General features: G+C 35.8%; 3 protein-coding genes across 4 annotated transcripts; 1 reads left to right on the plus strand and 2 right to left on the minus strand.

The window, feature by feature from the left end:
• Window positions 1-6,638: 6,638 nt before the first annotated feature.
• LOC145090818 (protein DOG1-like 4) lies at window positions 6,639-7,851 on the minus strand. The gene has a single exon (XM_079028884.1). It carries the CDS (start codon window positions 7,667-7,669, stop codon window positions 6,929-6,931), a length of 741 nt encoding a protein of 246 aa, XP_078885010.1. The 5' UTR covers window positions 7,670-7,851; the 3' UTR covers window positions 6,639-6,928.
• A 2,566-nt stretch (window positions 7,852-10,417) lies between these two features.
• On the plus strand, window positions 10,418-13,173 carry LOC145088616 (xylan O-acetyltransferase 1-like). The gene is made up of 5 exons (XM_079026990.1): window positions 10,418-11,198; window positions 11,275-11,446; window positions 11,778-11,977; window positions 12,069-12,227; window positions 12,582-13,173. Exons 1-5 carry the CDS (start codon window positions 10,666-10,668, stop codon window positions 12,928-12,930), a joined length of 1,413 nt encoding a protein of 470 aa, XP_078883116.1. The 5' UTR covers window positions 10,418-10,665; the 3' UTR covers window positions 12,931-13,173.
• A 1,969-nt stretch (window positions 13,174-15,142) lies between these two features.
• Window positions 15,143-32,073, minus strand: EMB2771 (E3 ubiquitin ligase). Of its 2 annotated transcripts, XM_079026991.1 has the most exons (37): window positions 31,658-32,073; window positions 30,342-30,405; window positions 29,752-29,836; window positions 29,147-29,433; window positions 28,883-28,988; window positions 28,625-28,773; window positions 27,800-27,987; window positions 27,618-27,687; window positions 27,232-27,402; window positions 26,681-27,141; window positions 26,139-26,598; window positions 25,725-26,063; window positions 25,495-25,578; window positions 25,311-25,403; window positions 25,157-25,216; window positions 24,659-24,757; window positions 24,320-24,460; window positions 23,477-23,557; window positions 22,372-22,443; window positions 22,010-22,081; window positions 21,801-21,894; window positions 21,647-21,729; window positions 21,425-21,481; window positions 21,271-21,348; window positions 21,046-21,167; window positions 20,802-20,950; window positions 20,647-20,723; window positions 20,447-20,560; window positions 20,260-20,361; window positions 19,901-20,041; window positions 19,562-19,735; window positions 19,400-19,463; window positions 19,165-19,304; window positions 18,926-19,080; window positions 18,664-18,844; window positions 18,237-18,585; window positions 15,143-15,864 (listed from the first exon to the last, which is right to left on the minus strand). In XM_079026991.1, exons 1-37 carry the CDS (start codon window positions 31,888-31,890, stop codon window positions 15,776-15,778), a joined length of 5,484 nt encoding a protein of 1,827 aa, XP_078883117.1. In that variant the 5' UTR covers window positions 31,891-32,073; the 3' UTR covers window positions 15,143-15,775. The 2 variants fall into 2 exon arrangements, with proteins under 2 accessions (XP_078883117.1, XP_078883118.1); XM_079026992.1 differs by lacking the exon at window positions 15,143-15,864 and having other exon boundaries at window positions 18,031-18,585.
• Window positions 32,074-72,089: the final 40,016 nt, after the last annotated feature.

Consider the following 72,089-nt stretch of genomic DNA (forward strand, 5'->3'; position numbering starts at 1 on the left):
TCCTTTCCTCCACTATGATTGGCATATGTCCAGCTTACGTTGGGCGTACCTAGCCAAACACAAGCGCGCATGCAAGGGACCCATTTGCTAAATTTCCCCCCTTAAGGGACCATTGTTGCCCACATCTTTAATTTACAACCTCTCCTCCATCATAAGTCGTTCGTGCCAAACTCTATATCCACATCAAGGACCGAAACGCCCTTACTCTTGCTCTCGGGAACCCAAAATTAGATATTTCAAGAACGGGGCGTTACATTTAACCATTTCTACAATTCTCGATTCCTCTTCTTAGACATATATATGTACTAAGACTCACTTAGAGGACCAATTGAGAAATAGTTCTTAATCATTAAGACTTATCATAAAACACAATAAAAGGTACTCTCCCTTCTTCTTAGAATATAGAAACTTTTATCTTTCTGCCTACTTGATTCTTCTTCATTGTTCTGCAATTGATTGAAACTCTTTCAATCAACTCAAAATTATACTTAATCTTATAAGTATAACCATATTTACTAAACTTTAGTAAATCATGACGAATATCTTTGTCACTCTTGTGGTAGACTTGATCAACGTACCACCTAGTGTACTCGATCTCCTAGTCCTTCAATTGACACTTTGTCAAAGAATTAGTCTAAATTTCCCAAATGTGAAAGTTTTTCATTCATCATACAACACACGTTGCATGATTCCAAGTTTCTATCCACTTGAAACTTGGGTGAGGAGAAACTCTCACTATTTGGTAAACTCTCGACACTTCCACAAATAACTCAATTAAGAATCCAATCCATTATTGCTAATAATAGAAAGCTTCAAACATCAATTTTTCATACACGCCATTGCAAGGATAAATAAATAAGATAAAATTAAAATTTATTTTATTGCGGAAAAATTTGTCCTTACAATGCAATTCAATTGAAAAACTATGTTATTACATATTTCTTAGCAATCTATTCTAACTTCAAGTAGTAGCTCAAGAATCTAATCTTCAAGTAATGTGATCGAAATCCATTTCTTCACGATTAGATTCAGCTCACTTCTTCCCTTAAGCTTCCTCTCTTTTCTTCGATCCTACAAAACATCAAATGTAATATTATCACATCATGTATTAAGAATCTAGAATAGGAACTTAAAAGAGTTAGTTAATGGATTTTACCTGAAGTAGAGTCATACGTCTTGACTCTCCCATCTCTTAGATTTCTTAGGTAAATAAGGCAGCTTCGTTTCCACTGCCCCTTCTTTTTGGTAATAAAAGCAAATGGACTCTTTTGGAATGGCACATGGAACTATCTCAAAGTTTACCTTTTCTAGATTTCCAATGTCACCATTTTCAATGTCCATTATAGTTTGGGAGTTTGATTCACCAGACAAATTTGCTTGACCAGCACACCAAATCATTGTTGATTCAGCAGCTATAAGCAAATAGGTGAGATCAATGAGGCTCACGTCATGATCCATCATATAGTACTCTCTAACGAACTCACTATATGATTCAGGAAGCGACTGAAGAACCCAATCAACAACCAACTCACCTGAAATCTCGACATCCAACATCCTTAACCTATCAATGTGTGACTTCATCTCTAAGACGTGTGCACACACAAGTTTCCCATCTTCGTGTTTACTTGCCAAAAGGGCTTGAGTGATCTTGAACTTTTCAATCCTTCGTACTTGGGGTTAGGGAGAATAATTGGAGGAGGTGGAGGAAGTGAAGCATGATCTCGTGTTCCTCGATCGAATCGTGGAATATTATCTTCATGTGGAAAGCTTGTTCCACGGGATTTGGGAAGACCATAGTTGTCATACTTTGACATCTACAAAACGGGAGAAAAAATTCAAGTTAGTTGATTGATTGAGTCCTTAATAAATCACCCAAATGAGATATTAAGGCTAGGACCCAACACAATATTCCACAACTTGGGAGAGGGATGCCGTAACCCAAATTTCAAAACATTTGAAGGAAAGTGAATGACGATTCACTAATTTTCCACCATGAAAAACGAAAAAGAGATTAGGTTTTAAATGTATTGAAAAATTCCTACATCCTTTGAGATTCATTTAACTTTTCAATGGCATGTTTAAATCTTGATAGGCCCCTCGATTTGTGACTGGGATACCGAGGATCACAAAACAGGGTGTGAATAACCATGCAAACTTACATGGTGCCCCCAATGTTACAGTCACCTATTCGATGTGCCGGTTAACCACACACGCTCCACCGAACTATGACAAACATTGAGTCGCCCTTTGCTACCTTTGCTTAGAACCATTTAGTGTGCCAGTTAACCACACACGCTCCACTAACGTCTTCGCAAGGGCACAAAGTGTAATTTCATGGAATTGCATCAATTCACTTTTGCCTAAAGTAACTAATATTGGGAATTTTGTAAAAACATTTAGTTACTTTATACTTCATTATACTTTTAATGGAAAGGGTTTGCCCTATCCTACCCGTTCGGCTAACGACCCTCCACCAATCAAGGAAGCGGTGGGTGAGAGTGGACACCCATTAAACGACCATTTTATAGGCCATAACCTTATACCCCCCCTTATATATGAGCTTTGTGAATGAGGTCTACTAACGGTAAGACTACCAGTTTAAGTTATACATATATAATATTAGACTTTTAATGTTATATATAGTATAAGGGTGTATTTTACGCTTTTAAAATACTAGGCAGTTTAATTTAATAAATTACACTTTTAATTTGATTAAATATAAACCATATGATTATTGATTTATTAACTCTCTTTTAATTATACTTTTAATTAACTTAACAAAACCATAAGGGTGTAATTTGAACTTTTCAAAACTAGGGGTTTTAGAATTTAGACTTTCAAAATTAAACCTTTTAATCAAACAATTTAAATTCCAAAACTTGAGGGCAAGTTTTGAAACTTTTCAAAACAAATTAGATTTTAATTTTATTCAAAATTTTCGAAAATCCAACCTTTAAATTTTAAAATTTTAAATATTAAAACATTGATTTAATAATTATCCAAAATTAAATAATTAATTTTAATTATTAAATCTTATAGGATTATCTATTAAATTAAACAATTAATTTAATTTAATCCCATATCCCCTAAGATTTGAAAATTTATGGAATGGGATAATTCATAAGATCTTTAATTATCTATTTAAGGAATCAAGGATAATAACAAGATATGGCATTATCCAAATCACTAAAATTTGGGAATCCTATCAAGGGGACAAGGAAAATTTCGAAATTCTAGGGTTAGACAACCCTAAAATCGAAATCTTGGGGCCAAAGAAAAAAGGTTTGGGAAAACCCTACAAAAAATTTCGAAATCTAGGCTTTAGAAACCCTAATTTCAAAAAATCAAGCCTCCAGGGTTTATTAGCCATAAACCCTAATTTTCATATTCATATATTTGTCTCAAATCTAATTGAAAACAAAAACCAATGGCTCTGATACCACTATTGGGTTTTATACAAACAATCCTATGTGTTCATGCAACCCTAATTGGATCTATGTTCTCACTATTAGACATACAACTTTATGAACACAAAAAGAAACCTGGGATACTCCTATGATTTTCGAAATCCACAAAGGAGAATACAATACATACATTTTGTTGTTATATAGCAATAACAACTAGTTCCTTGAATTTCCTTAGCTCTTGAAAGCAAGTACCACAAGTGTAGTACCTCTAATGGCTCACAAACACACTTTGGGTGAGAGGATGAATATGAGAGAGAGAGAGAGGAAGGGAGGAAAAAGGCTCTAAAATTCGACCCTAATAGGGTTTCTCCAAAGGGTTGGCCGAATTTAGTGCCTTAGGGTGCTATTTATACTTAATGCTAACTAGGGTTTCTAAGTGGAAACCCTAATCCCTTAGCTTAGGGCCTAAGCAAATCCATGAACTCCTTTCCTTAAGCCCTTGGACGAAAACTCCTAGATCCTTCTAGGATTTTCGTTCAAGCCTTAATAAAGGTGATCCAATAGCCCAAACTCTCAATTATCAAATAATTACAAAACAGCCCCTGTACTTTTAATTAATTCCTTAAATCCCGAAATTAATTCCTAATTAATTTCTGATTAAATACTAATTAATAATATGATTCCAAATTAATATATTATTCATATAATATATTAAAAAATCATATTTATACCCTAATTTATTATTCTTAACAATAAACCAGCCACTCTCCTCAACAATCATCCTGTCTAATCACCAGTGTGAAGGCAACCCAAAAGGACCATGCTCACAATCGGGTCAAGTACATACCAAAATAGTTATGGACTTAGACACTAATCCAACACATCTTTCATCTTATTTTGGTTGTATAAATAGTGAGTCATATGTATTAGAAAATTGATGATTTCATCACAAGTATTGGAATAAAAGTTCTCTATACTCTCATGTCTTTATTTACTCTATAATTTATCTTGTTATTTGATCGTATTTTATAACGCGTTATCAGCTCGACTCTACCATAGAGCTCTTACTCTTTATCGCTCTTGTCATTTTCAGGTATGTATTTTTTTATAAGTTCACATATACAATGCTTACAAGTTTTTTTTGGACTTTCTTAAATAATAATTACTAAACATACAAGTCTTTATTTTGATTAGTATTTTCACTATGGAAAGTCATGCTATAGAAAACTTCATCTACTTTTCATGTCACTAACATGCTCTTGCAGCACCAAATCGTGAGAAAGGTTTACGATAAAAAAAAAATTAAATTAATCTCATGTCTTCTTGTGGCAAAAAAAAACAATGAGTTGTTGATGAAAAATCATCTATCATGCCCGATCGGTTCTAGTCCATTCTCGGAAGTGAATGCAACATCATATAATCATAATAGGCATGGGTCTAATCGAGGTCGTGGAGATCGTCATAATTACCATAGCAAAAAGAACAAAATTGCAAGTAACCACCAGAAGTTGAAAAATAACAAAAATCCACATCCTAATGATAAAAGTGTGTTGGTGATTTTATCACCAAATATATTTTAGTGTAATGGATTTAACTAGTGTTTCAAGAACAATGTTTTAGTTATAATATAAGTTAGGAGGTGCAGGAGTGCACACTTGTATTTACTAAACATTGTTAGTACTGAACCCTAATCTACTGTGTCAAGTCGGGGGTCCCGCTTGAAAGATGTCAAAGTCAAGGACTAATATGTTATTCTTGAAAGATGTCAACTGATCTCGTTATCCGTTGAGTGGATAAATTCCGAGAAAACGACTTCATTGAAACACAGAAAACCGGGAAACGCTTCTTGATTCATCTTCTTCAATTGATTCTGATTTTTGTGCCTATAATCAGAATTGCTGCATCAGGAATTATCCTAAGTTTGGATTTCGTGATACCCAAGGCATATAGGGTCGAAATATCAAACAAGGAAAGTGTTTACACGATTCTTGTTTGTAATCCAGATTTCCAATAACCCTATTTTCGTTTTTCCCTAACAAAGTGGTCAAGGCAAAAAAAATTGAAAATATTTGTCACCGATGTGGAATGACTGATCATTAGTCTCGTGCATGCCACTGTGTAAAGCATTTTGTTGATCTTTATTAAGCTTCACTAAAATCTAAAGAAAATAAAATATCATAACAATTTTTATTCAAAATGATTTTCACAAAGATCAACCAAAAATAGGACATTTGGATATTATCGATTATCTTGTATATCTAGAAGGGACAAGTGATGCTATGGATGTAATATATAATAGTTTTGTTTCATGACATTTCTTATGGTTTTATGTCATAGTCGTGTCATGAGAAATGAGTCATCACAATCTTCTCAAAGACATAAATATTGATTTATTTCTCAAAGAAATAAATTATGAAAAAAAATGTGTTTTATACATATATAAAAAATTACGTTTTTACGGAAAAAAAAAAAGTGTTTTTATCCATATGCGAAAAAAATATGATTTTACTGAAAAATAGATATTTACGAAATAAAAATGTGTTTCCAAAAACAAATTTTTATTATTTAGTAAAATAATCTAAGGGGATGACAAAAATAAGAAATTTGTTAGCTTAGTTGGAAGGTTTCTTCTTGTCTCTGAATGAAATATTAGAGAGTCCGAACCATGTATGGTCTCCCTCTATTAATATTTTTTGACTCATTTGTCTTTGTTCACGAACTAGTTGTGAGACCCGTATAATATACGGATTGATTAAAACAAAATGTTAAGTACGAACGATTAAATATAAATTTTATTTGAATTTGAAATTGAAATAAGTGAAAACTATGAAAAAAAAACATGCAAAGAATAAATTAATTAAAATTATGTGTTTAGTGTCTACTAAACGGGTTAATTATAACAAAATATTAAACATACAGGTTTAAACTGTAAATTTATTTGGAATTGAATTTGAAATTTAAAACTTAAAATTTAAAATTTGATAGTCTGGAAAATAAATTAATGATATATTGAAAATGAAAATTAAAGTAATGACAAGTGGAAAATAAATATATCTCAAATTATGACAAATTGACATGTGGCTAATCTTATGATAAAAGGACATGTGGCAAAGTCATTTTCATTTATTAGAGTAGATTTTGAGCGGTCAAAGGGTGAACCATAAAAAGAAACATAAAATTTATAGGAATTCAACAAACATGTACGTAGTTTATGAAAAAAACAAACACAATATTACTTCCATATATTACAAAACAAAACCATAAAAAACAGTGGAAACATAAAATTTAAAGGAAAACAACGATTATAGCTGTCATCATCCGATAACATGCCACCTGTCTTCGGACGAGAGTGGATTATTTTTCTGTTGTAGAGAAAGAGAGAGAAAACGAAACAAATTTAAACATCATAACACAAGGGAAAGCGATTGGTATTTATATATGAAACCGGCCATCCAAATGTCAGATTAACGACTATCTTTTGAGAAATAGCCGTTAAGAACATCACCGTCTCCCTCAGCTAGCTAGCTGCCCCCACCTCCGAATCCGATCGACAGTGGATTATTAGCGTCGCGATGGATCTCCGTCTCCCTCAGCTGCCCCCACCTCCTAATTCTTAGCTGAAATTGAATCATAGCCGCTAAGAACATCACCGTCTGAGCCGTCGTCAGTATCCCCACCACCTTCGCCACCGTCTTCTCCCTCAAAAAATCCGCCAACCCAACCAAAAACTCCATACCCTTTGCCAAACTATCCACGGCGGCATCCGCATCATCAATCATCCCATTCACTTCCCTTCCTCCCATCCTGGTCAGTGCCAGAATGGTCGGCGCCAACACCTGCTGCTCCAACCTCACCAGCCTCTCCGCAATCGCACTCTCATCATCTTTAGTCTCCACCGTCAACCTCTCAATCCTCTCCGCCTGATCGGAAGTCAACTCCAGCCCACATGTTTTCACGATACAGATGGAAAGACCCGGCTTGAACCCAGCCACCCATAGGAAGATTCTCTCATAGGGGCTGAACCACGGTGGTGACAGAACAAGAAACACATTCCGGCTAGAAACTCGGGCCTTGGCAAGGAAGTAGTCATGGTAGTGAGCCATGACTCGGCGAATGAGTTGTTTGTGATTGGGCTCGTCTTGTTGATGATCATCTGGGGACTGAAGAAGGTTGAGAAGCTGATTAAGGTAGAGCTCCAGTTGGATCAGCCATTCCCGGAAGAAGGTCTGGAATTCTGTTTGAGATCTGGCTGAATATTCCATGCAGGCATGGAAATTATCAAATTAAGGTTTGATTAATTTGAATTAATTGAGAAGATAATCAGCTAGTATCTATATAAGCCCGATCAAGAATTTGTTTGATGACTGTTTCTGTGTTGAAGAAGAAGACACGTTTCGAGCTGGTCATGCACTTGCATGCATGTACAGGTAAAACACAACTTCGGTTCGCGTGTATATTTAATAATTGGGTACTTCATGTCGGTGGCAGAGCTAGCGTATGTATATATATATATATATATATATATATATATATATATATATATATATATATATATATATATATATATATATATATTCACGAAATCATCATGCATCATCAATATTGATAATGATGAAATTATAATTAAGTTGTCTATGAAATTACATATATATATATTGAGGGGGTTGGGTAGTTCTGGACGTGGTAGACTAGTAGTGGCAAATAGCCCGGTGGAAAGGGGGACGATCAGAACGAAGAGAAAGGGACGGTAGGGATGGATTTTGTTGTTGGGATATTATATGTCGATGAGGATGAACGGTGAGTATAAAGGGGATAGGATGGTTTGAATTTTAAGTGGAATAAAAACTCCACCTCAGCAAATTAAATTGGATGACAAAAGTCAGTTTTTGTTTTTTATCGACTGTAATATCGTTTCTTAAAATCCGATCTGTTTTTTTTTTTATTTTTCATAAATAAGATGATTCGATCAATAAAAAAATTACACTATATTATATGTTCTACTAGTTTGGAAACATTCATAAACAAGATGATTTGATGTGCGAATTTATCTGTTCGTTTTAAAAGGATTTAAAATAAATGTAAATTTAAAAAAAAAAAAAAAAAAAAAAAAAAAAAAAAAAAAAAAAAAAAAAAAAAAAAGGCTACTTATATTACATATAGCGGTGAGCTTCAGTGAGTTCAGTCTATAAAGTGCTACACGAACTTGGGCTTAAATGTTCTTGACTAGTCTTTCAGAGGCTCTCAATAACTTTTTGGATCAACCGTAAACCGGTTTCAAAACCCAAACAAATCGGTTTTTTTTTTTTTTTTTTTGCAATCTTAGAATACCGTAGAAGTTTTGGTTTCAAATACTTAAAAAAAAAGTGATTCATGCTCAATAGTTTTTTCTTCTTACATAATAATTTATATTTTATATGGTTGTATAATATAACATTTTAAAACATAAATTATTTTATATAGAGAAAAATTATTATGTAGAAATCAATTTCCATTCAACAGGTACATGGATACATCTCCTCACCTAATAAAAGAGTAAATTTGTCATGTGTCAATCAATTAGAGCTTGAAATTAATTATTTGTCACTTGTCAGTCTTTGGTTTTTCCTCATTAATTACATTTCCACTAATTTACTCCTCCCTTTTACACGGATGAAATACGCCAACAAAAAATTAATTTGTAATATCTGTTGCCTAATTTATTACAATAAATATTTAATTTATTTTATAACCGTGGTTCCCACGGGTATTAACCTAGTACATAATATAATAAAACGTAAAGATTTTTGCTTTCAAATATGACTTTTGAAGTATTTCTGTGGAGACACTACATTAATTATCCATTGAGTAATTGTAATATACCACAAAAATAATTGTCCCCAAATCCAGAAAACGTTTCCATGCATTACGTACTGCCTAACCGAAGACACCTACTATAGTCTCATAGCTCTAGATCCGTCTCTTTCCCAAAATAACAACATTCAATGAGGAGTACACCAAGAGCAATATGATTTGTTTTTTAGCTTTCCCATAACAGTAAAGATTGCATAGTTTTCTTAGCTTAGAAAATAAGGCATCCAAAATCAATCAATTGATATATACTTAAAGAAAAATAAGAAATCCTTGAGGTCAAATTCTATTAGATAAGTGTGCCTTTGTCTTCACTTTTCTCACCCATAACTATACCAATATCTAAGTTGACAACTTAATTAAATTGACTACAAACCTTAAACTCGTCATTTCCAACCTTAAACTCGTCAATCGGTTTTTAATACACACCAAACATTATATGTCAATATTCCTTAACTTACTCGTAAAAAATTGAAACATTACTGTTTTTTATAATAACTTATCATAAAAAGTTCAATATATATCTATATCTTGGATGTTATCAAGTACCCAATACAGTAACATACTTTAAAGAACGATATTTAAACAAGATGTTGCAAATTTAACAATTATTAATTTATTGTCAACAAACATAACCAACATTATTATTACAATGTAAAATATTAAAAATTAAAAGTTGAACAAAATCAAAAAAGAAAATGACAAATTATCTATATATCATGTCAATGGACGAGGCTTGTGTTAGATCACCTAACGATTGTTATTTTATTTTTGGATATGTTTAAGGAAAAACAAATATGTTAAAATATGTGTTATGTTTGTTAGATTGTTATTTTTAACATTTTTAATAATAAGTTTCTTAATTTACTTTCTACCGTAAAAAAACGTTTTTAAAGTTAAAGAGTTTTAAACTGCAAATACAACGTTCTATCAAAAACATAAAAATAGAATGCAAAGCAATCGACTCTCACATATTATAAAGTTTCAAATTTCAATATTCATTTTTTTATAATATTCTTTAAAAAGTGGTAAACTGTACCCCCCCCCCCCCCCCCCACCCCCACCCCACAACACACACATATTTCAGTTTTCATTACCGGAATTGAAAGGGAGCGAAGCCACCGAACTTCTGCAAAACTTTTTTCTCACTCTTCTCAAAAAACAGGGTGTCAAAGCAAAGAGGTTGAAGAAATTAGTTAACAAAATGGGATTTTTACGCAGAAAATTAAATAAAGTATTGTTGAAGAAGACGACCCTCTATCCACCATAGAAAGCAGTTACTTGAAGACAATCCCATTTCACCAAATCTGTCCTTAAACAAATCCTCCATTTTCAATGTCTCTATGTGTTTCTCATCATTATATCACCACCACCACCATCGTCTCTCTCTCGTATACCATCTCCTCCTCCCATGCATCCCCTTCGCCGGAAAGTCTCCTTATTCTCCTCCTACACCACCGCCATGAAACACCGCAAAAACAACAACCTCTCTGTCTTCGTCGTCGTCTTCTCTGTTTTCCTATTCGGATTCTTCATGTATAATGAAGACGTCAAATCCATAGCCGAATTCCCATTCTCCAGGCCCAAATTCGTAACCCACCAAAACGCTCTTCAGAAATCTAACGTTGATGGGGTGGTTGAGATCACTTCCAGGACGACTTTAGTGGTGGAGTCAAAAACAGAGGAGGATCAGGTGATTGAGTTGCCGGTTCCAGTGGCTGTTGCGGTGGAGGAAGAACCGGAAGAAGAGGAGGATATCGAATTGCCACCTGAAGAATGTGATCTGTATAATGGAAATTGGGTTTATGATGATTCAACACACCCATTATATAAAGAAGATCAGTGTGAATTTCTTACTGCTCAGGTGACATGTATGAGGAACGGGAGAAAAGATTCGATGTATCAAAACTGGAGATGGCAACCCAAAGATTGCAGCTTACCCAAGTAAGATCTTTGATTACTTATATCAAAAACCATACATATTTGCAGGATTGATGTTGATAATCGTTTGTTAATGAAGGTTTAGGGCAAAATTATTGCTGGAAAAACTGAGGAACAAGAGGCTTATGTTCGTTGGCGATTCATTGAATAGAAATCAGTGGGAATCAATGGTGTGTTTGGCTCAATCCATTATTCCTCCGGGAAGAAAGAGCTTGAACAAAACCGGTTCTCTTTCCATTTTCAGAATTGAGGTTTCTTTCTTTTCATATCTTGTTTTCGCGTTTGTACGAGTAATTATATAAGTACATAATAGACATAATAAAATTGTAATAACTTTAATTTAACAGAAAAACAGAGCATTAATACGGTATATTTATATTGTACCCGTGCACATTGATGCATGGGTTATAACAAATATTATGATGGACGACATAAGACATTAATTTTATATGAAATAAAGCCAAAGGAAGAAAGAAACAACATGTGCTCATTTTCGAGGTTGTATGGCCAAAAACTAATAATATTTTACTTTAATTAGTTTTTAAAAATTAATAAGTTGATGCAATTATATATATTATGCAGGATTATAATGCGACCGTGGAATTTTATTGGGCTCCATTTTTGGTGGAGTCGAATTCGGATGATCCAAACATGCATAGTATATTGAACAGAATCATAATGCCCGGATCCATTAAAAAACATGGTAAAAACTGGAAAAATGTCGATTATTTGGTCTTCAACACCTACATTTGGTGGATGAACACCTTCTCCATGAAAGTCCTGTGAGTTTCTTATCAAAATTCTTCATTTTTCATATAAATAATAAACTTATCGAAATTTTATATAAGTTTCTGATGAAAACTAATAATATAGGCGTGGATCTTTTGACAAAGGAGCAACAGAATACGATGAGGTTGAAAGACCTGTGGCATATGCAAGAGTGTTGAAGACATGGGCTAAATGGGTTGATAAAAATATCGACCCAAACCGTACAACGGTTTTTTTCAGTAGCATGTCTCCTCTACATATCAAGTAAAATTTCTACTTAATTTTCGTATATAAGAAAAGACAATAATAAAATAAATTTAAAGAATCCCAGTGTCTATAAAATACATGTATTAGGTGAAATAGATACATTTCAACTAACCAAAAGGATATTTGTTGGAAGTAGATGCGACTTTTGGGTAATGATCGGCTTTCAAGTAAACCACTTAATTTAATAACTAAATATCTATTAATAGTATAACAAACATATAAAAAGTTATTACATAAGTTTTACAGTAAATATCTAAGATTATTTCAAATACATGTTTTAAATAATTACTTTAATTATTGTTGACAAAATATATGAGAATTAATGGTTTTTAAATAAAACGCAATTTGTAGGAGTTTGGACTGGAACAATCCCAATGGCATCAAATGCGCGAAGGAGACTAGTCCAATCCTTAACATGTCCATGCCCGTAGAGGTGGGCACTGACAGACGACTCTTTAGGGTCGCAACAGATGTGATCAGGTCAATGAAACTCCCAGTCCACTTTCTCAATATAACTTCTCTTTCAGAATACAGAAAAGATGCACACACTTCCGTGTACACTATCCGCCAAGGCAAGATGTTAACAGATGAGCAAAAGGCAGACCCAAATACTTATGCGGATTGTATACATTGGTGTCTTCCTGGGTTGCCTGACACATGGAACGAATTTCTTTATACACGTATTATTTCTCGCTCTTGACTGATGAAGTATCAACTCTGATCAATATGGTTTTATTTACGGTTCTTGTAGGAATTTAAAAAATGATATTTTCTTTCGCATACCTTGTACCTAAGGAGAGGACAAATTTTATATTCATGTATTTTATTTTATTTTTTGTTAAAAAAAATTTTGTGCTAGACATTTGATAACAAATGCAAAATTGTCCTGAATGTACAATGAAATGTTGAAAGGTGGAATAAAAGAAAACGAAAATTGTAAGTAGGATTGTGTTAGGCCAGCTTTTAGTGTGCATTGCTTCAAACGCAAGTGTTCACGTACTTGTTATTTTAGATATTACCACGTACTTGTTATTTTAGATATTACGTTTTAATTTTTTATATTATATGTGGATTTTTTTTGTTTAATTATATAAAAACCAGTGACATATATATCACTCTTTTTATACAAACGCCAAGAAAGAGGGCTACCAATCATGTTTCAGATGCGCGTCATTTGTTATAACAAATCTGATGTACCATTATATTCTTAGAATCAATTTTAAATTTACGATTTCTTAAACGAAAACTATTATATGAACTTTAGGCGATGTTTGCAAAATTGAAAAACAAAATTTAAATTTGAAACCCGTGCAACATTTGTTACCTTTATATGATAATTATTAATGCTTATGATCCATGTGTAAAGCGAAGAATATCGATATCGTCAAACAACGTTAAATCTATAATGATTTATTTATGCTGCATATTTTGTCAATTAAACAAAATGTTTTGGGGCAATGAAAGTATAGATGTAATAAAACTTAAAGATATCGCGGCATCATTTGCTGTGAGAGGTGGTTGTGTATCTTCATGCATAATCCATAGTTTTGTACGAGTTTTGCAACACAAAACTGGTACAATCCTTTTATTAGGAGTTCTAACAACTACTTCAAATATAGGAAATATATATACAGTTACATCATTATGTAGTCAACGTTCCTAAGTTAACATTTAATTTACAAAATTTATAATGATTATAGAGAGAATATTTGACAATGGAACTTATTCTCCATATATTAATTAATAATTAGAGTACGAATCTAAAATCTACCTTTAAAAAGGAGAAACACTAGTATGAATGGAACGTGGCACCTCAGCAATGGCTCATCCCCACAATGACAGAAAAATAAGGGCCGTTGGATCAAAACCCTAAACCATTCTTCATCTCTATATATACATCCATGCATCATAGTTTCAATCGTTCATATACATGTACCTCTCTCTCTATCTATCTATCTTTTAAATGTTTATTTTTTATTGATTTATGTTTAATTTTCATTGGTTTCTGTTTGTGATCTCATCGATCCGAATTCAATTAAAGGTTGTTGTTTTGTTGTTGAGGGACGTTGAAGCTTCCATGTCTTGTTGGTGGGGATGAAATATTCAGTTCCCCAGCAATTCGTAAACAGAAGCCAAATACAAATTTCAAATCTCGTTTGCTTATTTTGCTTTGCCAAATGCCAACTTCTCATGCATGGCATGGCATGTTCAAGCGGATTGAAAACATTATATTATGTGCATGATGATTTTATCATAATCATAATATATTATAAAACTCAACTGAGTAATAACTGATTGATATGTTGATATACTTTTTCGTACTTCATTTTTCATTTTTTGGGAAAACAATGTTTGTTGGTTTCAGAAAAAAAAAATATAGAAATTAGATGATATTGGAATTGGTATTCAAACACTTTTTTTGGAAAGGAAAGGGAATAATAGAAGTATCCACATGGATAGTTCAATGAGCATATATATGTTCCACCTTTGCTAGCTAAGAGAATATATAAAATGACCTTGATTAGTTAGTGTAAAATGCAAGTGATTTAACACATTGATCCATCTGATTAATACTCCTTTGTCTCATATTAAAGTTCATGTTTCTTTTTTATTTTGTCCCAAAATAATAGCTTACTTCTAAAAATAAATATTTCTTTTACCAAAATACCTCTCATTATTAGATGCAACAAAATGATAGAATTAAATACAATAAAAAGGTACAATTGTCATTTTATCTAACAAAATTAATGGTAATTAATATTTTTCTTAATCTATGTAATTGTTGTCTGTATTTTAGTGTATTTTAGGACGGAGAAGTATAAATTATGAAATCTAGAAAGGAGGACAAGCATGCGGAGGCCCTCAGTCTATCAAATTTAAAAGTTAATATCAAATTTGTATCATGATAACAGTTTTTCTAAAGACAGATTTAAAAGTTAATATCAAATTTGTAATAATGTAGAAATATATCTCCCCAACATAAAATTCTTTAAGTTTAATTTTGAAAAAAAAAAAATACAACTAAATTTTACAAACATGACAACAATATGCTTCTTATCAAAAAGGATGTTCTTCGTCAACTTGCATTAATTTTCAAAAGAAAAAACATCATAAATGGCCCCTGTGGTTACCCAAAATCTGAAGTTTAGTCCCTGTGGTTTAAAAACCTCATAGATGTTCCCTGTGTTTTCAAAACTTTTGATGTTTGGTCCTTTTTGTTAACTCCGTTAAGTTTGTCCGTTAACTGAAGGGTATTTTCGTCATTTCAAACAGGGACCATTTATGATGTTTTCTTTTCTTTTATTTTTTTAAATTAAATTTAATATCCAAAAGCTCTCTCTCTCTCTCTCATATCTTCTTCCTCCTGGAATTAGTCCTAGATGTACTCTAGCTTCCCTCCATAAAAATTCTAGGTTTAAGTTTTTCCCACTTACTCCCACCTCCCTTGTATTCGCACCTCCGATTCACGATTCCTCAATATTTGTCCCTTTCGATCGACTGTTCATTCCCCGTCTTCCTACACAAACATAGGTTTCTATTTGCCATCACCACCTCCGGCGATCTATAAGTCCAGTCAAACACGAAGACACAGTCCTTTGCTCTGTTCTCGCTCTCATATATTCCTTGTATGCACCTGGTTCCAATTTTAACAATAATCATTATAAATCTAAACAAAAACTCAAAAAAACACACATATAGACGAAACCAGAATTTTTTTAGGTTCTCATATGTGTTCAAAAGATCAATCGAAACTGCAAGAACCAAATGTTCAGGCTTAGTATGAGTACACCCGACCCAAAACCCAGATAATATTTTATAAGTATATGTGCTTGATCCAAATTGTAATCCTTTTCATAATTTTCATATCGATCCCTTCCCATATTAACTAAATCGATACAATAGATTTAAAGTATTATCAAACTCGATTATGAAACACAAGTGTGAAGCAGAGGAATCTACAAAACCTAAATACACATTGATGTATATTAACGAACTATGATCTGAATCTGAATCTAAATCGATGAGGTAGATGATATCATCTCCCAATCAGCTACACCTGCTGGATTTAACAGCTCCAAAGACAACGACTAAAGGAATGGGGCGGTTAAACAGTGGAAGGAGGAAGTGAGAAAGAAGTGATAGAGATATGTCGGTTGATGTTGGTGGTCTTGTAAGGGCGTGGAAGCTTCATGTGGGTGAAGTAATTAGCAACAAAGATGGTGGTGGTCTTGCTGGCTTTGACTTTTGTGTGTGGCCAAGGGTTCCAGGGCATACAAACATCGTTGATTCCTTCAGGATCAGTGCTTGCTATCTCCTTCGACATTTTGGGTAGCAAAAATGGAAGCATTGTAAGTGTAAATTAGGAGAAATTGGGGATTACGGAGATGAGGAAGTGATACATGGGAAAAAAAAAAAAAGGGTGGAGCGGCTGTGTGGCTGAAAGAAATGAGGGTTTTATCTAGGTCTAGGCTTTAGCAGGTGGAGAGAGAGAGAGAGAGAGAGAGAGAGAGAGAGAGAGAGGGACCTTGGATATTAAATTTAATTTAAAAAAAAATAAAAGAAAAGAAAACATCATAAATGGTCCTTGTGGTGGTGAAATGACGAAAATACCCTTCAGTTGACGGACAAACTTAACGGAGTTAACAAAAAGGACCAAACATCAAAAGTTTTGAAAACACAGGGACCATATATGTGGTTTTTAAACCACAGGGACTAAACTTCAGATTTTGAGTAACCACAGGGACCATTTATGATGTTTTTTCGTTTCAAAATACTAAAACCTACAAATGTCTTGGCAAAAATGAATCATTAATACAAATAAGCCATCCAAAATGAATCATTAATACAAATAAGCCATCCAAAAGTTTCCAATAATACACAAAATAAATGTTTATGAAAAATACTTTTAAAGAGTGTTTAAATGCAAAAGCACTAATAATAGTATGAAGATCCACCCATATATAACACATTTAAGGTTGCTCTATTGATACTGATGACCTTAAAAGGATTTTAATAATTTTAGTTTTCAAAAACTTCTTCACACTCATGTTATATATATATATATATATATATATATATATATATATATATATATATATATATATATATATATATATATATATATATATATATATATATATATATATATATATATATGGATCACATTTTCTATTCTCACCTTCGCTTTTAAGGGACTTGACAACGTCCACTATACCACCGGCTCCACTATCGAGTCTCACTAGTTTTACGGCAATACCCAATTCCCCCCTCTTTAATTTAATTAACAACCATGTAAAATACATTGTTTTTATTACTTATTCATATTCTAAATTTTGGGTGAAAATTAATAATATTGATTGATTTTGAAGGTACAAACAATAAAAGTTTTGGAATTTAGTCTCTAAAAATACGTACAACTAGTAAAAATCGAATACAATATTTAGGACATGTACTTTTTAAAAGAAAAAAGGGGGAATAATAAAAGTAAAATAGAGCATTTTTCCACCAATGAGCATTGCAAGCGTTAACAACACAAAAGACAACCATATAGTAACCTCTCTTTTAAGAGAATAGATTGACCAACTTTTTTTTGGGTATCTTTGTGAAAATTAGCTGAAAGTGGAAGTAGCTTTTATTAGGACTATTCAGAAAAAGTTTGTCTTAAGTTTTGAAATTGAGATTTTAAACCCAATAGCATTGCATAGGTTTTAGAATGTAAACATATCAAAGTTTAACTTCAAAAGAAAATCGTATATACTATATATATACATCTAAAACTATACTCACTAAAGTAGTCACCTTTTAAAAATAATTAGGTTCATCATCTATCAGAGAGCATAAATTAGTTCACTTATACAAAATAGTGTGCAACTATGACATCTCAAATTAAGATGTTCCAGGTGACAGTGACAATGATACAACATACATTATAATTAGGTAGCTAGGTTCATCATCTATCAGAGAGCATAAATTTATGGATTTCATTAATGGCATTGATATGGGTACCTGGAAATAATAAACGTAATAATGGGATTGTAGAGGGCCTCTGCCTCTGTGTCTGTGTCTGTGACTGTATGGACTTTAATTTCTTGATACCTGCTTGGATTAGTGAGGGTGGTGGCACGTTGTACCACTGGAGATACCATGAAACAAGTGTCGAGATGTTATCATCCTCTGACCATTTCCCTGTTCTAAAGTAATCATCGAGTATTATGTTGTTTCTTAAGCATGGAGAATATGCTAGAAGCTCTTGTACACGTTTGTTAAGGGAGCCTAGAAATGTCGATTGGACAATACTACCCCTTGAACTCATGAATCTTCCCTTCACCAGAGCATCATTGTATGCTAGTGCAAGCTGAATTTAATGCACAAAAACCTTCATTTAACTTGAAAGAAAAAACAAAAAGAGAGATTTATCTATAGTATTTATTACCTTCAAACTGGGGAGAAACTGAGAATCGTTTAGAAGCGGTGGTATGCCACTTGTAACTTCATCTGCCATAGATGCAATGGTTGTGTACAATGACAAGTAGACCTGTAAAAGTGCTGGCCTATCTTTACTCACACACTCAAATAGCACTTGCAAGCAAAACTCTTGGAAATCAGTATCCGATCTGCAAAAATCATGGTTTTTATTTATTTATTAATTTGTTGAGAATATGTGAAAGAAAATGCACAGGGGGTATATTACGTACTTGATGTTCCATGAATGATCAGAGCAGAGAGCACCAAAAGCAATCAAGCTTGGATCCGATGAGAAGGTACTCACCAACTGATTAACACTTACTGCAGCTTCATCATCATCATTATTACTGCTACTACACCCTCTCAAGCTCCCCAAACCAAACACCTGTTTTATTATGCAAATTTAGTTTTAGTGAGAAAAAAAAAAACATAATGTTTGAATTAATTTAATGTTGGTAGACCACTAGACCTTGTGCATTGCTCTTGAAAGCAAGGACTGGCGTCCTATGGGGTCATCGACATAGGAACAAGCTCCAACTTTACGTTTGATATACAGAATACCAGAATTAAACGGATCCTTCTTCTCCCCACCATTCCACCAAGGTTTCTCTGTAAAACAATAAATAGATAAACAAGCCATAAAATACAAATCATCATGTATAAAACTGTTAACATGAAGTTGAACTGAAGGTATGCATATCCACCTTCGGGATTAAGCTCAATTACTTGAGGCCAGTAACGAGGACCACAAACTCGAACCGTTTTTAACTGCAACAGTAGTATATTCAGTATCAGAAAACCGAATAAAATGCAAGTCACATGTTTTTAGAATGGGAATTAAAAAAACATTTATAAAGGAAACTTACAAGAGCACGCTCAGGCAGAATGCAAGGAGTGACCTCACAAAAACTTGTTTCTGCATAATGATCGGTTTCTTTGACAGTGACTTCAAGAGGAGCATAAACAGGTAGGCCAGAGTCCACATCAACTGTTTGAACCCAACGAGCTTCCGTAGCAATCACATATAAGTGTCGAAATGCCTGTAATAATTTGTAAATTTAAATAATTCTTTTACACAGTTATCCATAAGCAAATGACAGGAACAAACAGGACTAACCCAAATTATAGGCAGCTCCAGTTCTCAAATACCATTGTGTGTGTGTGTGTGAGAAAGAGAGAGAGAGAGAGAGAGAAGGGGAAAGAACCTGAAGGTGGCAGCGATTGTCATTTGGTCCAGTGGGTAAACGTGGATAAAGGGTTATCAACAATGCAGCAATAGAGCTGTTGCTAGTTGAGAAAGTCCTCATTCCACCACCAAGGAACAAGAAACCAATAGCTAAGCTCACCTGAAAGGAATACATGCATAATTTTTTCAATTACAGAAATTAAGATAATAATGAAAATACAATGTCGTAAAAGAAGAAAATGGAAGCAGGATGCTTATACAAATAGATAAAAATATATTGTCAATTCTTGCATTTAAACCTTAAATCTAAATCATATGTGACATCATAAGGTCTGAGCTGCATAACTGCTCAGAGAGAGAGAGAGAGAGAGAGCTTACAGCCATTTGAGTACCATAGTTGACATGTCCATCAGCTGAATTTCTACACCGTAGAAATCTCAACAATCTAAAAGTCTGCAGGTGCCCGGAACCAGCCATAACCTGATACCCCGACAACTCAGATACTTGGGTCTCGAATTTAGTATCAATTAAAAACACATGATACAAGGAAGCAGATTGCACTTACCACAGACAAGGAAAGAGCAATGAGGTGTAGGCATGTCTCTAATGTACCCCTATCAACATATTGAGACAATCCTCTTGGAAATCCAGGCAGAATTTTCACAGGTAGAGCCTTTATCTGCAATATAGATAAGAATAAGCTGAAACTAACAAAAAGAGTGTCAAAGAATATGGATTTTTGCACTAGGACCAAATGGATTATACCTCATTGAGGAAGGCAACAGCATAACTATAAAGCAAGTCCTGGGCATTTCCGTCTTTTGTACCAGCAAATCTCAACCCTGGCAACATTAATGGGAATATATTTAATCCAAATAAACAATAAATTAAACAGCTGTTCAATTTCAAGGATCACATACCAAGTGAAATACATGCACCAGCAACAATATTCACATACGCCTTAACAACTGCTTCACTGTCCATTTCCATCTCATCTGTGAGACCTTCGATGCCATTCAAGACAACTTTGGGTATCTGACCCTGAATCCAATCTTCTGATGGATGAATCCTAAAAAAAATGCAAGGTGTTTAAAGAGATCTCTTACTCTTTACGTATAGCCAGCAGGAATATTAATGTAGCATATGAATTTTAAATAGTAGTACCTGCTCCACATTATTAAATTACGGGAAATGACACGGAGCATTATGAAGTCGGGCCTCACATATTGCAATTCGAAATGTGTTTGTGGGATACAAAGCCTGGATAGAATCGCTTGCGATTCAGTCTGTCATCAGAATATTTTTTCAAAGTTGTAAATCTTGAGAACAGAGCTGACGTAAAATCATGAACAAAAATATATATAGTCATCCTTCCTGCCAAAGAGTTACCTTTAAGTACATTAGACCCAAAGCAATTATAGCTCCAGGTGCAGTTACATCTATATTGATCTGGGTTCCATCCATCATCTGCAAGCAACAGAAAATTAATGAAAAGAGAGAAAGGGTAATCAATTTTCTAACAAAAACAAGTAAAAAGCACAACCTGCCCAGAACCACGATTGTGATCATCCATTGATCCGTTGGAGAGATGGGATCTTTCCTGAGAAAAGCCAATTTAACAAAAAAAAAAAAAAAAAAAAAAAAAAAAAAAAAAGTCAACTACATTAAATATTAATTCTAGTCATCTTCAAAGTATAGTGAAATGAGTACTGATAATTGAAATCTTGTAGAATAAATGTGATGAGCATATTCAAAGAGCACTTACATGATGAAACTCTTTGCTGCCTGCATACTGGAACAACTTCCCAACTAATGTATCCATGAAACCAGTCGCATCTAGCCCACGCCCTTCAGTTAAAGAGACCAAAATTAAGAAACAAGTCCAACTTCAAGAATGTGTGATTGATAAAACAACATACCCAAAGCAACAAGACCCAAGGAAAATCCAGCAGATACAGCGTATCCTTCCCTTTCAAGTACATTATCTCCTCCACTTCTACGCCCTATCTCACCCTGTAAAAGTTTATAAACTTAAGAGCTGGCAGAAAAAACTGAATAATGCAACCATGTATTAAAATAACAGCTAACAGTCATTACAAATGGAGACAGTAAAGACATGGAAACTCACCAGAAGAATTTGCATTGTTTGTGGGTGTGCAGACCCTTCGTAAAGAAGCCCAACCGAGACAAGCGCTGCTGACTGAAAATTGGTGAAATAAACAATATATTCAAACTACTATTTTCTAAGTATCTGGACATGAAAAGGAATAAAGTTGAAAAAACATGGATATAATTTGAAAACAATATTAGAATGTGACTATCATGTATGTGGTAGTGTAGGTTTCATGAGATGCCCTAGCTAAATAGTCATGAATGTTATATATGTAATAAAAGCCATGTGTAACTGTCCCATTTAAAGGGAGGGTGGCTTATTTTTTAAATGGAAGTATATATTACACGAGTACTAATAGCAATATGGTTATGCATTACCTGAAGAAGGGTTGGTAATTCCAGTTCCGGAAAGGAAGATGAATGGCGAGCTGGAATGTGTACATATAGAGACTGCAAAAGAATAATGGTTTTGGTGGATTTTAAAGCATCAGCAACATGTCTAAATGCAAAAGCAAATGTATATAGAAGCTAAACCAAAGTGCTTCAGTTCTGAATAGTGGTTCCCAGAATTCATCAAGAAAATTAGAAAAGTATTCTTTTTTTTTTTAAATGACTAGCTACAGTTAGGCCAATGGCAAAAAATGATAGAAAATTAGCATCAAAAACAAAGAAATGTAGGTGATTTAAGAAACTGGATCTGAAAAATCGATTTTCTTAGAGCATCTCCAACCCACTCCCATTTTTCATTATTTTCTCTATTTCTTCCCCCATTCCTCTCCAACCCTACCCCATTTATTCCCCTATTTTGGGGGAAATGAATAGTATAACACCATATTTGGTGTTATACTATTCATTTCCCCCAAAATGGGGATGATCTTTGAGTTGTCGCTTTTAGTCCCTCTTTTTATATATTTATACATTTTTGGTTTTTTTATCTACTAATTATAATTTAAATGTAATATTTAATACTTATATAATATTGTGTTATATATTAAATTATATTAATTAATTATAAATATAAAGTTTGTTTTTTGTTTATCAAATTCATATTAAAATTTAAATACATATTGAAATTTTAAAACACGATAACGTATTTTACAAAAGCTTATAATTAAGTATTATAAATATAATCTTATTTATTTAATATTATTGTAATGAAAAAAATATTGATTATATATTTGTTAAAACCAAATTAATAGAAGGGGTGTGTTTGACAATTTATATAACTTAGAAGAATGGAATATATTCTTTTTGGGGTAAAAAATGGAGTAGGGTTGGAGATGAAACACTATTTACCCTATTTTTTACTCTATTTTTTTGGGGGGGAAATGGAAGTGGGTTGGAGATGGCCTTACTAGTGACGAAAACAATATATTCTGCATAGTTCCTCCATAACAAAAGACTAGCATTAAAAATTAAAGAAAAATGAGGGATATAAATTTTAATATGTAGAAAATTATGGTACAAAAATCACATGACTAACCTTTGATATTGCCGGCTGCATTGTTCCTCTATAAGATGCAGCAAGTCCAAGCATTAGTCCTGCTGTAGTGCTCTCATGTTCCTAAAAAGACGAAAACATTACATAGAGTACATCACTGGTAATTTTCTATGCAACTCTATGACATGGTGTTGATGCCTTATTCAAGTAAGTAGAAAGAAATATGGGAATTTGATCAAAGGTGCAACTTGAGTGCTATATACGCTGTCATACTCATGTGTAGCATTATAAAGAAGAATGAAATGAAAGCATTATAAGTTTGTTGGTCATTCAAGCCTGTAAATCATTTATATTGAAAATTCATCACGTAACCTAAAAGAAGTTAATATAAATGAACTTAAGCCATTTCTGATGTTCATCCAAAATTATCAAATCAATTTATGTCTCGCCAAAGTTCCTTATCACATATGCATCCTTGTAACCTGGCAGTTTTCAGAAACATGTAGCTCGAGTCTGGACAATATTAACATCCTTCTAGTACAATGCAAGGAGACAATGGAATAACTTGTTACAACAATATCTTAATATTAAAGTGCGATAAAAATGTTCCAGAAAAGGCGAGTATTGAAGGATAGCTTTGTGTAATGAAATGTAGCTTATATCAGCATACAATCAACTTTGGTTTCAAAAAAAATTATCAACTATACAGATGAAATGAACATGGAAAAAGAGATATCCAAAAAAACTTCAAGTGACCCCCTTCAAATACTCATTAAAATCTCTAAAATAACTAACCTAATACGTTTGAACATCCAGACTAAGGTAAAATATCAAAATGGAAATTGATGCTACAAAAAAGGATAGATCATAATGATAACACCATACCTGTGAATAATACTGATATATATCAGTTATATTCAGAACATCCAAGTGACCATGCAAACCCAGAGCAAGTAAAAGACCTGCATGGGTAACATTTGGTTCCTCAGGTTTGTTGTAGACAATCCAAGTCCTTGACATTTTACCCTGAAAGGATAATGCTTCATTACTAGAATCCAGAAGCAAAGATAAGATAAAATGGGCCAACAAAATAAATCATGGGAAACTGACATGTCAGACGAAAAAAACCCTCTCAGATTTTGAGAGAATAATCAACAATATAGTTATTTTCACATACACAGAAGAATTAAGCTGTGTACATTATTTTCAGAAAAAACAACAAACCTGGAGAGGTGCCATCCGTAGGCCAGCAGCTACAGCATTGTGAAACTCAGGCCAGGATTTAAGTTCTTGTATATTCCTTATATTCGGATCCAAGTTAACCTATGAAGCATGAAAAGAGTAAGATTTAATTAATGTACATATAAATATTCCCTTTTTTCACGAAACAATAAGCATGACTTCCAAAGTCTTTATCCAAAAATATAGGTAGCTTACAACAATATGCCTATAAAAGTCGTGTTCTTTTTTTCTCCTTTAAAGTGTTTCCCAGGCATGCACGACATAAATCTAATTTGGTACTTGGTATAGCCATTGAAACAAAAAGTATCTAGAAAAATTGAATGTTAAAGTTGAAATTGAAACCCTGATACTGGATCTCGGGAAGCAACAAAACAAAGCTTCAGTGGTACACCTATCTACTAGTTTCTCAGTTCATGTGGTCTCAAAGCTGTTGGAAAACATTGAAATAAAAAAAGAAAGAAAGAGTTGTAATAAACATACAGTAGCATTTTGTTGGGCAGGCAATCGACCTGCTAACATCAATTTAGGGACAGGAAGCGCCTGCGGAAAATTTCAAAGGAGGTTGTTAAACTCTCTCTTTTAGGTACACAGTAATAAAGAGGCAAAAAAAAACCATAATCACAAAGGGACTTACCTCTGTCAACAAAGTACATGTGGTTGAAAGGGTAAATGCACCACGACCAACAGGAAGAGCAGTTGTCCTTTGCGCAAGCTGCCATAACTGAGCCTGCACAACAAGAACAGAAGAAAACAGATAGCTGTCATCGCTAGATATTTTTCTACTCTTTTAAGAGATAAGAGGAAAAGAAAAAGATTACCTGTTGAAGATCTTGATCAGATGCGGTAGGGTTAACAGGTGTTTGAATCGCCACAGGTTTTGCAGAGCATAGAAGCCGTCTAACCTGCCAACATAAATAAGTTCAAGAATGAAGCAAAACACGTAAAGGATGGTATACCGATTTAGAAGTAACAGCATGCATAAGGATGTTATACCCACATCGAATCAAAAGAGGGTGAAATATTCTACAAAAAATAAACTTAAACAAACCTCATTTAGTCGCAGATCACGACCATACCGCAACTGTGTGCTGGAGTTGAAAATATGCTCCATGCCATCAATTGTAGATCCATCCACAGAATCTGTATCCTCAAGTTTTGAATTATCCAATCCAGTCGCATCACTAACTGAAGAAGGAATGGTAACTGGGCGTAGATGAAGCATGTAAGGTGTAGACATGGAAACAGAAGTCACGGTGTTGGAGGAATTAATTTCTGTGAATTTATTCGAGTGTGCTAAACAAGACAAAGAGAGGTCTTCCCTCCCAAGAAGAACATAAGCAGAAGCAGGCCAATCAGTAGGTGGACATTCCCGACACTTGTCTAGTACCTATAAGTTTTGTAGATAATAACATCAAGTTATTTGGACATATAAAGGTAATACAAAACTCAAAACATAACTTACATGTCTCAAGGGAAGTGATACACCAGCAGGCAGCAAGTCTAGTTGTTGCAATCCAAATCTTTCTCCAACCATTGCAAGTACAGTTAGTTCCTCGGGAGAAGAAGCTGATCCAGTAGCAAACTTACAATAAACATCAGATGACAGTTTGTTTCCTTCAATTTTTCCACCACATAACACGCTATAAAATGAAACTATCTTCCTGGCCCAACTCACAACAGAACTTCCATCTTTACGCATCAGATCTGGAAGATCAGCACTGCTGGTGGATGTACAGCCATGTCGCAAGCAGTTCTCTAGCCACCTAAACAAACTGGGAGGAGTTCTTTGAGATGGTGAAGTTTGGTGAAAAGAGTACTTTCTTGAAAGAGTAGGAAAGTCACGTATATAATAGTCCAGGTAACCGGATTCCCCCAAAAACTTTGAAACTTCACATAACAGAGCAACAAGAAGCCCTAGATCCCTGAAAAAACATGGATATACAGGATAACTTCCATGCATCAAGTGGAAGAGAGGAAATAATAAAAAGAAAATGAAAAGGGTACCTTTTACGAAGATGATTAAGTTTCAGACTTTCATACACTGCATGTAGTAAATCAAGAATCTCTAATAAAGATTCAACTGTGTGGGAAGTATCCAGGTGTTGAGAAGCAGTACGTGATTGATCACTTTGAAGTGATATTCTACGAGAAAATCCACTCATGAAATGAGATTTAGAATATTTCTCGTGAAAGCTGCTGTTGACAAGAAAGTCCCATGATGAACCTGAATGTATCTGAGGATTTTTCCTATCTTTCCCAAAAATGTATAATATGATAGCGCAGAAAGACTCCCATTCGGTATCAACAGGAGAATCCACCTTAGATAGATAAGCTGAATCACCATTGCCCCAAAGAAGACCCACAAAATGATTATATAAATTAGCTTCAAGTCCCTCGGCCATTGCTGTGATGCAATCATTTGCCAATGATGATGAAGGGTATCTACGAAAAGTACACCTGAGCATCTGTAATAATAAAATGGAAAAAAAAAATGTAACAGTTAACTGAAAGAAGTTTAGCAAGTGAGAACATATGCATGTGAGCTGATATCAAACCTGTCCATTATTTACAATGACATTGATTCTCCCTTCAACAGCATCAGCCAATCCAACAACTTTTACATCTTGGAAAGCAGTCGGTGCTTCCAGTGGCTTGACATTGTGTGAAACATCACCATGGTCTTGAAAAGAAGGAAGGACATATCTACACAAGCATTGCTTCCCTGACTAATTAAGTAAAGATCATATAAGTTCACTATAAAATGTTAAGCACTTGGAGACACAAAAAGACAAACGTTTCTTTGAGCTTTTTCTTTTACTTATATACACACACAAATATTCTATATATATATATATATATATATATATATATATATATACTGTTAACAAAGTTATTGATCATAACAACTAGATGGCAAGAGCAACAAACTTAACCAGCTTACATAAAGTACAAGAGTGTTTTCAGGAGCCAAAACAATGATATCTCGATAGGGGAGCTGTCCAACTTTAACTCTGGAAAGAATAACAAAAAGAGTGAAACAAGGTCTATATAACATTATCGAGTTATGAAATAATAACCAACTACAGCAATCATTAAACAAAAGCAATGATGGGCATCCCCTACCTTGGGCGAGTTACAACAACAGGTGCTGCTGCAATGGCTGGTATGCTCCAGCTCATGTCAGGTCTAATATCATAGAGGATCTCACTGTTGAGTTCAACACACTGAAGCCTCACCGCTAATAACTTCTTTTGTTCTTGAAGAAGGAAACAAATAATGGGAGTTGCATCATTATCTGTTGCCAAAAAAACCTGTATAAAATCATTCCAAAAAAATAAGATACGAGACATAATTAAAACGACTAAACACTAATGTGGATCAGTTGAAAGCAAAACAAAAGAGTGTTGATATTCATATATCTTTTCATCTGAAAAACAGTCCACGAATATGAAAACCCAAGTTCATGAAAATTCAAGGCCCTTAAGTTTAATAGAAAGTTACACTCGTAAACTGGCTCGTTTGGAAAGCATACAGAAGCATTTACATACAGTAAAGGAATTCATTTATCCAATGAGTAACGATAGGGAGTAAAGAAAATAAGATTAATGATATAGTGGACATAATCGTATGCATTTATTGGTTAATTTTCACTAGGTAAATAGTTTACTAATGTCAGACGAATTAAAAACAAACCAAATCATGCCATTCCAATAGAAAATAAGGTTTCAATCACAAGTAGTAGTGAAAAAACAATATAAACCACTAGCATGCCTTCCTCACTCCTTACTTTGTTTGCTTTCCCTCACTCGCTCTATATTTTATTTATTAATAAAATGTCGATTTTAACTTATGAATACATGAGAATGCATTACATAGAGTGATTGATGATAGCAAAACATCAAGTCCAGTGTTAAAAGACATCATAGAAATGCATATGAAATGTGTCACCTCACTTGCAGCTGTTTGTGCACCTTTCCCTTGCCATATTCTTCGAAAAAAGAACTTCTTAGATAACATTACATCAGGAAGTACAGAATCCACAGCTTCGAGGTTGGAATTCATAACTTCTGCAGTCCATAGGGAATGTTGCATCTTTCCTGAAAGAAAACCATATCCAATGCATGTGAGAATAAAACTCAAATTAGCTTCTCTAGGCTGCTATGCTTGAATATAAAAGTGTAAGCAAAGAGGACAGAATGAGAAAACCTTTATGATACGATGCCATAAGCGGAATAAGATCACTAGTCCATATTGTCTTCTCATCATATTCCTTCATGGTGTTTAACTTCCCTCTTTCCTCAATATGGATTGGCTAGCCACAAAATAGTAAAAAAGATTAACAGGAAGAAGATTGAACATTCAAATATGCATGCCTAATGCAGCTATTTAAACAAATGAGAGAAGAAACAAGACTGAAAAGACTTGAAATAATCCATCTTCATTTGTTAAAAAGGAGAAGTGTTTACAGACCTGTGGTTCTTCCAGCGGATCCTTTAAAATCAGATGTGAAGACACGGAAGCTCTATCGACCTTAATCATATGATCCCATGAACTTCTTAGATTAAAAGTTTGTTGAGGACTGTAACCCATATCTTTTTTTGAGCGAGGTATATCAAGGGCAGTTAGTAATGGACTTGAAGATGAAAAAAGAGAATGTGTTGATGAATTTGATTCATTTGTCTGTTGGAGAAGTAGACCAGATGGAAGAGGCCATATCGATGCAACAGCACGAGGAAGAGGAATAGATACCGCATCACCTGCCAAAAAGAGCATCATCCTTTAAAATGGAAATAAATGGCCACTTCTATTCGATAGTAAGATTGGCATGGCTAATGTAAGATTCTTAAAATAATAATCAGTAGATCCAAAATATAACAGAATACATTGTTTTAAGTCGGTAACTAGCCAAAATGCTGCTTAAATCAATTGCATTGTATTATAAAAATGAAAAAAACAAAGAAGGCAAAACCAATTGAAAGAAGACATTAACCTGCTCTATTATTTATGCTTCATAATAACTATAACTTTAATTTATTGATAGAATTTCTACAGAGGGAACTGATAGATCTACAAACCTGATGTGCTATAGACAGTCAAACTATCCACTTGTAGAACACAAAGACAAGCTTCAGACAAATCTCCCATACGACACCAGCAGGCCTAAACATCAACAAGAATGAAGGTAACCCTTTTCATCTTAAAAATAAATGAGTTATGAGCAATGCACATAAGGAGCAACATAGTCAAAGCAATGTCAGGAGATCACTTGCTACCAATGTTGCAAAAACCGAGGCAGCACTAGGTCAACTGACCAAGGAAAATCAATTAGTTTTATAAAATATATATATATATATATATATATATATATATATATATATATATTACTAATATAAAAACAAAATAGGTAAGGTAATTATGACTGATATCATAAGCAAACATGTATATATGAATAGTACAACATTGGTTTTTCCTCAGAACGTGTCTATCGATCTAAAACTTCTTCAAGGTGTTGGAACTTCATCAGCTCATACAGCTTCATTATATGCCTGGGTGGGGATTAAGTACCTGGGGACTAATCAAAGACTAGTTGGGGGCTAGTCGGGAATTTTACAACACTGTTTGCTACATCAAGCACAATGAGCTAAAAAAGCAAAAAAAGAAATACCATAATAACTGGCCCAGGTAAGGTGAATCTCTTGTACACTCTTGCTCCTACTGTCCATATTATCCTGCTAGCAAAAAAAACAATGGTGAAAAAGATAGTCTCTCTAACACAATAATGCCACCAAGCCAGTTTTGAATATCCTTACTTGACCCACAAGAGAGAGAGAGAGAGAGAGAGAGAGAGACAATAAATAACAAGCCATAAACTCGGCCAAGATCAAAGAACTCAGAGTCTTCACTCCCAACAGCATAGTCTTAGGATCCCCCTAGATTACATAAGTTCAATAAATAAACATATTTTTCCCTTTTGTTGTACTAATCATTTGCACTCCAAGATCTTATAGAGTGGTGTTTAACTAAATCATCTACCTTACTGGATTGTTGTAATTTACTGAGACTATTATTCTCTGTCAGTAATGTTGTGCAAACTTTACAAATAGAATAGTTTGAAAACTTGAGCTAATAGGTGTTGAATATACATACATACATGTTGGTCAAACATACATATCAATATATGTATGTATGCTGTGCACCTGTATGTATGCATGTAAGAAACTTTACACTTTAGCAGATGGTTGATGTAATAAAAAAAATGCATCTCTAGCTATGTGCCTAGCTGTTGAATTTATGCATCATGTGCAAAGAAACAACAATGTAGAGTGGTCTACATTATCAGGTATCTATCTATGTATTATGTTAAACCAGTATCCACATGAAAAAATAAAACTTTTAGATCTTTGAGTCCCCCGATATATGGACTAATAGTAGTAGCCATACAAATTTGCAGAAGCATCAAACAATTAAACTCTGGAAAACATGCAGGCATTTCTTCTAGATGTAGGCATCCAGCTTTGTATCTGTAGATTACTGTGTATTCCTAGCTAATAAAGTAGACAGCCCCCAGTATACTTAGATCTAATTCTCACACCAATGTTTACCTAGAAACAAAAGTATACATTTAACCTATACCCATCTTAATAATTCGAATTCCTGTAATTCAAAATGAACGGAGGAGCAATTTGACTTCTTGGACGAATACAATGCAGACATGCTCTGACTATAATTGCAGAAGGTGGGGTGTTACACTGCATAAAATCGGTGTTGTTCACCATTAACAGTAGCATGATTAAATTTACTGGATTTCTAACTGTGATGCAACTGATTTGTATTTCAGATAGGGCGTTCTCTAGTACACAACATGTAATTATTATTCCATGTTGTACTGTCTATAACTTTTAAAAGGCAATCGCTAAGCATAATGAATAGCTATAATTCGAGAAAGAATAGTGAAACAACAACTAAAAATGATGAAATTACCGATTTCCTCTAATGAATAGCTCGTGATCGCTTCGATCACTCAATGAAGACGACGCTTCGTTGTCAGCTGACTCGGCTTCGTCTTGTTGTCTAGTAACTTCTGGATCAAATAGGAAGTATTCATACTCATCAGTGACCTCGTCGGCAGGTTTTCCGTCGAGAGCTTCAGCGATAAGACCGAATGGCTTGAACTCTCCAAGAATAGTGAGGTGTCGGACCCCGATTGATGACATTGTCTCCTTTGCAATCAAAGTGTTCGATGAATTGCTTGAAAGAAAGGGGTTTTGTTTAAAATTAGGGTCTATGCTCCCGTCTCCCGCCCTTTTTTGTGTTTTCTAGTAAGAACGGGCTGAAACTAGTAAAACCCTAGCCCGAGCTCCACCGACTTCAGGAGTCAGCACCGTTGTTATGGAATTCTTCACATGGACGTTTTTTTTAAACAAATTGATTCATATATGGATTATTATTATATCTTTCGTTAAACATTTATACAACATCACCTCCTACCCATCAAACACATATTCAATCATAATAATCATTTTATTCCTTTTATTGAACCATGATCATTAAACTTCTTCGTTCAAGTCTTTTCAATATCATGAATCACTCCATTCAAATCTTATTCAATCATAGTTATCATCATATTCAACTCTTATACTACATGTATTGTGGATGCTCTAAGTATTTAGTCTTTATGGTTTCATATTTTTCAAAATTGGTCTAAAATTATTATTATTATACTTTATTGAATATTTTATTAAATTTTATTTTTTTCTATTAAAAAATAATATTTAATAAACGAAAGGATATGAATAGTGCTCTAGTATATGCATTTCAATTCCAAGTAATTTAGTTAAATGCTCACTCATTATTAATCATTTTGATTGTTATCTGATGGAATTCTTCACAAATTTGTTTAGTCCAACCTGCAAACAAGATGAAATCCATTAGTAACCGGAAAAGCCATAATGATGGTGGGTTTCATTCATCCAATCCCTAAACCATCGTCAAACTCAAAACCAAGAATGTAGGACTTTGTTTTTAGGTTGTTAGGGTTTCCATGACACGACAGAGAGTCGTAGAATGGAGAAGCAACGATGGTGGTAGGAAGAGGGAAGAAGTGATGATGATGGATGTAACGCCCTGTTCTAAAAGTACTTATTTATGAATTTACGAGATCAGGAGTAAGGGCGTTTCGGTCTTTTGTGGGCAACGGGTTTCATTCGAGAAGGTTTATGTAACATCCTAAGTTTGCCATTTGTAGTCCATGGGAATGGATGGGGTAAAGTCTTGAAGAGCCTAGGGACTAATTTGTAAATTTGGGACCAGGAGGAGTATGTCGCGCGTACATAAGGGTACGTTGGGTGTACTAGGGCGCGCCCTAGTACGTTGGGCGTAATCTTGTGTACGCTAGGCGTACTCGTAAAAGATGAAAACCCTAATGTCCTGATTTGAGAGCTATATAAGCATCCTTAAGGTTTATTTTCTCTCATCACTCTCAGCCTCCATCCTTCAGAAACGTCCCAAACCCTAGATCTTGTGTGAGAGTTTAAGTTGGTGGGTATTTTGAGCTCTTGGAAGTGAAGGCATTGCACCAAGAAGTTGAAGAAGAAGATTGGCTTGTAGATCTGAAGTTGGTTTGTGTCTTTGAAGCTCCAGAAGGTAAAAAGCTTGGAACTCTAGCCATTCTAGCATTTTGGAACCATTTCTTGTCCCAAAAGTCCCAAGCTGATGTATGTTGTGTTTTGGGCGAAATGATTTGTCCTTTTAGACTCTTGATGGGGTGTTGAGTGATAAAAATGAGGTCCCAATAGCTTATGAGGTCCCATGCAAGTAGTATGAAGGTCTTAATGGATTAAGACCTTGGATTAAGAACTTTCTGGACGTCCAAAGTGATAAAGTTCGAGACTTTATGATTCCTAGGCATAATTGGTCGATGGATCTGAGGTTTGGGCTTAAGAGCTTAAGCCATTAAGCACTTATGAGGATTTTTGTGGAACTCGCGTACGCCCCGCGTAGGAAGCTGTGCGCCCAGCGTACAGGGTCAACAGCCCGTTTTCTAGTCAACCTGAGACGGGGTACGCCCCGCGTACCAGAGGAGTACGCCCAACGTACGCCCTCTATTGGGTTTTTTATTTTGGGCCTTAAGTGATTGGGTTGTTATTGGGCTAGTGGGGCTTGGGTCGTGACCAAACATTATGGATGGAGTATTTTGGACTCAATAATTATTATGGACCTTGGATCTAGGCCCATTTGGTGAGGTGGGCCCAATCTAGTAAATTGGGTCAATATTGGGCTTTGCATGAGGATTTGATTTTGAGACTTGGTCCAATAAGAGGATGATGGACTTAATGAGTGTTGTGGGCCCTTGGTCTAGAAAGTCATGATTGGAATCTAACTTGGTGATTATCATGTGATAGTTGGGAGTCCCGATGAGTCAGCGGTCGGAGATTTGCAGGATTTCGGCAGTTGCAAGGTGAGTTATCCTCACTATATCGACAGGTTCTACGGCACCAAGGTCGGCCCTTTATCGGATGGAAATTCGGGTATTGTTTGTTACGTTATTATTTTGCTAGATCTGCATCCTGGTATTTAGGATGGTATAGTGTTAGTGACCTGGTTCAGGTCGGTACCCCGGATATAGGGTAATGTTATGCTAGTGACCGGTTAGGTCGGAATCCTAGTTAAGATGTTGACATGCTACGTGATTTGTTAGACTGCTTGTCTGGTTAGAGATTTGTTATGTGATTGATTGTTTTATGTGCTCATGGTTGTTTGACGGGGGTTGGGTTGAGGCGGGTCCTGCTTAGTGCTGTAGGCCAACATACCCAGGGCGGACCGGATATTCCGAAGGCCCAGCGAGCGGTCCGGATAGGCTGAAGGCCCCAAGAGGGCGGACCAGACGTGTCGAGGCTCGAAGAGTGGACCAGGCCGACTGAAGGCCCGGTGCGGGCGGACCAGTCATATTGTAGACTCAGAGAGTGAACCATGTAGATTGAAGGCCCGGTGTGGGCGGACCAATCACACTGTAAACTCGATGTACATGGCTGGTCTCAGAGGGTGGACCAGGTGGACTAAAGGCCCGGTGCGGGTGGACCAGTCACACAGCAGACCCGATGTGAACGGCTATTCTATTTGTGATATGATATGAGTATGTTTTGTGTGGTTGGTATTTTGGGGGTAATTCATTAAGCTTTCGGGCTTACAGTTGTAGTGTTATGTTTCAGGTACTTCAAGAGATCGTGACAAGGCGAAGGCATGATCGTACCGCTCCTCATGTTTTATGATTTATGTGATATGGTTCTGGGGATGCTCTGATGTTTAAACTATTTTGAAAACGAAATGTATGAACTTGATGGTTTTTGAATGAAAGAAAATGTTTAAAATTTGGCTGAAATTTTTGGTCGTTACAATGGATTCCCAAGAACAACATTTATATCTTCTTCTACCTTGGTGATGTTGACTACCTGTTGCAACAGAACCACCATGTCAGCCCATGTCAGTTCAAGTTGACCTGGCCCAAAATGAGAGCATGTAGGGGTTTCTAGGTACCCAATTAGTTTAATGGAAAGGTTGGTCAAAGTATGAGTACGTGAATCGAAGGGTAAATTCAATTTTATAAAAAAAAAAAAAAAAAAAAAAAAAAAAAAAAAAAAAAAAAAAAAAAACTCGTTATGGGGTTTATCATTTAATGCAATTTCTTTGAGCTTCTCATGTGTTCTGATTTTAGGTTTTACACTTTTGAAGAATGAGAAAAAAGGTGGGTCGTCTTCAAAATGGAATTTTATTAAATGGTGAAATATAAAGATGATTGGTGGTTAGTTGTAGCCGTAAAGGTCGTGTCATTATCTTGAAAATAATTAGCATTTACATATAAGAAAATGATGAGCTCGATAGTGTAAGTATGGGATTTGAAAAACAGATAAAACTATCAACACTCAGGTAAGAAATCAATAAATGTATCATTCATATCTTCATGCGAGTTTTTCAAATGCTTGTTGCCATAGGCGAAAGTGAGAGAGCAACGGGACTTGGAGATGTCGGTAAAAGATGGAAAAAGATAGAAGAGAGTGAGAAATGATATAATATGGTTTTAAAAGATTTATAATTGTCATTTCTTATTTTTCATTTTTTATTAAATAATAGCTAACAGTATAAAATAAATTGAAAATTATATAATTGTCATGTTATGTGTGTAAAGGACCAACACGCGTGAAATGAACCACGTGAACCAAGCATGTAGAGTTTTTGATAGTACTAATGAATCAGTCTCTTATGGCAAACTATATGGACCAACGACGTAATTTTGTCTTAATAATATGATAAAAAAAGGATTTACAAATTATATATAACAATAAATAAATATTTTTATTTAATAGATATCTAAAAATAAAAAATATTAATGGTGAAATCTAACATATTTATAATTTAGAAAAAATTATATGTAATATTGAAAATAAATATGTTATAATATTAAAAAAATAATTTACTAACACATTTAAAAATATATTCTAACGCCTGGTTTCTCGTATGTTAATTAAAAAGTTTATTGTCATCCTTGGGTTGGCCACGACGTGGTGAATGGATCGCCACGACGTGGCAGTGTACAGGAAACATGCGTATCTTTAGTGCCTCCCACGACGTGGCCATAGGGCACCACGACATGGTGACGGCTGTATGAGCAAAACCTTGAATTTCAAACTATGAGCCCTATCTAAAGGAAGTAGCAGCTAGGGTTTATCAGCCTACATCACCTTCCAACACTCAGAAACCCTAACTCTTGCATCCTTTGCATATTGTGAGCCCATTTTAGTGCTTTTGGTGATCCGTGAAGGAAGAAGAAGGAAGTGTGGTGCAAGATTTGACTAGAGATTCATCTCCACTCCTTGTGTTTACTCTCTGGACCTTTGATGAGCCTTCTAAATCCATTATTGCTGGTATTATCTTCATATATCTAGAGTTTTAGCATATTTTGGACTCTTGGTTGCATTCGAAAAGATGGAAGAAATAGACTTTGCAACTTTATGCTTCTTAAGGGTCTTATGAACAGTATATCCAATGGATTTGAGATTTGGTTGAGTTTTGGTCACCTTTTTACCCCTTTTGACCTAAAATGGATTCTAGAAATGCATTGTGCATGCATGGCCATAAAGGACCCAACTTTATGCTAAATATGGTATTAGAAACTTTTATGGAGTTATTTGGGCTAAGAACTTTGAGGAAAGGTGCTTTATGGTTAAGCCTATGTCATGATTTTACACTTATTAAACCTTTGATCAGAGACCATGTCTCAAAGGAGTGTCTTAATGGATAAAGTTTGGAACTTTATTTGTAAGGCGTTGAGAAGGAGTATATATGGGTTTTTGAACCCATAGAAATGAGTTAAAAATGGCTTAACATGTTGAAGTCATTCAGATGAATCACCACTGTGTGGCCCTAGGTCGCCACGACGTGGCGTATTAGGATCAATCAACTGTTTTGTCTGATTTGGTGCCACGGCGTGGCGAGGCACTGAACTGAGAAGTTTGATTGTTGACCAATATCGTTGACCAATGACTTTTGATGGTTGACTTTGACTTGTAGACTTTGGCCAAATGTATAGTTTTAGAAAGAAAGACTAAGGGTCTTTCATGTGTATGTGTTTAAGAGGCGTTTAGCACCGATTTGGATTTATCATGAGTTGTTTGTCTTCGATCTGCTTGTGAGGTGGTTTTCCTTTACTATAACTGTGGGTCGAAGGCACCAATGTCGGCCCATTAGATTATGTCAGTAAGATGATAATTGTCTTCGTGACAATTTCGTGTATTACATGTATGTGTTTGTTGTATCTATGACTCTTGTTGATATGATTATATGCTAGTTGTAGGGGTGAAATAGACCCGATATTGGTTGAAAGAGACTGAAGGGGTTGAAATACACTCAATACCGGTTGAAAGAAACCAAAGGGGTGAAATAGACCTAGTACAGGTTAAAAGAGACCGAAGGGTTTGAAATACACTCAATACTGGTTGAAAGAGACCAAAGGGGGTGAAATAGACCCAATATCAGTTGAAAGAGACCGAAGGGGTTGAAATATACCTAGCACCAATTGAAAGAGACCGAAAAGGGTGAAATAGACCCAGTTATGTTTGATTGTTATGTATGTATGGTATGGGGTATTTTGGGTGAACTCACTAAGATTTGTGCTTACAGTTTTCAGTTTATGTTTCAGGCACTACCAACTCAAAAGGGAAGGGTTGGACTTGATCGCACTGTATCCGCCCAGGTTTTCCGCATTATTTGATTTTGGGATTTTGTACTCTAATGTTATTTCACTACGTTACAATTTTGGTTGTTTTGGCATGATTATTGGATGTTTTAAAATGAATTCAAAATGAAATTTTTGTCTAAATTTTTTGGGATGTTACAAGTTGGCGTCAGAGCCTTGGTTTGAGGGATTCGGGCATACTTTTGGATTTGTTTGAACTCAAACTGAGGATTTCTAAAGCCTTTTAAAAGAAATGATAAGTATGCATTTGCCTTTACTCTTCTCACTCATATCCATATCAATATCTAAATTGAAATCTTAATTAAATTAACTACAAACCTCAAACCTGTCCTGTATAACTTTAAACTTATCAATCTTTTTTAAATACACGCCAAACATTATATGTCAAACAGGAGAAAAGATTCGATGTATCAAAACTGGAGATGGCAACCCAAAGATTTCAACTTACCCAAGTAAGATATTTGATTACTTATATCAAAAACCATACATATTTGCAGGATTGATGTTGATAATCGTTTGTAAGAAAAAGGGGTGCGATGCGTACAATCAGCCGAGCTCAAGTAAGTATTTCCCAAAGTACCCATACATGTTTTATATTTGATGTTTGATATGAGTATATGAGAACTGCATGCTAGATTAGGCTAAGAATCTGCTCGGGATTGCATGATAGTATGCTAGGAGAGATGTTTGTATATGCCTATTGATTGAGCTTTTGGAACTGCATGATAATATGGATTCATATAGTGGATAGAATGGCTTGATTAGGTTATGCTCTGGTTTGGATAACTTGATGCTCGAATGTTGCTTGCTTTGTGCTTTTAGAGACCTCCACTAATGTCAACTAACTATTAAGTGAATACATATGGTTACATGTTACATGGATTAGATAATTTTAGAATGTTAGGTTTAACTTTATTTCACAACTCTTGTCTGAATCCAACTGTTATAGGGTGAGACCTGACGGTCGAAGAATTATCTAGTGTTTGTGGCAAATAATTGTATTTGTGATGTAGTTAGTAAGTACTAGATGGAGTTTCGTATGCAGCTAATGGCGAAGAAAGGTGTGAATGGAATCCTAGGAAAGCCTAGTGAGTATATTTAGCTCGATGATTGTGTTGTTTAGCAGTGTTAATTCAACTGGGAATAGGTGTATATGTGACATCCTCAATTTCACGGACAGAAAAGACCGATTTGTTTATGCTTTATTCAAAAATCAGAGTATCTTTTAAATTTCATAACTTTCGCATACGAGCTCCATTTTTTATGTTTTTTTATATCCACGCGTAGGTAGCGACGTGATCTACAACTTTCATTTAGACTCTTTCGACTAATTTTGATGGGTTTTTGTCATAAGAACATCCTATGTGCTCATACAAACCCTAATGCTTGGATATAGGTTTCTCTATTGTACATGCAAGTTATCCAAGACTATAAACCCTAATTCTAGCATTCAAGTAATCATATTAACATGAGAATAGGTTTAAGATATTACCTTGATTTTTATGTAGCAATAACAATCCCAAATCCTTCTTCCATTGACTTTAGAAGGTTAGAGTCACAAATGTCACTCCTCTAATGGTTCACAAACACCATAAGCAAGAGGATGAAGGGGAGAGAGGAAGGAGGCTGCCCAAAAATGTGTTCTAACCCTAGAAGAGAAGTTCCCCACGTTTTTGAGCCTTAAGGGTTCTATATATAGTGAGGCTATTAGGGTTATCTAACAAGGAAACCCTAATTTGGATGCTTAAGCCCTAAGCAACCCATAGACTCCTTTAATTAAGGCCTTGGACGATTTCCTTATGGGCTTCCCCATAGAATTCGTCCATTGCTTAATATAAGGCAATCCATGGCCCAAATTGCAATTATCTTATAATTACAATTCCAGTCCCTTAAGTTTAATTAATCTCTTTTAGTCACAAAACTAATTACCAATTAATTATTGACTAATATTAATTAAACAATATGATTTCTCTTTTATTATATTATTCTCATAATATATTAATAAATCATATTTAATCTTTTCTCTCCATAATTCATCCTATCAAGTTGCTTTGGCGAAGGCAACCCAAAAGGACCATGCACCATCGGGTCAAGTACATACCAAAATAGTTATGGACTTAGACACTAATCCAACAGTCTCCCACTTGGATAAGTCTAATAACTATTTTGCGTATGACTTCAGATCCTGATCTGCAATCGTAGCTTTCCAAAGCCGTTGTCAACTCTGATCCTATTAGATACGCGTGTCCTTAGATAAGGGATCATATATTCCTCCATTCTAGATATCATATGCGATATGATTTCAAATCATTCTCTTTGTACTATATCTCGATTCCCGATTTATGACGACTGACTAATTGAACAAATCAAATTAGCCCTAGCCCGGCCGAGCATTTACGTTTGTCATCACTAAATCATCGAGTGGCCCAAAGATATCGCTTTTATCCTTCTTTAGATAAAAGGAACGGATAAACTTTGATACAATGCTTGCTTGCACTTACTCACCGAATCACACACAACAATATGTTTTATAACACCAAGTTACTAGTGTGTTTACATATTATCAATGTGCAACCGATTTGTAAGATACAACTCACACATCTCGGTTTCAAGAATATAAGATGTTATCATCTCACCAATCACTCGTGATACAATTCATGGAGTGATCCAAGTGAGCGTGGGTTTAATCTAATGCTCAAATCATATTCATAAGCACTCATGAACGTTGCAGCAAACATTTGCTTATGTCTAATACTCTTTTAGACAATCCACACACCAATTCACGACAGTCTTCATTCATATCTACTTCCAACATATGAACGACTGTGGCCCATTCGAATAATTCGATTATTCTTAATAAATTCAATTATTCTGGAAGTCAAAACATGCAAATGTGAAACACAAGAATAATACTAATCCCATATGGCCTCAAACCTTTGAGTATAAATAAAACTCCTTTTATTTATCACCATATCGATTACTCATTATTTGTCGTTTCGGGTTATCAACTTCTTACTTGAATTATTACACTTGTCCCATGCTCTTAGTATGCACACAATGTTTTCCTATGGTTCTTACTTTTGTGAAGTAGATCAAATTGAACACATTTCCAATCATTCTTATTTCACAACTCCAAATCCTTTTTCATAAGTGTGAGAATATCAAATTCTTGTTACTTATAAAATATGCTAGATTCTAACATTCTATGTAATGATCCTTTCGTAATGTCACTGCACCAAAGTCACAAAGACTATTGCCAATGATATTACAAAGTCCTCTATTGGACATTCTTACAAGACAATTCCTTAGATATGATGTCTCTCACTCAAAGTACATTCCTTTGAACATCCTTTTGCATAAAAGTTTCTAATCTACACATAGATTTTCAATATTCAATTCCCAATATCGACACGTTTCCATATTTTCCATATGACAACTCATTCTTAATAGAATCTTATCTATTCATAATAAAGTCGATATGATCCATCCAATATGGAAACATTTCCATAATTTCCATATGACAACTCATTCTTAATAGAATCTTTTCTATTCATAATAATGTCGATATGGTCCATCCAATACCATGCTTCCAACTACTCACAAACGACCAATCCTCGTCAAACTTTGGATTGTCCTTTGATAGTTGTTTAATTATTTTAGTCAAAACCGATTCTTGTCCTTTTTCCCTCTAAATGCGCTAGACATTTGGAAAATTTTAGAATGATCAAATATTATAGCATTTGCAATCGATCCTATATCCGAAGTGCATGGGACACAATGCATAATGTCTTACATAAAGATTTGATACTTTATCAATCTTCCGCCATAATATTTCATTTGCTATGTTCTCAAAATTCGAATTGTGAAGAGGAATGCCGTAATCATAATCGAAATTTTGAGAACACACTATATACCTTTGACTAAATTTATTAACATTCCACAACCTAAGCGTTTAGATTTGAAATGAAGCATAATATTTTCTCCCTTAATTATAGTAAAACAACCTTTCAACTCTTATAACTTTGCAAAGTATGACTCTTGTTTTCTATAATTAATATTGCTAACCTTGCAATACTTTCCTTAATAGTCATTCAATCATAACATTTATGCTCCCACTATCATGATGATTATTATAAACATAACACTTATGCTCCCACTAGCTTCGACATGTATTCATAAACATCTTAACTTTTCAGAAAAAACAATACCTATTGAATTTCTTAAGTCCATGTTTCTAATACTTAATGCTTTGATAACCTTTTATCAAGGCTTTTTGAACTTATACACCTTTGCCTTAGATAGTTCATATGTGTGTCTAAACAATTAAGACTAATTGTCAAACCTCACAATTCAAATCATGGAAAGGGATACCGTAACCATAATTGAATTCGAGAATGCAATTTTACAATCACTATCTTCTTAAAATCTTTCTTAGTGAAAACATTTCCTCACAATCATTTTCATGAAGGAGGAAATCTTATGACACTTAGATTTAAATGGTGTATTTGTTCCTATCCATGTGAATTTGTCAAAACCAAAGTTTACGACAAATTCAAACTCATATGGATCGAACTTTCTTAATCTCGATTTCTTGCCTTTATGGTAGCACAGTTGCCCACCATGTCTTCCAAGTAGTTAAGCAGCTCACCTTTTCTTATCAATGTATTTGACATTGATCAAGGTACTTGCCTGTTATGCATTCAAATGAGAACTCATAGGACTCACATGCATAATTAACTCAATTGGAACGACACAGAAACAAAATAATGTCAACACGATAGGTTGTAAACCGCAACTCGTGTGCTAGTGATGATCGATAAGGTCTATTTGATTTGTTCTTGAAACCTTTCAAGACCAATAAGACTCCCACTGACTCCTTGACATATAAGATTCTCTTGTCAACAACCATTTCTTGACAAACAAATATTCAAGAGTTAGTGTAGTTTTTTTATCAAAACACTTCATAAATTGGTCCTAGTTGGTCTTTGTCTTATCCAATACATCACAACTTTTCCATATTTGATGAATGCAATACACCTTCTTAATACTTATCACTCAATGTCGCAATCTTAACTCTAAGACTTGTTTTGGAACGAAGTATGATTGACCTCTTGATTTAACCATTTCTCCAATCCTTGATTCCTCTTCTTAAACATACAATTGTACTAAGACTCACTTAGAGGATCAATTGAGATATGGTTCTTAATCATTAAGACCTATCATAAAGCATAAAAGCTACTCTCCCTTCTTCTTAGAATGGAGAAACTTTTATCTTTCTGCCTACTTGATTCTTCTTATTCGTTCTGCTGTTGATTTAAACCTTTTCAATCAATTCAGAATTACACGTAATCTTGTAAGTATAATCATATTTACTAAACCTTTAGTAAATCATGACAAATATTTTTGTTACTCTTATGGTGGACTTGATCAACACGCAACTTTGTGTATTCGATCTCCAAGTTCTTCACTTGACACTTTGTCAATGAATTAGTCTAATTTCCAAATATGAAATTTCTCGTTTCTGTCCAATTGAAACTTGGGCGATGAGAAACTCTCCATATTTGGTAAATTCTCGACATTTCCACAAACAACATAATTAAGAATCAAATCCATTATTGCTAATAATAGAAACATTCAAACACCAATTTTTCATGTACGCCATTGCAAGGATAAATAAATAATATAAAATCAAAATTCATTTTATTGCGGAAAAATTTTGTCCTTACAATGCAATTCATTGAAAAACTATGCTAATACGTCTTTCTTAGCTATCTAATTCTAACTCTAAGTAGTAGCTCAAGAATCTAATCTTCGAGAAATGCGATCAAAATCCATTCCTTCACGGTTAGATTATGCTCACTTCTTCCCTTAAGCTTCCTTTCTTTTCTTCGATCCTACAAAACATCAATTGCAATCTTATCACATTATGTATTAAGAATCTAGAATAGAAGCTTAAAAGAGTTAGTTAATGGATTTTACCTATATTAGAGCCATACGTTTTGACTCTCCCATCTCTTAGATCTCTTAGGTAAATGGGGCAGCTTCGTCTCCAATGCCCTTTCTCTTGGCAATAAAAGCAAATTGACTCTTTTGGAACATGACATGGAACTACTTCAGACATTGCCTTTCTCAAACTTTTCGATCATAGCATGTTTTTCGTTGCCATTGTCCATATCCATAGAGGTCTTGAAGGCAGATTCACTAATCAACTTTGCTTTTCTATTGCGCCAAACCATTGCTGATTCAGCAGCAATAAGCATATAGGTGAGATCTATAAGGGTCACGTCGCGGTTTATCATATAGTACTCTCTCACGAACTCACTATATGAGTTAGGAAGTGACTGAAGAACCCAATCAACAGCCATTTCCTCACAGACAATGGATCCCAACATTCTTAACCTATCAATGTGTGACTTCATCCCTAGGACGTGTGCACACACCGACTTTCCTTCTTTATGTTTACTTGCCAAAAGGGCTTGAGTGAGTTTGAACTTTTCAAACCTTCGAACTTGTGGGTTAGGGAGAACAATTGGAGGAGGTGGAGGAAGTGAAGCATGATTTCTTGTTCCTCGATCGAATCGTGGAATACCATCTTCATGTGGAATACTTGTTCCACGGGATTTGGGAAGACCATAGTTGTCGAACTTTGACATCTACAAAACGGGAGAAAACGAATTCAAGTTAGTTGATTGATTGAGTCCTTAGTAAATCACCCAAATGAGATACTAAGGCTAGGACCCAACACAATATTCTACAACTCGGGAGAGGGATGCCGTAATCCAAATTGCAGAACATTTGAAGGTAAGTGAATGACGATTCACTAATTTCCACCATGAAAAACGGAAAAAAGAAATTTCAGTTTTAAATCCATGAAAACTCCTAGATCCTATGAGATTCATTGAACATTTCAATGGCATGTTTAAATCTCGATATGCCACTCTTGTTTGTGACTGGGATGCTGAGGATCACAAAACGGGTGTGAATAACCATGCAAAAATACATGGTGCCCTCACATGTTATAGTCACCTATTTGATGTGCTGGTAAACCACACACGCTCCACTGAACTATGACAAACATTGAGTCACCCTTTGCTACCTTTGCTTAAAACCATTTAGTGTGCCGGTAAACCACACACGCTCCACTAATGTCTTCGCAAGGGCACAAAGTGTAATTTCATGGAATTGCATCAATTCACTTTGCCTAAGTAACTAAGATTGGGAATTTGAAAAACATTTAGTTACTTTAGTAATTCATTATACTTATGATGGAAGGTTTCGTCCTATCCTACCCGTTCGGATAACAACCCTCCACTAGTCAAGAGTGCGGTGGGTAAGAGTGGATACCCATTCAATCGCCATTTTATAGGCAATTTCCTTAAACACCCCTTATAGACCAGCTTCGTGAATGAGGCCTACTAACAGTAAGACTGACTTTTACTCATACATATATATAATGTTAGACTTTTAATGTTATATATAGTATAAGGTGTATTTTCCACTTTTAAAAATACTAGGTGGTTTAATTTAATTATACTTTTAATTCGATTAAATTGTTAACCTAAACTTTTATGGATTTATTAAACATCTTTTAATTATACACCTTAATTAATTAATAAAACCATAAGGGAGTGATTTGAACTTTTCAAAACATTACTAGGGTTTTAGAATTTAATATTCCTAATTAAACTTTTAATCAACTTTTAAATTCCAAAACTTGAGGGCAAATTTTGAAACATTTCAAAACATTAGGGTTTAGAATTTAAATATACATCAAAATTAAACAATTAATCAAAATTTAAATTCCAAAACTTGAGGGCAAGTTTTGAAACCTTTTTCAAAACAATAGGGTTTCAACTATTTAAATTTCAAAACAACAAAACTTTTGAGGTCAAATTTAAACTATAAAACCTAAAGGGGAAAATATGAAACATTTCATAACACAAGGATCAAATAACAAATAATCTAAATTAACATTTAATCATATAATTATCCATATTTGATTTATTTAATGATTTCTTGCAAAACAATTTACCAATTTATCAAAATAATTAATCAATTATCACATAAGGAAACAAATATTTTATTAATTGATAAATATCTTCAATTAGATCAAGAAAATACTCATATATATATATCATAAAATCGGATTTATATTGATCTAATATGATAAAGGCAAGTATCTCAAAGATAAACAACAAGAAATCCCGAAAATAGCTCCATCTGACGTTTGAACTCGCCGAGTACCATACTGTACTCGTCGAGTTGAGGCCTACTCGCCGAGTACACTGTGGTACTCGCCGAGTTCATCAGCCAGGGAGCCCAAAAATCGATTTTTCAACTTGAATAAACACATAAGGCATCAATACAATAGAAACCAATCAAGGCTCTGATACTACTGATGGGTTTTGGTCATAAGAACATCCTATGTGCTCATACAAACCCTAATACTCATATATATATCATAATAACAAATAATCTAAATTAACATTTAATCATATAATTATCCATATTTGATTTATTTAATGATTTCTTGCAAAACAATTTACTAATTTATCAAAATAATTAATCAATTATCACATAAGGAAACAAATATTTTATTAATTGATAAATATCTTCAATTAGATCAAGAAAATACTCATATATATATATATATATATATATATATATATATATATATATCATAAAATCGGATTTATATTGATCTAATATGATAAAGGCAAGTATCTCAAAGATAAACAACAAGAAATCCCGAAAATAGCTCCATCTGACGTTTGAACTCGCCGAGTACCATACTGTACTCGTCGAGTTGAGGCCTACTCGCCGAGTACACTGTGGTACTCGCCGAGTTCATCAGCCAGGGAGCCCAAAAATCGATTTTTCAACTTGAATAAACACATAAGGCATCAATACAATAGAAACCAATCAAGGCTCTGATACTACTGATGGGTTTTGGTCATAAGAACATCCTATGTGCTCATACAAACCCTAATGCTTGGATCTAGGTTTCTCTATTGTACATGCAAGTTATCCAAGACTATAAACCCTAATTCTAGCATTCAAGTAATCATATTAACATGAGAATAGGTTTAAGATATTACCTTGATTTTTATGTAGCAATAACAATCCCAAATCCTTCTTCCATTGACTTTAGAAGGTTAGAGTCACAAATGTCACTCCTCTAATGGTTCACAAACACCATAAGCAAGAGGATGAAGGGGAGAGAGGAAGGAGGCTGCCCAAAAATGTGTTCTAACCCTAGAAGAGAAGTTCCCCACGTTTTTGAGCCTTAAGGGTTCTATATATAGTGAGGCTATTAGGGTTATCTAACAAGGAAACCCTAATTTGGATGCTTAAGCCCTAAGCAACCCATAGACTCCTTTAATTAAGGCCTTGGACGATTTCCTTATGGGCTTCCCCATAGAATTCGTCCATTGCTTAATATAAGGCAATCCATGGCCCAAATTGCAATTATCTTATAATTACAATTCCAGTCCCTTAAGTTTAATTAATCTCTTTTAGTCACAAAACTAATTACCAATTAATTATTGACTAATATTAATTAAACAATATGATTTCTCTTTTATTATATTATTCCCATAATATATTAATAAATCATATTTAATCTTTTCTCTCCATAATTCATCCTATCAAGTTGCTTTGGCGAAGGCAACCCAAAAGGACCATGCACCATCGGGTCAAGTACATACCAAAATAGTTATGGACTTAGACACTAATCCAACAAATTTTGACTCTATTTTTAAAGTTATATTTTAACAGACTTAAACATTTAAAGTCTATTAAAAATTCATAACTTTGTCATTCGATGTTCGTTTTCGTCTGTCTTTATATCGTTGAGCTCCTATTAACAAGATCTTAGATTCTCGTTTAGATTGTGTCGGCTAAAAATCGATCGATCTAAAATTCGATTTCGGGGTTGCATATTGTTATACCAAATCTTAGAAAAATCATAACTTCCTCTAATGAAGTCAGATTTGGACGTTCTCTATATGCACGCTCGCAGTTTAACATATACTATGACTTTCGTTTAGACCGCTAAGAATAAAAAGTATTTTATCGCAAACTCACTTTTTACGATACACAATGTCATGCCGGTTTTGTCTCAAAACTTCGACGGGTCATAACTTATTCGTTATAAGTCGGATTTCAACGTTCCTTATATCCCTGAAATCCTTGTTACAACTACTTTGACTTTCTTCATAGATATTGGGTCTATCTATTATTTTATTTTTGACACATATTTTTATTATTATTTTATTACATCGTTATAAGCACATATGTAGCACATGAATCACATAATAATTAAATAATTCCTCTTCATTACTCCAAAATGGGTTACAATTGTCGACCCTACCTATTACATCATAACATTAATGCTTAGCCAGAAACGTGGGCGTTACAATTCTCTCATCCTTAGGATGATTCCGTCCCGGAATCATGCATCAGCAAACAGATGTGGATAGCAACTCATCATGTCACTCTCTGTTTCCTAAGTGAGGTTCGGCCCATTCGTATATTTCCACCGCACAAGCACTAATTTGACCATCTTTTGTCGCAACATCTTTGTCTTACGATCAACAATTGTTCCAGGCTCTTCGATTAACCTCTTATTTTCATCTATCCTTAATTTTGTAAGTGGAATTATATCGTGAACTTCTCCCATTAACTTCCTCAAATAACACACATGGAAAGTGTTATGAATACCATCCGGTTCTTCCGGCAATTCCAACTTGTAAGCTTGGTTCCCAATCCTTTGAAGAACCTTGAATGGACCAATAAGTATTGGACTCAACTTTTCTTTCTCTCCAAATCTTATAAGTCCTTTCCACAATGAGACTTTGAGCAATATCGAATCTCCAACTTCGAATGACATTAGTCGTCGCTTTTCGTCAACTTAGCTCTTTTGGCGATCTTGAGATGCTAATATCCTTTCTCTAATCACTTCTAACTTTTCAGTAGTCTAATGGACTATTTCGGGACCCATAAACTGATTTTATATGGCCTCAAGCCAACAAGACGGCGTACGACACGTATGTCCATACAATGCTTGATAAGGTTCCATCTTAATGCTTGAATGGTAACTATTGTTGTAGGAAAACTCTACCAGGGGTAAATGATTATCCCAGTTACCTTGAAATTCTAGGGTATATGCTCTTGACATATCTTCCAATGTTTAAATTTTTCTTTCACTCTGACCATCAGTATGCGGATGGTAGGCTATACTTAAACACAACTTTGTACCCATTTACTCTTGTAGACTCTTCAAAAATCTTTATGTGAAACGACTGTCCCAATCCGACACAATCGTTAATGGAACACCGTGAAGTCTTATTACCTCCTTCATGTAAGCATTTGCAAGCTTATCCATACTCACTGGTTGTTATGAAGTGTGCACTCTTTGTGAACTAATCCACGACCACCCAAATCATGTCGTGACCTTTCTTCGTCCTAGGCAGTTAAGTCACAAAATATATGGTGATGTCTTCCCATTTATCTATGGGTACCGTTAAAGGTTCTAAACTTTCATATGGTTTCTAATATTGTGCTTTAACTCTCGTACATGTTACACACTCTGCCATATACTTTGTAACATCGAGCCTCATCGTCGCTCACCAGTAGTAAGGTTTCAGATCCCTATACATCTTAGTGCTGCCAGGATGAATCGAGTACATGGTCTTGTGAGCTTCTTCCATCATAAGATCTCTTATTCCTCCCATCTTAGGCACCCAAATACTTTGTGACATCTCATATGGTTCTAAACTCTCATATGGTTTTTGATGTTGTGCTTTAACTCTCGTACATGTTACACACTTTGCCACATACTTTGTAACATCGAGCTTCATCATCGGCCATCAGTAGTAAGGTTTCAAATCCCTATACATCTTAGTGTTGCCGGGATGAATCGAGTACATGGTCTTGTGAGCTTCTTCCATCACAAGATATCTTATTCCTCCCATCTTAGGCACCCAAATACTATATTGGAATACCTTCAATCCTTGACTATTTGTACCGAATACCAACGTTTTGCCTAAACATTATCCTTTTTCGGTCATTTTTCTCCAAAGGTTCTTCCTGAGCTTTCTTAATGCTTTCCACAATCGTTCAAACAACTTTTATTCTTAGCGCTATTGGCCTTTTTTCTTTTCAGGTTTACTTTTCGAATTAGATCAAAAGCTACGACATTTGCTTTACCAGGGTGGAAAAGTATCTCACAGTTGTAATCCTTGAACAACTCTATCCAGTGTCGTTATCTCATATTCAATTCCTTTTGATCAAAGAGATATTGGAGACTCTTATGATTAGTGAAGAGTTTGCACTTTGTGTCATAAAGATAATGTCTCTATATCTTTAATACGAATATTACCGCTACCAACTACAGATCATGAGTGGGGTAGTTCTTCTCATGCTCTTTCATTTTTCGGGATGCATATGCTACCACTTTATCTCTCTAGGTCAGAACACAACCTAACCCAACTTCAGATGCATCACTATAGACTTTGAAGTCTTCAACTCCGTCAGGTAAAGAAAGAATCGGTGCCTCACATAACTTTTTCTTTAATTTCTCGAATGCTTCTTCATGTTTCTCACTCCATGTATATGTAGCTCCTTTATGGGTCAAAACTATAAATGGAGCAACTATCGAAGAAAAGCCTTGGATAAACCTTCGGTAATATCTAGCTAATCCCAAAAAGCTTTGAATCTCAGTGGGACTTTTTGGCCGTTCCTATTTCATCACAACTTCAATATTGTGCTGGGTCAACCATTATTCCTTCCTGGTTAACCACATGACCCAATAATTGGAATTCTCGAATCCAAATTCACATTTGGATAACTGTGACATCCCCATTTTCACGGCCAAAAAAGACCGATGTTGTTTATGCTTTATAAAAATCAGAGTACTTCATTTTATAAAAATGTTGCGGAATTTGTTCCCAGAAAAACATGGTAAATACGTTATTAAAACATTTTCGAAGAAACGTATTTATTTCATTTTAAAACGTTTGGGATGTCATCGTTAATACATAAACATAAGCATAAACAGAACTTACAATTATTTACACTAGTGATCTACATCTCTTTAAATCTCTCAGTGTAATGTCACTTCATATCAACACCTGTGATATAAATAAACTGAGTGGGTCAGGTTGGGAAACCTGGTGAGTACATAGGGTTTTCAACCCACAATAATATAATTATTATGTTTAAACAATCAAACAATCAACCCAATTACCCATCCCCATTATCTTCTTTATTCTTAAGGATCTACCCTAAGAATCAGCTATTTCTCATTCATTCATTCCTAAGGATCATCCTAAGGAAACAACATGAAGTCCATTGTTGCCAATGACACATTGGTCAAGCGCAGCTGCTAATATTGTCACTTAGGCTCAGCTGCCAGAATTAGGACATTTTCTATGAGGCGCTTCTGCCGGTATTGACCTTTAAACACTACTGTCATGGTCATAAGGCTCCCTATTAGGCGCAGCTGCCGATACTATCCTTATAGCGCAGCTGCTAGGACGTTTACCGTAGATCTAAATCATCTACGGGTTGTGGCGCAGCTGCCAGTGCTCATCTATAGGATACTAGGTCCACTGCTGCCAATGTATCCCTATAGGGCACTAGGTCCGTACTACTAATGTTCCTCTATTTCAGCTTTTATCCATCATCATTCATCTACCCATGTTTTACCCAACATATTTTGTAGATATAAAATACTTTATACAATTTACATCTTTTAAAACATGTATAAAAATCTTTCACCAGCATAGACAACAAGTATTCAGACAATATGCACACATAACACGTAATTTATATTAAAATACTTCATATCTATGTGTAAGATGAAAGAGACCATGCACTCACCTGATTAGGTGGTGATTCCGAACTCAGACAACACTTCGTTATCTCAAAACAATTTTCCTCGACAAAACAGTGAGTTTTTATTAAAAACCGGGCTTCGCTGGAGCAGCGTTTCCAAGCCGAAAACTTTTCTTCTCGGAGCCGTCGGGCGCTCCGGGGCTTTCTTCTCGTGCTAGGGAGGTTCCGTAGACTTGGGAGGGGTTTAGGGAGGCTAGAGAGAAGTTAGAGAGAGAAAGAGAGGCTTATGGTGTGAAGAAAATATGAGGAGTTCACCCTTGTATTTATAGGAGTTTTATAGTAAAGTAGTCTCTAAGCTTCGTCCGTAACTTTTGCATACGAGCTCTGTTTTTGTCTGTCTTTTTACCGTTGAGTTCCTATTAATGAGATCTTCAACTTTCATTTAGACCTCGTTGGCTAATTCTCATTCTATCTCGGATTTACAAAACTGTATCGAATTCGCCGCGCTCGAAAAGTAGGGACTAAGCTTCGTCCATAACTTTCGCATACGAGCTCCATTTTTGTCTGTCTTTTTACCGTTGAGTTCCTATTAATGAGATCTTCAACTCTCATTTAGACCTCGTTGGCTAATTCTCATTCTATCTCGTATTTACGAAACTGTATCGAATTCGCCGCGCTCGAAAAGTAGGGACTAAGCTTCGTCCATAACTTTCGCATACGAGCTCCATTTTTGTCTGTCTTTTTACCATTGAGTTCCTATTAATGAGATCTTCAACTCTCATTTAGACCTCGTTGGCTAATTCTCATTCTATCTCGTATTTACGAAACTGTATCGAATTCGCCGCGCTCGAAAAGTAGGGACTAAGCTTCGTCCATAACTTTTGCATACGAGCTCTATTATCGATGTTCTTTATATCCACGCGTTGGTATTTACGATTACTACAACTTTCATTTAGATCCCGTCGGCTAAAAATCGACCGATCTAAAATTCAGATTTCGGGCTGTGCACTGCTATGCTAAATCTTAGAAAAATCATAACTTCCTCATACGAAGTCAGATTTGGGCGTTCTTTTTATTGATGTTCTTAGTTTAACATATTCTACGACTTTCTTTTAGATCGCTAAGGCTAAATCTCGCTCTATCGTAAATTCACTATTTACGCTTCCCGGTATCGTGCCGGTTCCGTCGTGAAACTTCAACGGGTCATAACTTCTTCGTTATAACTCGGTTTTCGGCGTTCTTTATATGTACGAAAACCTTGTAACATACTCTACAACTTGGTTAAGATTATTTATTCTAAATAATCTTTTGTCGAAAAGTTGTTTTCGACCCCTATTGCCTCTAATTTGACTAGCCCAGATTTGCGGGCGTTACAATAACTTTGCGTACAACTTCTCCCTTTTCAAAACTTCTAATACTTCTCGTAGGTGCTTGACATGCTCCTGCTGGTCTTTGAGTAAATCAAAATGTTGTGTATGAACACTGTCACGTATTTATCAAGGAATGGTTTACAAACCATGTTCATCAAATCTATAAATGTTTGTGGAGCATTGGTTAGTCCAAATAACATAACCAATAACTCATAGTGTTCGTATCTCGTTTTGAATGCAGTTTTCTCAATATCTTGTTCTCACACCTTCAGATGATGATATCCTGACCATAGATCAATCTTTGAGAAATAGCTCGAACCTTGCAGTTGATCGAACAGGTCGTCAATCCTTGGCAATGGATACTTGTTTTTCACCGTTGCCTTGATCAGCACTATATAGTCTATGCACATCCTTATGCTCCCATCCTTTTTGTTTATGAATATCACCAAAGCTCCCCAGGGTGAAGAACTAGGTCTAATGAAACCGTTGTCCAACAACTCCTGAAGCTGCATCATAAGCTCCTTCATCTCTGTTGGTGCCAATTGTTGGATTAATGTCTAAGTCCATAACTATAATTGGTAAGACTTGACCCGACCCGACATGGTCCATTTAGGTTGCATGGCATCATGCATTTGGATAGACTATAATGAGAGAAATAACACTTAAGGTTGGTTAATATATTATAAGTTCTAATATATTAATAAGATTATTTAATTAGTATTGGTCAAAAATTAATCTAGGATTGATTAAGTGATCAAAAGAAGACTAATTAAATATATGGGTTGATTGTGTAAATCATCCATACTTATATAGTGGGCTAATGCTCCATGGATTATCTAGTTGGGCTAAAACCCATATGATACTTCATGGATGCTCCATGGTGTTTTTGTACCCATGGATCATGGAAATGAAAGGCCATGTCAATTAGGGTTTACATGGTGTAACCCTAACTATATGTGCATCTTATTCTTGACCAAAATCAGCACTAGTATTATTCTAAAGAAAGGGCTAGCCGATTTTAGGAGTGTTCAAGTTTCTCTCAAGTTATTCCAAGTGTATTTGGTGTTGTGTGAACCATTTGAGGTGTCACACTTGAGGCACTAGGCACTCAAGCTTCATGAAGACATTCTACATCAAAGAGGTATGTATTATATCTTGTTATATTCAATATTTTGTATGCTAGATTAGGATAATACCTTGGATGTTCATAATTGCATGTATAATAGAGAAAACATATATCCAAGGTATTTAGGGTTGCATGTACACTTAGGAGTGTTAGAATGCTCAAAACCCAACAGTGGTATCAGAGCCTAGGCTTGTTTTCTTGTTATACTTGCAAAACTGCTTAAAGAATCGAAGTTGTTTGCTGTCTGGGCATCAGACTCGGCGAGTCCATGCCTAAAAAGTGATCAAATCGATCCAACTCGTCGAGTTGGTTCATGCACTCGACGAGTTGGACCCCCATACAACATATATTCGACTTTTTTGGCTAGAAATGGACCAGGAACATTACCCTAAGCTGTTTTTGGACTTATAAACTTGTTTTGATGTGGTAATGTTCATGCTAATCCAATTTCAAAGATAATTGTCAATAGATTCATGTTTTGTATTAGTTTAGTGATTAGGCTAATTACATGAAAAAGTTTGATTTGAATTATCTTGTTCTTATGAGTTGCTTAGATTAATATAAAAAGTTAATTGATTATGTGTTTTCAATCCATTTTAATCTAACAATTGATTCTAAAATGTGTTTTTGTAACTTGTCATCAAGTTATATGAAACGTCACATTTAAGTTTCATAAACTCATAAAAGTTGGCAAAGGTTACAAAATGAAGAGTCTTGTCTCATTGAATGGTTTTATGACTCCATAACTTGTCCTCAAGTTATGGAAGTTCAAGAGTCACTTCATTAAGTAATAAAACGTGTAACCTTAATTAATTATATAAGTTATAAAATAAAGAAAAGTTAATTCTTTTATTAGTTTAAAGTCTTCCATAACTTGTCATCAAGTTATGGAACTTGAAGAGTTTTTGGATTAAAACTACTTTAAACACATAGGTTATGGAATTAATTATTTTTCAATAGTTTCAAAACTTGCCCTAAAGTTTTGGAATTTGAAAAGTTTTCACTTATGAATACTTTAATTCCAAGTTAGCCCTTAGAATTTTAAAAGTTAAAATTCAACCCTTATACTTTATAATATTATAAGTTAATATATATATATATATATATATATATATATATATATATATATATAAGAGTAAAGTCAGTCTTACCGTTAGTAGGCCTCATTCACGAAGCCAGTCTATAAGGGGGGTATAAGGTTACTGCCTATAAAATGGCAGTTTAATGGGTGTCTACTCTCACCCACCGCTTCCTTGACCGGTGGAGGGTCGTTAGCCGAACGGGTAGGACAAGGACTAGAATTCTCCCTTCATTAAAAGTATTAATGATAAATACTAAGTAACTAAACCATTTATAAATACCTAATCTTAGTTACTTAGGAAAATATGAATAAGGTGCTAATCCATGAAATTACACTTTGCACTTTGTTTAAGTCGGTTAGTGGAGCGTGTGTGGTTAACCGACACACTAACTTGTATTTAACAAGGTAGGAAAAGGGTAACTTAATGTTTATCATAGTATCGATGGAGCGTGTGTGGTTAACCGACACATCGATTGAGGGGTAAACACTTAAGGGTACCAAGTAATTTGCATGGTTACTTCACACCTTGTTTTGTGATCCTCGGCATCCCAGTCACAAAACCTGAAGGGCACACTCAAGATTGAAACATTCCATTGAACAGTTCAATGAATCTCAAAAGATCTAAGAATTTCAAATCCAATTAAAACCTAATAATACATTTCGTTTATCTTGGTGGAAATTGGTGAATCGTCATTCACCTACCTTCAAATATTTTATAGCTTGGATTACGACATCCCTCTTCTAAGTTATAAAATAGTTTGTAGGGTCCTAGCCTTAATATTTCATATTGGGTGTTATATTAAGGACTTTAGATCAACTATCTTGAATATCTCCCAAAACATGTCTGGTTTAGACATTTATGATCTTCCCAAATCTCTTGAAACAAGCTTTCCTAAATGAAGATGATTTCCCATGGAAATCATACTTCTTTCACCTCCTCCAATTATTCTCCCTAACCCACAAGTTCCTAAAAGTTGAAGGTCACTCAAGCCCTATTGGCAAGGCAAGGTCTAGGTGTGCTCACATCTTGGAGATGCAGTCACATACTGACAGGCCGGGAGAGTTGGGTGTCAAAGTCTTGAGAAAGTTGGTGGTTCAATCACTTTCTAAGTCACATAGTAAGTTCCTTTGGGACTCCTATGAAATAGACTATGACAAGACCCTTAATGATCTTATCTATTTGCTAAGATCAACTTCCTAAAACTTTATGGACATTGACAATGATGACATTGGATATCTAGTAAAGTTCTCTCTTCCCAGTGGAAAGGGATCAGCCATAGTCAACTAGGTTGACCAAATGGTAAAGAGAAAATCTAATTCAGTGATAGTCCCATGTACCATTACCAAAGGGTCCATATGTTTAAATTGCCAAAGGAGGGGAATTGGTTGCGAAGCTGCCAAATTTACCTAAGGATGTTAAAGTCAATAAGTTTGACTCTACTTTAGGTAAAGTTCACTATCTAACTCTGCTAAGTTTCTATTATGAGATTCTTATTACATGATGTGACTTGGTCACATGTTGATGTTTTAAGAATCAAAGAAAAGTGAAGGAACTTAAAGAAAGAATATGCTGAATCTGATCGCATGGATGGATTTCTATCGCATAGTTTAAACATCGGATTCTTGAGCTACTTCTTAGGAGTTATGATATTTTGCTTAGGAATAGATAACAACAAGTTTTCATATGGATTGTAAGGATAAGTTTTTCGGCAAAGTTTTTAAAATAAAAGGAAATTTTAGATTTTATTTATTTTATGTATCCTTACAATGGCGTTTGTGGAAATTTTTGTTGATTATAAGATTCCATTAAGAGCAATATTGGAAATATGAATTTGATTCTTTCATTTATGATAGTGTCTAAATTTACCAAATAAGGAAAGATTCTCATCACCCAAGTTTCAGTTGGATAGAAACTTGAAATCATGCAAGTTGTATAGCATGATGAATGAGAACTTTCAAGCATTGGAAGAATTAAGACTAACTACTTGTTCACATGGATGTGTGAGTCAAGTAAAGGATTGAGTACACTTTCCTGTGCACTGATTAAGTCCACCACAAAAGATCGATAAGACTATTTGTCATAGTCTACTAAAGCTCAGTAAATATGATTATACTTACAAGCTTAAGTGTAACTCTGAGACATTGGAAAAAGTTCCAATGTATGGCAGAGCGAATAAGAAGAATCAATTTAGGCAGAAAGATAAAAGTTTCTCAAATGTGAAAAGATGGGAGAGTACTTTAGTATCATGTTTTAAGACCATCTTAATGATTTTGAGACCTTATCACAATTCATCCTCTAAGTGCATTCTGATAGTTAAGAAGATGAGTTATGAATTGTTGAAGTGGTTAAATCAAGAAGATGATTCATACTTCATTCCAAAAACAATTCTTAGAGTTATACTCTAAGATTGTAACTTGAGTGACATGTCTTAAATAAGGTTTAAAACACTTATCAAATGTAAGAGTAAAAGTTTTCTACTCTTGTACATTTGAAATTGGTAAGTTGTGATGTTTTGGATAAAACAAAGACCAACTCAGGCCAATTGTGTGAAGTGCGTGTCTTGATTAGAATCCACACTATCTCTTGAATATCTGACAAGAAAGCCTTATATGTCAAGAGGACAGTGGGAGTCTTAAAGGTCTTGAAAGTCTCAAGAACTAATCAAGAATAAAACCTAAAGTTCTTCACTAGCACACGACTTGAGGTTTATAACCTATCGTGTTGACATATTCTGTGCCCATTCCAATTAAAGTTGGATTCACATATGAGTTCTTAAAGTTCTTAATTGGTTGCATAACAACTTGGAAGCAATGACAGACCCTTGAGCTACCAGGTGGCAAGGGATTCTGTAACACCGTAAATTTCAAAACAATTTTTCGCATTTTATAAAAGCATAATTCATTTAGTATTCATAAAAACATCAGTGTTTGAAACTCAAATACATAACATATAAAAATCCCAAGATCTCATAACATAAAAATCTCGTGTGTGTACTGATCAGGTCGGCGCCTTCCCGCGGTCATCACTAGTACCCGGAACAAATAACACCAAACACTGTAAGCACAAAGCTTAGTGAGTTTCCCAAAATACCACACGTAGCACATATTAGCCACTCGAGGCTATAACTCTGTGGGTCCATGGACCCTACTCTGTGAACCTTCCGGTTCCAACTCTATAAACATGCACAACATAAATCACATAGAAATAATGCAGTACAACACATAACATACATATAGCATACAAATACTCTGTCACATAACTCTGATTACCTACTCAAGGTATAGTATAGTGAGAAGACTCACCTCGTGTATCTCGATAACTCGCAAATCTCTGAAATCACTAGTGCTCGATCTCCCGAGCTATAGTCCTCCTATAACACAATACATCTCTAATTAACACTTTCCCAACTAAGGTTGACTAACCCTATCAAGTCAACACTGGTCAACGCTGGTTAACAGTCAATGGTTAACTCAACTCGCCGAGTCTGGCGTGGACTCGCCGAGTCTCTACGGGGACCCGATTCCTTTGAGTCCCTTCCGAATCACCGAGTCACTCACCCGACTCGGTTACTCAACTCCTGGTTCGAAATCACTGAACAACCCGCACCAACTTGCCGAGTCTGGGAATGGACTCGGCGAGTGCATTCCATGCACAACCCCAAACGACCTTCTGAGGTCAGATCCGCTCCACTAACTCATAGATTCAGTCCTTCCAAGCTTATTCATCACGTAAAGTTCAAGTCTTAGCGTTCATAACACACCTAATGACTCATAAATGGTGTTTTGACCTCAAGCACAAAGATCCCAACTCAAGACCTCCATGGATTCATAAAAAACTTGGACAAGGGGACACTCTGGACCTCCAAGGGTCCATATCCAGGACCTAATTCACTTAAGGGACCAGGGAAACACTAGATCTAGCCACAAAAGGGCTCAATATGCCCTAAATCAACATGAACATCACCTTAGCATAAATGGATCGAAAAGTAGTACCTCAAACGTGATGTTCTGGACCTCAGATCTTCAGGAAGTTGATCCTCTTGTTTCCCCTTGGCTATTGCTTCCTTTCCCTTGCTAGATAACACCTCCAAGGTCAACAATGGCTCCTTATCTCACTCAAACGCTCAAGCTCACTAGGGTTTCACTATGGGGACTGGTGAGCACAAATGACAGCCATAAGGCCCTTTAAATAGGCCCCAAACTCGAGAAATTAGGGTTTCATTAAACAGCGCAGACTCGCCGAGTCCGGTCATTAATCCGGGTGAGAAATCGCGTCTCTACTCGACGAGTCTTCGCACCAACTCGCCGAGTTCTTCCACAAAACTCAAAATAAAATGAATAAATATAATACCTGAAATTCCGGATGTTACAAATTCAGATTGAGTTCAGTCCATATAAGCTTGGATTGGACATTATCTTTGTCTTGTGACTATGGTTTTGACAATTCACATGGATAAGAACACATACTGAAACGACCCAAAATACGACCCAAAAATTTCATTTTTCAACATAACCAAAAACCATAATCTGAGTGTCATATCATAAAACCATACATGATGTATCTCAAAATAATAATAAAACACTGTGCGGAAAACTGTATCATGTCCATGTCATATAAAGATCAAGAACTAGATCAATTCCCAGGATAAAAACTGAAGCTGTGGTGTGTGTGATGCCATCAACCTGAGCTCTTCCCTCTGCTGGCGGAAGTACCTGAAACCAAAACTGAAACTGTAAGCACGAAGCTTAGTGAGCTCCCCCAAATTACCACATACCATACAAATAATATATCAAGCACATACTGGGGCCTTGCCCCCCTCCATCGGACCGAAGTCCGAAGCTGACTGACTGGGGCCTTGTCCCCTACATCGGACCGGAGACCGAAGCTGACTGGGACCTTGTCCCCTACATCGAACCGAAGTCCGAAGCTGACATCGGACCGAAGTCCGAAGCTGACTGGGACCTTGTCCCCTACATCGAACCGAAGTCCGAAGCTGACATCGGACCGAAGTCCGATACTGACATCGGACCGAAGTTCGAAGCTGACTGATCATAACATAAACGTATCACTTAACATGAACACACATAATCCTGTCTGAGCCACGAAGGCATCAAACATGCTAACTACTGCATCGGATAAAAATCCGGATACTACTGCTAGCTAAACGGGCCGGCATTGAGGCCTTAGACCCGTTCCTACTGAAAGGGAACTCACCTCGTAAACTGGCTGCTGAGTGAATAGCTCGAAGGGCTAACTGCTGCTGCTCCGGTATCTCCCCGGCTACAAGTCCATAAACACACTCAATCAAATACTAAACACTGCACTGGGTAAAATGACTCTTTTACCCTTGGTCAAAGTCAACTGTTGGTCAAGGTCAACTCTCAGACAAAGTCAACTCTCGGTTGACCTGACTCGCCGAGTTGGGCCGCCAACTCGCCGAGTCCCTATTCTCACTCCTCGACCCTACTCGCTGCTACTCGTCGAGTATGGCATCGACTCGACGAGTACTCATTCGATCCAAAAACTCAGACAATCTTCATCCGACTCGCCGAGTCATATGAACAACTCGACGAGTTGTTCTTGAGCTTAAGAAGATTGCCTTGGACTCGCCGAGTTGTATGAACAACTCGCCGAGTCCCTCCATTACTGAGTCTACCCTCAAACTCGCTGAGTCCACTCCACTACTCACTGGTCCCACTCGACACCGCTCAAAAAGGAAGAAATCGGGGACTCGCGAATCGACTCGCCGAGTCGTTCTTCCGACTCGCCGAGTCACAGCCATGCAACTATTCTACACTCGATTCTGCTCGAATCCAAAACATACAAATGATAGATCTGAGTCTAATAAGCTGATTTACCACGTAAAGTTTCCAACTTTACGTGTACAAACACATGAACAAGGGAATAAAGGCTAAAAGATGCTTAAAAGGGGTAGATCTAGGGTTAAAATGCAAAATAGACCCATAAAGGCAATAGATCTGGGCTCTACAACTCCTAAATAAACAGATCTAAAGATATCTCGGCATAAGAGAGCTTCCATATCAACATAAGGCTTTAAGAAGGCATTAACAAAATCTAAAAAAAAGGGTTTAAGGCATAAAAGAGAAGGAAATCCGAAAATACCTCTAAGAGCTCTTGCTTTCCCCTTGAATCTCTGCTCTACAATCCTTCTCCTTGCTCCTTTCTTATTCTCCTTCTTCAAGCCTTCACAATAGCACACAAAATCACTTAGAATCACTCAAGAACGAATTAGGGTTTTCTCACAGCTTTAGAGGGTGAAGGAGGCGAGATTGGGGGCTATAAGGTGGCTTAAATAGTGGGCAACTCGGGGATTTAGGGTTTCTCCCAGACGGACAGACTCGCCGAGTCCAGAATATGGACTCGCCGAGTCGCCAGCTAATCACGTGCTCGAATTCCCGACCCTACTCGGCGAGTCAGGCTATGAACTCGCCGAGTCCCTCTTGCAAAGATTCAAAATAAATACCAAGGAATTATCATACCGGAGACGGGTCGTTACACATACACTATTAAATCTAAGTGTCATAAGGTTTCTCTCCGATTTATGAAAATGATGGTGAGGAAACAATTCCACTAAGTAGATTTTAGCTAGATAGCAATTGTGATATTTGCATTCTCCAAGTCGTTAGTGGAGCTGTGTGGTTAATCGACACACTAACATGGACTCGTAAGAAGTGGCAAAAAGGTCTAAACATTTGAGACTGTGATTACGGCATCCCTTTTCATAGTTCTAAAATTGTTTAGACACACCTGTGAGCTATCTAAAAGAGGTGTATGATTTTGATAAAGTTTTATCAAAACAATATAGTATCAGAAATCTGAACTTTTGTAAGAAAGTCAGCTGATTTCTGAGTACATGTCAAAGCTAGTAGGAGCATAAGTGTTATGCTAATAATCATCATGTTAGTGGGAGCATGATAATTATGATAAAGGTTGCAAGTTAGCAATGTTAATTATAGAAAATAAAAAGTTTCAATTGGGAAAGAGTTGTTTTGCTATAATTAAGGGAGAGGAAATTATACTTCATCTCAAATCTATAAGCTTAGATTGCGAGGTTTTAATCATTTAGTCAAGGATATATATATATATATATATATATATATATATATATATATATATGTATATGAATTTCATGTTGGAATGGCTCAACATAAGGAAATTTTGTATATGGGTCCATTATCTGCGTTCTAAAATTCAATTATGATTATGACATCCTTTTTCATAATCTGAATCATGAGAACTTGGCAAATAGAAATGGAAATGTCATAGCAAAAGACTGGTTTAGTCTTTATGTGAGACATCATGAATCGTGTCCCATATGCTTCAGATATAGGATCGATTACATGTGCTATATTCATCATTTCTAAAATTTTCCAACTGCCTGGGGCATTAAGAGGGGAAAAGGTCTAGAATTGGATATGATTAAAAGGATTAAACAATTGTCGAAGAGAATCTAAGGTTTACCAAAGATTGTTTGCTCAAGGACAGTTGGAAGTATAGTGATAATTTTGGAAATATCATATTGACATAATCTGTAAGGAGGCAACTCTTGTTCAGAAGTGATAGTCAAAATGGAATCTGGAAATGTTTCAAAGTTATAAATTATTCAATCTGTGTAAGATTAGGAAAATTAATGCAAGAAGGATATTTCCAAGGAGCTGATCTCCTTTGGAATGCTCTGTAATGGTTGCTGTCAAGTCTTTCTGACTTTGTGCATAATCATTACAAGAGGATCAATGCATATAAGTTTAGAATCTAACAGATTTCAGTAAATGACATTAATTTGGAATTCTTGCATTTGCAGTAAGGTTTTGGGACTGTGAAACGAGGATCGTTGGAGTTATGTTCAATTGATCTATTTCACAAAGTAAAGATCATAGCCAAACATAGTATGCATACTTGGTGTGTGACATGACTAGTGTTTAGAAAACATAGTGTACATGCTTGGAGCATGGGACAACTATTGTTTTAAATTAAAGAATAAAGTTGATAGCTGAAACAGTATATAATGAATAATGTGTAATCATATGGTGATAAATAAAAGGTGTTTTATTTATGTTCATAGGTTTTGATACCATATTAGATTCAATTATTCGTGTGTTTCATTTTGCATGTTTTGACTTCCAGAATAAACTAGGTCATTGTTCTGGATGACTAAGTTATTCAAACCATCCACAATCGGTCATATGTTTGTAGCACCTGGTTCCTCGTATGTAAAATTTATCTAAGTGTTTTGATTTTTAGCCTTGGACTCGGCGAGTTGTAGGCCCGACTCGCCGAGTAGAGACGGGATATGGAGCACGTTTAAGTTGGCGACTCGGCGAGTCCATATTCTGGACTCGGCGAGTCCCCGCTGTCTGATGAAACCCTAATTTCAAGGGTTTGCACCCTATTTAAGTCATCTTATGCGCCCCCAAGCTTGCCCCCTTCACCCTCAGAGCTCCCTATATCGTCCAGCCCTTGTTCCTTGTGAGATTGAAGTGCTTTGGTGTGTTTTCTTGAAGATTTTGAGAGCAAAGGAGAGTATATCAAGAAGAGAAGAAGGAGGCCAAACATCTTGGTGTTATTTCAGTGATTTCCTTGAGGTATAACTCAGTTTCCATATGTTTTCATGCTTATAGTCCCTTATAGCTCCATTAAAGTCCTTCTTGAGCCATTTCCAATATTGATTATGAATTAGGGTTTGTAATAAGTTGATTAACCTTTAGATCTAGGCATGATTGAGCTCCAGGAGCTTAGATCTACTGCCTTTATGGAGCCATATTGCATGAAAGCCCTAGATCTACTCTTTTAGTGCATTTTGAGCCCTAAAACCTTCATTGGTATTTATTTACACGTAAAGTTGGAAACTTTACGTGTTAATCAAGCCCTAGAAACCCAGATCTATGTATGGCATGAGCTGGATTCAAGCAAAATCGAGTATATAGTATTTTCATGTGAAAGACTCGGCGAGTTGAGTCGCGAGTCCCCGAGTTTTCCCCCTTTTCGTGTTTGCAGAGTGGAGTAGTGAGTCATGGGGTGTGACTCAGTGAGTCGGAAGCCAGAATGACCCATGAAGGAACTCGGCGAGTCAATGCCCTGACTCGGCGAGTCCAAGGCAATCTTCTTGCCTCGAGATCAGACTCGGCGAGTTGTTCATACAACTTGGCGAGTCTCAGCATAGAATGTTCTTCGGATGAAGATGAACTCGACGAGTTGTTCATACAACTCGGCGAGTAGGATGAAGGACTATTGGACATCGGTTAGAAGGAAAACTCGTCGAGTCAATGCCTAACTCGACGAGTAGAGACGAGATTATGGTTAATCGATTGGATAGGGACTCAGCGAGTTGGCAAGCCAACTCGGCGAGTCTGGTCAACTGGAAGTTGACTTTGACTTTGACTCTTGGCTTGGTTAGGGGTAAATGATCATTTTACCCTGAGGTCGGTTAGTAGTATTTGATTGAGTGTTTTGTGGGAATTATAGCCGGAGGATTTCCGGGGCAACAACGGCAGAAGACAGTCAGTTCCCACGCAGATCAGCAGCTACTTTGAGGTGAGTTACCTTCCAGTAGTGGTGGGTCTACGGCCACAATTCCGGCCCACCAGTAGGAATTGTATGATAAATGATTGTCTCTGTGATATTCATCTAGGGTTGCTACTACCTGTGATATGTTATTGTGCTAGTATGATATGATGCTACGTGCTAGTGACAGTAGGGGGAGATAGTCCCCCAGATTACCGGTCGATAGGGCCGAAGGGCGGTCATGCCCAACCATGCTAGATATATTATGTGATATATGTGTTATGTGGTAGTAGTAGGGGGTGAAATAGTCCCCAGTACACGGTCGAGAGGACCGAAGGGGAGACCAGCACCCATATATGCTAGTCAGTATCCAGTCGAGAGGACCGAAGGGGAGGCCAGCTCCCAGATATGCTAGTCAGTATCCGGTCGAGAGGACTGAAGGGGAGGCCACTCCCAGATATACTAGTCAGTATCCGGTTGAGAGGACCGAAGGGGTAGGTTCGGCACCCAAATATGCCTGACAATATATGTATGTTATGTGATTGTATGGTATGTGGTATGTTGGGGGAACTCACTAAGCTTCGTGCTTACAGTTTTCAGTTTGGGTTCCAGGTACCTCTTCTTCGAAGGGGAAGGAGCTGACGCGGTAGCGGCACATCACACACATGCCTTGTATTCCGCAATATGAGATCTTCCTGGGGATTTGTACTCTGACATTATTATGTTTTATAAAATGTTTTTCCAGACATGCGATATCTTTTATGAAATGATTTGATCGGTGAACGTTTTATTTCTAATGTTTTGTTAAGTATATGTTTTAAAAATGAAAATTTTGGCTCGTATTTTTGGGATGTTACAATGTTGGAAGTAGATATAAATTAAGACTGTCATGGATTGGCTTGTAGATGTCTAAGATGTTGGACAAAGGGCTACAACACTCATGAGTGCTCATAAGTTCTGAGTATTGGATTTAAACCGCGCTCATTGGAATCACTTCATGGATTTTATCACGAGAGATCAGGAGACGATAATATATTATATTCTTCAAACCTAGAGATATGAGTTGGTTGTACATTGATTGCACGAAAACGCATTCGGTAACTCGGTGTTATAAAACGTGCCTTTGTGTATGATTCAACAAGTAGTAGAACAAGCCATATGAGTCGAAGTTTATCCATTCCTTTTACCTTCGGGATAAAAGCGATATCCATGGGACCCTCTATGATTTGATGATGACAAATGTAAGTGCTCGGTCGGGCCAGGACTGATCTGATTTGTTCAATTAGTCAGTCATCATAAATCGGAAATCGGGAAACAACAAATGGACAGAGAGAATGATTATAATCCATGTCTTAGCCCATAAGATATCTAGAATGGAGGAATATATGATCCCTTATCTAATGGACAAGTCATTGACAAAGGTCAGAGTTCATCTACAAGGTCAGAGTTCGACAGAAGCTTTTGAGAGCTACGATTGCCGGTCGGTTCTTAAAGTCATTCACAATAATAGTTTTAGACTTATCCAAGTGGGAGACTGTTGGATTAATGTCTAAGTCCATAACTATAATTGGTAAGACTTGACCCGACCCGGCATGGTCCATTTGGGTTGCATGGCATCATGCATTTGGATAGACTATAATGAGAGAAATAACACTTAAGGTTGGTTAATATATTATAAGTTCTAATATATTAATAAGATTATTTAATTAGTATTGATCAATAATTAATCTAGGATTAATTAAGTGACCAAAAGAAGACTAATTAAATATATGGGTTGATTGTGTAAATCACCCATACTTATATAGTGGGCTAATGCTCCATGGATTATCTAGTTGGGCTAAAACCCATATGATACTTCATGGATGCTCCATGGTGTTTTTGTACCCATGGATCATGGAAATGAAAGGCCATGCCAATTAGGGTTTACATGGTGTAACCCTAACTATATGTGCATCTTATTCTTGACCAAAATCAGCACTAATATTATTCTAAAGAAAGGGCTAGCCGATTTTAGGAGTGTTTAAGTTTCTCTCAAGTTATTCCAAGTGTATTTGGTGTTGTGTGAACCATTTGAGGTGTCACACTTGAGGCACTAGGCACTCAAGCTTCATGAAGACATTCTACATCAAAGAGGTATGTATTCTATCTTGTTATATTCATTATTTTGTAAGCTAGATTAGGATAATACCTTGGAATGTTCATAATTGCATGTATAATAGAGAAAACATAGATCCAAGGTATTTAGGGTTGCATGTACACTTAGGAGTGTTAGAATGCTCAAAACCCAACACTAATCGGTATGGTGGTTTTGTTATTGGCGTCGATCCTGGCAACAAGTCTATTCGAAACTCTACTTGTCTATCAGGGGGCAATCCAGGAAGATCTTCGGGAAGGACTTTCAGACAGTCACACACCACTGGTATTCTTTGTATCTATTTCTTATCCTTATTTGCATCGATCATAGATGCCAAGTATGACGTGCATTCCTTGGATAAATATTTTCTGGCTTTCATCAGGGAAATGATTCCAAACTTCACTCTATGTTTGTCCCCGTACACCATAAATGGCTCTTTTCCAGGTGGGTTTACTCTTACCATCTTCTTCTTGCATAGTATCTCGACATTGTTTGCACTAAGCCAATCCATTTCTAGTACGATGTCGAAGCCATTGAACTCAATGGGTAACAATTCATCATGGAATTTATTCCCGTTTAAATTGATGACGATGGTTTTAATGCAATCGCTAATAGATATGAATTTGCCACTGACAACTTTTACAACTAGAGCATTATCAAGTTTATCTACAAGCAATGCTAGTCTTCCACCAAATTTATGCGACATAAAGGAGTAATTTGCTCCAGAGTCAAACAAAATATTGGTGGGAAATACATTTACATGAAAGGTACCTAAAGCGACATTTGTTGCATCATTTGCTGCTTCCAGGGTCATCTCGAATGCTCTTGCCTTTGGCATCGGCAGAACATTAGGCCTTGTTGTCTCTTTCTTCTTCGGGCAGTCCTTATAAATGTACCCTTATTCGTTACATCCATAACACACCTTCTTGTTGGATGTACACTAATTGGTGTAATGCCCAGTTTTTCCACACTTGTAACAAGTGAATTCCTCGTCACACTTACAAAAGTGCTTATTTTTTCACTTCTCACACAATCTTGCTTCACCTTCTCCTCCTCCGAACTTCTTAGAACCAGACTTTGAGAAATTTCTTTTCTTGTTGGACCTCGAAGATCCATCAAACTTCCTTTTCTCTCCTACCCCAACTCTCTCAGGACCCTTCTCCCTTATATGGGTCTCAACATTCTTAGTTGCCCAGATGGCGGCTTTCAAGGTGGTTGCTTGTTTGACCATTAGACCAAATTCTGCCGATAATCCATTGGCAAACTTGTTGACCTTGGAGAGATCAGTTGGAACTAAATAAGGAACAAGCTTTATTTTCTCCGCAAAACTTGCAGCATACTCGGTGACGCATATTCTTCCCTTCTTTAGGTTCTGAAATTCATTGTTGATCTCCAGTGGATCATGCTCAGAGCAGTACTACAATTTAAATTGCACTAAAAAGTCTTCCCAAGACATATTTCTAGCTTCTCCCTTGGGCGTGGTATCATCTAGTAGCTTCCACCAGCTCAGTACCCCTGACTTTAATAGTGTAACCACAAGAGCGGTCTTCTGTTTGTTGTTGAAGTCGCAACTTTCAAACATCATCTCCATCTCGAAGATCTAATCCATGACTTCCACCAGTGTTGGGCTTCCAAAAAGACTTAGTGGTTTGGATGCCATGAAATCCTTGTACTTACACCCATGTCCATCATTTCCTCCATTGGGGTGGTTTCTTCTAACCACTTATGGCTCAACATGACTGATAGTCTGACTATAGTCTCCTTCATCTGATTGTTCAATGTTCAGTTCAAGATGATCAACATGCATAGTAGGTTCATCCATATTCTATTGAAGTAGACGCCTTGTTTCTTCCATCTGACGATCTAACATCATTTGGATCATTGCTTGTACCCCTGCCACCGTGATTGGCTCGGGTGTAGCTGCTACTCCGGTGCACACTCAATCACTTATGGTTGAGGCTGCTGATTGCCATTAGCATTTCCATTAGCGTTTCCGAATCCGCTTCGGGTTCTTTCCATGTTGATCTATACACCAAATTATGCGAATTTAGATCTTTTTTTTCGATAGACGTTTAAATCCTCATTGTCACTTTGAAAATTACATGTCGGATCTATTATCGTAGTCGAACGTTTAGAAATTTGAACACATAAAGTTTCCACATCTGGTCGGCAACAGACCATAGATCTGATCAAATAATGGCATATAAGGCATCTTTATATTTATAACATAAATCATTGAGCACATAAAAGTATTTTATACATCTTTCCTAAAATAAACTAGTGCTCGTGTCTAAAATATAGAAGACACTCATCTCACAATAACCGCTTAGCATTCTAAGTTTAAGTCTAGAAATCCTACAAGTTCCTAGTTTGCTTAAACTAATGCTCTGATACCAACTGTGACATCCTCAATTTCACGGCCATAAAAGACCGATTTGTTTATGCTTTATTCAAAAATCAGAGTATCTTTTAAATTACGTAACTTTCGCATACAAGCTCCATTTTGATGTTCTTTATATTCACGCGTAGGTAGCAATGTGATCTACAACTTTCGTTTAGATTCTGTTGACTAATGTTGACTTTAGTTTTAAAGTTATATTTTCACGGGCTTAGACATTTAAAGTCCGTTAAAAAATCATAACTTTGTCATTTGACGTCCGTTTTCGTATGTCTTTATATCGTTAAGCTCCTATTAACGAGATCTTCGATTCTCGTTTAGATTGTGTAGGCTAAAAACTGATCGATCTAAAATTCGATTTCCGGACTACATACTGTTAAGCCAAATCTTAGAAAAATCATAACTTCCTCTAACGAAGTCATATTTGGACGTTCTCTATATGAACGATCTCGGTTTAACGTATACTATGACTTTCGTTTAGATTGCTAAGGCTAAAAAGTATTTTATCGCAAACTCACTTTTTACGATACACAACGTTGTACCAGTTTTGTTGCAAAACTTCCTTTGGTATTTAAATATGTCATTTTTGGTTCCTTGGATTATAAAGGTGTAGCCCTAAGAGAACCCTAGTGGCAAAATGGTAATTTTAGGAGCAGGAGTAGTACGTTGGGCGTACATATGAGTGCGCTAAGCATGCTAGGGCGTACTAATGTCTGGGTGAAACCCTAATTTTTAGGGTTTGAGGAGTATTTAAACACCTTTATGGATCACTTAGCCTCATCCTTTCAGCCTCCAAGCCCTTGAGTCGTTCTTAGCAAACCCTAACACCATAAGAGAGTGTTTTGAGCTCAAAGTGTGTTATTTGTGTGCTGAAAGGAGAAGGAAGTGCATCAAGGAGTCTAGAAGGGAAAACAAGCTTGTGGATCTTGGATCATAATCTTCTTGGGAAGGTCCAGAAGGTAAAAAGTTGCTACCTTTATGCTTGGTTTTCTTAGATCTCATCTTGGTAGCTTTATGATGTTCTTTTGTCCCAAAGAGTCCCATTGCTGTGCATGTTTGGTGTTGGACATTTTGGGATGTACTTTTAGACCCTAGGAAGGGTTCTAAGCCATAAAAATGAGGTCCCTTTATCTACTTTGACTCCATGCTTTTTATGGAAGGTCTTAATGGATTAAGACCACGCATTAAGGACTATTTGGATGTCTAGAGTCATAAAGTTGGAGACTTTACGACTCTAAGGTGCATTTGGACCATGGATCTAAAGTTTGGGCTCAAGTGCTTAAGTCATTAAGCACTTATTGAAGTTTTGGACTCTACAAGGGTACACCCCGCGTACTTGGTCAACGTCCCCGTTTTCCAGTCAAATGTGAAGCTTCAGTACGATGCGCGTACCTCCGGAGTACCCCCCGTGTTCTCGCATGGTTCAGCCGTTTGCGAGTTAGCTCGGCTGGGTTGACTCGGTTGGGTTGACCTGGCTGGATTGATTCAATGGGTTTATGGATTTTGACCAGTTGAAAAGTTTGACCATGTTTGACCAACTTTAACTTTTAAGGGTCTTTTAGGTATTATTAGGTTATGATGGAAATTGGTCACATGGTGGTTGTAGGCATTTGAGTTGTGAGTTGAGATTCAGAGTCATGCCTTATTAGGTTTTGTGCTGCTTGTGAGGTGAGTTTTCCTCATTATATTTGCGGGTTGAAGGCACCAATGTCGACCCTTGGATTGATATCCTGTTGTGCATGTTATGCTATAATGATCTAGTAGATCATTATCCCGGTAGTTAGGATGATGCTATGCTTAGTGATCTGTAAGATGTGATTATTTGTTTGCTAGCTGGTTAATAGTATGGTTATTTGTATTATGTGCACATGATTGGTTCGTGGTTGAGGCTTCACTGCGTTGTGCGTAAGCCAACATGTCGGGGCATTCCAACCCGATGGTTGAGGGCCTAGGGTATTCCATCCGGAGGATGATTGGACCCATAGTATGTTGGCATTCCAACCCGATGATTGAGGGGCCTAGGGTATTCCAACCCGATGGTTGATTAGACCTATAACATGTTGGCAGTCCAACCCGATGGCTGAGGGGCCTGGGGTATTCCAACCCGATGGTTGATTGGGCGCATAGTTTGCTGTTATTATATTTGTGCTATTTGTTATGTATTGATATTTTTTATTATTATAGATTGCTACTCCTAGGTTATGTTATGCGAAGATTAAAAAGAATGAAATCGGGCAGTTTTGTGTAATACTGTCCACAACAGTGAGTTGAAATAATTGTAATATTTTCAAAGCATCAGACTTTCAAATACCAAAAGAAATTGAAACTAGAACAATTTGGTGCTATTTATTGCTTCTATCCCCTTTTGGGTAAAATCCAAGAACTAGCAATGTACTTTGCAATGTTCAGTTGTTTATAAAAAAAGTTATAAAAACATTTTATTTTTATTATTTTCCTATTAAAGCATCCCATTTCAAAACTACAATATTATAGTTGGGTATTCTTAAAATAAAACCACCCAATTATAGCATTGCAGCTTCAATGCACAATGTTGTAATAATTGTTTTTTAAATAAAAAAACCTCTAATTCTTTTAATAACATGACACTTAATGGAACTCACAAATTCTTAGGGTCTTCATTGCCTTAATGAGATAGTAGTGAATATTGTTTTTTTATTATTATTTTCTTTCCT

Source organism: Lactuca serriola, chromosome 2 (genome assembly GCF_051521515.1).
Source record: "Lactuca serriola cultivar US96UC23 chromosome 2, Lser_US96UC23_V15, whole genome shotgun sequence".
Taxonomy (NCBI): Eukaryota; Viridiplantae; Streptophyta; class Magnoliopsida; order Asterales; family Asteraceae; genus Lactuca; species Lactuca serriola.

Coding starts and splice junctions, on each gene's coding strand:
- LOC145090818 (XM_079028884.1), bottom strand. CDS start 7,669: ATGGAATATTCAGCCAGATCTCAAACAGAATTCCAGACCTTCTTCCGG.
- LOC145088616 (XM_079026990.1), top strand. CDS start 10,666: ATGCATCCCCTTCGCCGGAAAGTCTCCTTATTCTCCTCCTACACCACC. Junction 11,199..11,274: donor AAAGATTGCAGCTTACCCAA/GTAAGATCTTTG, acceptor TTGTTAATGAAG/GTTTAGGGCAAAATTATTGC. Junction 12,228..12,581: donor ATGTCTCCTCTACATATCAA/GTAAAATTTCTA, acceptor CGCAATTTGTAG/GAGTTTGGACTGGAACAATC.
- EMB2771 (XM_079026991.1), bottom strand. CDS start 31,890: ATGTCATCAATCGGGGTCCGACACCTCACTATTCTTGGAGAGTTCAAG. Junction 29,837..30,341: donor TACCTGGGCCAGTTATTATG/GTATTTCTTTTT, acceptor GTTGATGTTTAG/GCCTGCTGGTGTCGTATGGG. Junction 27,988..28,624: donor CACAAACAGCTGCAAGTGAG/GTGACACATTTC, acceptor GATTTTATACAG/GTTTTTTTGGCAACAGATAA.